Raw genomic sequence first — 72,089 nt, 5'->3', positions numbered from 1 at the left:
CTTTACTTTTCTCCATAGATGAGGTATATCTCTATCCAAGCTGCAAAGGTAGTATTATAGTTTTTTACAGCTAACAGACCCAGAATCACACAGGACGTTCGAGATGTAGGAGTATGGAGGACTCCCTCGAAAGGAACTCTTGAGCAGGCAATCTTCCATGTGATGAGAGAGACCCTCCTGCAATTTGAAGGACTAGCATATCGGCAAACCAAAGGTGCAGCGATAGGAACATCCAGTAATGTGGAACTCGCTGAAATCTTTGTGCATGTTGTGTTCGAGAGGACAAGATCCCACAGGGAGGATGAACCGGCAGTATATTTCCATTACACAGATAACATCTTCGAAATAATAGAGGACGGGTTTCCCCCACCTAGAAGGTTTCTTTTCATGGCCAAATACAGTTCATGAAAGCTGGAAGTTTACCCTTGAACACAGTGACTCCACGATAAATATCCCAGATACAAGTGTATGTAGACCAGCTAACCAGGGATCTGCATACGAAGGCAGATCGTATAAACTGACTATCCTTCACATGTATCTGAAATGTGACTCGAGCCACCCACTAGCCTTGAAGAAATCACTACCCCCTACTCACTTGGATTTAAACTCAAGCGGATTAACAACAAAGAAAAGATGCTATATCTTCAGCTTGATGACCTATGGTATATGTTCAGGAACAGAGACTACCCAGAGACAATAATACATGCAGCCTAGGAGAAACTCAGAGAAAAAACAAAGGCGGAGCTACTCAGACCTAGAACACAACAAGTGGAAGACAAGAGATAGATCCTCCCAACCCTTTTCTTCCCCGGCCTTGCAGCACAGCTTAAAATAAAACTCCAGGAAGTATGGACTTGGATGAGGGAAATGTACAGTGAACATCCCTCCTGGGTAAAATTCCCACAAAACCCTCACATGATTGCCTGGAGGTGAGGCAAGTCTATAAAGGACCATCTTGTTAGAGCAAGTGTGCAGGCAGATAATGTTCAGTTCAACCCCAGTTCAACTGAATTCGGGTAGAAGACCAGCCCCAGGTTACACGCCAAAGCAACAAAACCTAGAGACACTAACCTAATCTGACACAGGTTTGGAGTGCGACCTAGGTTCAGACAGAGTATGCGGAGTGGTTAGGAGGGGCCTACAAGTACAAACCACGTTATTGTGACTTCATCTGCATACTATTATATTCATTCTAACTACAGGTTACATAATACTTTATTACAAATCATTTTGGTCACCCAAAATGTTCTCGAACATTGTAAACTGTAGTAATTTAGGTTATCTTATAACTGGTGACAGTGATAGAGTAGTGACAGGAACAGTGTTGCAAATGTTAATTCTACATAGGTAGTCGAGTAATTGGTTACATTGTCAGCAGAATATTGCACATAAATAAATAACGAACAGAACAGAGCGATGGAAGCAAAGTTAGCAAACCATTTGTTAATACCATATTGTGAATAATATTAAATTATAACATGAAAATGTCACACTGTAGGATAATGCATTCAGCTGCCAAAGACTAACTGCTTATATTGAAAGTCATTACAGTAGTTATAAGTTATGTACACAATGTGAAAACAACAATAGATGCAAGATAAATGGCATGCATCACCTGTATATACCAAGTGAACATTGTAAACAAATAAATTATAAACAGAAACAAGACACAAACACAATGTTGAGTTCAGTAATGACTGGCCTGTACATGTTGAGTACATGCTGAAGAAAATGACTGGCCTGTACATGTTGAGTACATGATGAAGAAAATGACTGGCCTGTACATGTTGAGTACATGAAGAAAATGACTGGCCTGTACATGTTGAGTACATGCTGAAGAAAATGACTGGCCTGTACATGTTGAGTACATGCTGAAGAAAATGACTGGCATGTACATGTTGAGTACATGCTGAAGAAAATGTCTGGCATGTACATGTTGAGTACATGCTGAAGAAAATGTCTGGCATGTACACGTTGAGTACATGCTGAAGAAAATGTCTGGCATGTACATGTTGAGTACATGCTGAAGAAAATGTCTGGCATGTACACGTTGAGTACATGCTGAAGAAAATGTCTGGCATGTACATGTTGAGTACATGCTGAAGAAAACTTGCAAATTCAAGAACTATATCATAAATAGGGAGAAAGAAGCAAAACGTTATGCAGTTTGAAGATGGTACCAAAGTTCAACTTGAGTTCAAGTAAACATACAAGACATCACCACAATTAGTAAGAGGCATAACACAAAGGCAAAGACTGATACAAATTTGCAAATACATAGGGTACATGAAGTATGGCTACAAATGCAGCTATTATATGCCAAACCCAAAACTGTATCACATTCTCTAGGAATACGTTTACAATGATATCCACACCACACATCAGAAAATGAAGAAATGAAAATGTTTATGTCTGTCCTGAACCATTATCAAGTCGTGATAATGATCCAGGACTTGATAATGGTCCAGAACAGACCAAAACCTCATCATGTCTTCATTTTTTGATGTGTGGTTTGGATATCACTAGCTTCTGGATATCACTATATCTTCAGCCACATTATTGTGACTCATCATCTGCATACTATTACAATTGTTTGGATAATTATTTATTATTGGTACACAATGAAACTTTGTGGGGTGATCAGACAATCTGCACTGAAAATTCAAACAAAACAATATCCTCAAAGTTTCATATTTGACCATATTGAACATCTGACACGCATCTGAATAACTTAAGTTTTTCAGTGTTCATGCTAAATAGGCCAAAGTGTACATATGTATATTACACAATGGCCTATGGATAACAGAACATACAAAATAATCTATAATTGTTGGTGGGAGGGGAAAGAGCTGCAGAATTGATTATCTGTTGGCACCTGCAAGTTCTTAAGCAGTAGCATGAACTAGCAGGGGAAGTTGAAAGACTGAACAAGCATTAAATGACCTGACACACTGGCCATTTTTTTGGCTGAAGTAGAAATGGCATGACTAGGCTAGACCAGCATCACTGCCTGCAGCAGTCAGCGGGAGTATCAGGCTGTAGCACAAGGACCAGTCTCACAACACAGTTCCAGCCTGAAAAAACAGTTCAACCAGCACAGTGGTCAAACATAGACAAATGGCACACACTTAAAGGTGAAAGGCATCTTCAACTGAACAGAGAATGATTGAAGAACATAAATGTTCAAAAACAGTCACATCCTAGAAAGCTGCAAGCAGCAGAGGCTGGCACTGAATTGGTCAAAGATTTCATCATGACTTGACTGGCAGTGAAGATGAAGTAAACAGACCTCCAGGAGGCAACTGGTACTGACTTCTCAGACTTTGGCAAACAGGCAGGCATGCAAGTGAAACACTGTCTGCAAGTTGGCAACCCAACCCCCAACTAATTTATTCTAATTTTTAGGACCTCCTTTACTTGGAAAATAATTACAAATTTTACTCTCTAAAGTTATCAGTGAAAGCCATGAGGAGGGTTTGAACGTATGCTCTAGGTACTTTTAAGTATATACCTTAGACCACTACACCATGACCAGGTTAAAAGCAATGCAATCCCAGGTTGCAATGCTTTTGACCATTTTGTGGTTTAGTGGTCTAATGCATGTGCCTAGGAGTACCCAGCACGGAGGTTAGAATCATCCTCATGGCTCATACTTATTTTCTCACTGATACATCACATTAATGTGATTTCTTTGTCCATTTCAAGGGAAATGTTGGATCTGAACTCCTAGACTACAGCCAGAGTGCATGAGGCAATGCTTGAAACCCAAACTTGACTTCATTTGAAACTTCAGAACCCCTAGAGGATTCAGTCGAATCCCAGGTTGCACTGCTTTTGAACATGTCGTGGTGTAGTGGTCTGATGTATGTGCTTGTAAGTACAGAGAGCATAGGTTTGAATCATCCTCATTGACACATTACGTTAATGTGATTGCCTTGTACACATGAATTCAAAAGGAAAAATGCAGTATGTTCCATACAAGTGGAATATATATATATATTGACAGGAGAGGTGGTTATTACCCTATCAAGAGGCCTGAATAATCTATCTCCTGTATTCTCACTGGCTGACTGGGGCGGTATGTGTGGCATAAACTGGCATTTCTCTCTTGGATTTGGTGATGGCAGGACATACAGGTGTAAACCAATTGTTGATCAATGGATGAGGGGGTTTAATACGAGTTGGTACCCCCTTAGTTGGTAGGGGGGTACCAACGGATCACTTATACAGTATCTCTTGTTCATAAGGTAAACAATGCTAAATCAACCCATCCTAGTGGTAACACAGTTAGGTTCACTCTCTGCTGACAATTGGGAATCCTGGGTTCGAATACCAAGCGGGACAGAAGATAAGGTAATTATCAAAAGAAGGCACCAAATCAGGAAGGCTATGTAGCAACATCAAAGTGCGAAATAATCAGAGGGCACTAAATATCACCAAGAATGCCAATGCGAGAACAGAAACGCATAAGGCGAACGATATCAGAAGTATCCGATTCACCAAGAATTCTATCGAGGACAAGTAACCGCGAGGGACGGTCGGAGAGCAAGGCACACGCTTGTCCTGGAAGTCAGAACATTCAACAAGGATATGCACAACTGTAAGAGGGACAACACAATTTGGCCAATAAGGAGCAGGGCGGAGCTCCATTAAGTGACCGTGAGTTAAGCGAGTATGTCCAATCTGCAGCCTTGCCAAAGAGTTTCCCATCGCCAGTTACGGTGATAGGAAGAAGACCACGGGGACACTACGTTTGAGAGTACTCAGCTTGTTACCATCTACAGAGGACCAACAACCCTGCCAACGGGCAAGGATGGAGGAATGAATAACAGGATAAAAGTCAGAATAAAGAATACCTTTACGGGAGATGGGACAAGAACAGATAGCTTCCCTAGCGGCAGCATTCGCACGCTCATTGAAAGAAACACCAATATGGCTGGGAACCCAACAAAACTCTACTGATTTAAATTTACTAGAAATAAGAAACAGTCAATGTTGAATCTTGATGACCACCAGATGGACAGGATTAAAGGACCCCAGAGCCATGAGGGCACTATGAGAGTCAACTAGAACCACAAAGGAGGAATGACAATGAGAAAGCAAGAGACGGAGAGCATAAAGTTCTGCTGTGAAGACACTAGCCTCCGAAGGGAGGCAACACATATAAGTGCGGTCAGGAAAAACAACAGAGTAGCCCATACAGTCCGCAGACTTAGACCCATCGGTGAAGATGGAAATAGAGTGAGAGTGCAAAGAAAAGTGCTCAAGGAAATGGCGTTTCAGAACCGTAGGAGGGGTAAAAGCTTTAGTGATGAAAGTCAAGGACGTACAAAACTTTGGAAGGGGGACTCTCCACGGAGGAGGCGGGACAGAAATAATTGGGCATTCTCAATATCACAACACCTCTGTTCACCTAGCAGCAAATAGGTACCCAATAGTTAGGGAACTGTTGAGGGATTGCATCCCAAGGATTGTAAATAGTTCAACCTTGGGAGAACTCAATTTATGCCTAACATACATACATACATATACACAGGCTGCTTGTCCCTGACAAAAATGAATTATTAAGTAAATAAATACAAGAAACAGTTAATAATTGTGATAACAATGAAAGCAGTACTTACTAAATTTGACTAGAAAATTCAACCCACTTATACCATCTGTTTGTTCATGCTTTTATTTGAAGTGCAGACATCTCCAGTACATTAAGCATCCCACATTATTTTTAATGTTTAGCACCATTATAGCCCTAATTACTTTAGTCATTAACTAGTCTGTGTAGTGGTTTCCATCAAGGATAAAGAGAGTGCAATATATCATAACTATAATTTTGCAAAGGAGAAATGTGTGACTGCATAGGATTTTTTTTTTGTTTTGTTTTTAATAAAAAAGTTAAATATTATAAAAATTGTGCTGAATAACTAAGATTCCTAAAGTATCAAGTCCTAGAATAACAAGTAAGTAAGTAATTATCAAAGAGGCACCAAGCCAGGAAGGCTATGCAGCACCATCAACTAGAATAACAAGATTTAATATATTTTTTATAATTCTGCACTCTTGCAAATTACAGTATTTGATACAAAAATCAACATTATGAAGGCTGCTTATTTTCATCTAGAGGCCTTCTCAATTAATAATACCTGTAAATGGATGGCTTGCTAATCAACCCATTCTCTCACCAAATATGTCACATTTTTAACATAATCCATTAAAATGTGATTATTGGTGAAAGTGAATACTGTACACTATAATTTTGACATTTTCTATGCATTGGCCTCGATAGGTTATGTGGGTTGCTTGGGTTTATATGATTCTGGTTAGGCAAAACCGTTGCTTTTTTTCTTTTTTTCTGAAGTGGGAAATCAGGAGAATGAGCTGTACTAACAGTGTACTAACAATGATTCTCAGAAACTGCAGAAACAACTTAATCTTTTCTTAGTAAATGCAAAAAGTTATTTTTTTCTCTGTAGTTCTCAGATTATTATTCATTCTATATATATTGAAGGCCTCAAGATGTGATATGTATTAGTTAAACACTCTTCATAAAATTGTAGTTTTTACAATACAATATACAGTACTGAATATCTAAAATATATTGTGTATTTCACCTAATATTTTATGAGTTTTGGACATGTGATGAAGTATTACCAGCAACAACCACTTAAGGCTGTTGTCTTCCTTACTAAAGTAGAAATGGAATTACAGCTTTACGGCTTTTAGGGTAGTCTTCAAACTTCTTTATGTACCACCTGGAAAATAAAAATTAGCAATGAAGAATAACTCATAATATTGTAGTGTGACAAACAAAATTGCACAAAACACTCACAAATTTAACATGAAAATGGACAGCATTTTAGTCTGCACTGGAACAAGATGTCTGCCTACAGCAGACAAAAATATTTTCACTTTATTTTCTAATTTGAAGGAGTGTTAAGAAAACTTGTAATACTGTACCATACTGGAATGTAATTTAAATGCAAGTGGTGTGAGTGTCCACCTCTACTTTCTTCACATTAACCACTGAACTGCACCAACCAAATATTCTCAGTCGGTGGGAAACTGCGCTAACCGAGAAAACTCTGATTTTATCGTACCCATTCTAAATGTGTGCGCGGTTCGTTGTGTATGAAATGGACTCTTAGGACCTCCAATGAGAGGGAGCCATCTTGGAAAAAATTCTTGGACTGCCCTAGGGCTGCTGGCTGGATTAGTACTGAGTGAGCAACCATGGGTGATGCATGTGCCTCTGGCTCCCAAACACCTGTCCGACGCGGTGTTGAAAGATCGCGCGCTGTCGGTGAAATTCAAATCTTATTGTTTAAAGAACATAAGGGTCATAATATTGTTGAAGCTAGGCACAATAAGGACCTAACACAAAGGTCGGATACAAGTGATTCAGCACCTATGAGGACGACACAGCGAGCGTATTCAGTTGTAGCTCTGAGTGGCACCCTTGCCCACCTATGCCATCTCCATTTTATATAGATGATACATAGATGAATCGTTTTCTGCGTTCAGTGATGATGCATCTGATACAAGTAGCATAGATGAACAGTGTTAGCGGCTTCCATGGTTGTGTTTTCCATAGATATTTTCAAGAATAGCCGAATCTCTTTTTGACTGACAGACACTCTTCGAGGCTGGCTGAATCACTTCCTGTGTGGGACCTTACAAAGCGATCTTTTCAAGACTACCTTGCAAATTGATCTTTTCCTATAATCTTTTCAAGACTACCTTACACTTTACAAGCTTGGCTACATACCACCTACAAGTACTAAAGCCAAGGGTGTACGTGAGTGTGTTATTTGCAAGCACACAGAACGAAGAAACAGGAAGTGAAAATCTATATCTGTACCTGGTGCAACGAAAGTGAAGTCGCGCTGTGTACCATGGACTACTTAATTGATTATTACTCACTTCCGAAGTACTGAGTGTGTAATATAGTGTGTTACTGTGTAAATAGTGTGTGAAACTGTACATATTGTAATTTTAGTAAATTTTTAACAAGTAATACTGCAACAATAAACATTTATTGTGGACACATTACTGACTTAATGTATCACAGTTCCATGGAACATTATGAATGTTCTACTGTATACATATTGTAAAGGACACAAATATGCATCATATACGATAAAAAAATAAAACCACATTGGAAATACATAGAACAAATAATTGAAAATATATTTGTGGCATCACCCAGTATTTGAATGGCCCGCGCAACCGTGTCTAGGCGTGTCACGCACGAGCGTCCAGCCCCTGATGACATCACAGCACACCTTGTCCACGTCCCCCACAGCCAAAGTAAGTGGAATTTGGTAATTATTTTTACATAGATATGTTCAGGGAAGGGAATTTATCATTTTACAAGGAAAACAGAATTCTTGGGGAACACTTGATTTCATGCGCACAGGGGGAATTTCACAATAAACTTGGCGCATCACAGTGGTTAAAGCAATTTGACTTAATAATGCAACATTCACAAACTGCATTTACTTTAATTATTTTGTTTACTGTTACTTTGATAAAAAAGCATATCATTCTATTAAGGTCTTTATATTATTATTTAAAAGTTAATTAAATTATATTAAACAATATAAAATACAACTTTACAAACTACCAAGAACTAATAAAGACAAGTACCAGGTAGCAAAATACTTTTTTTTGTACAAAACTGAAAGCTGTCCAGCATATATATACACAAGAAAACAAACAAAATCTTGCCTATGGTGATCAAGTGCTCTCCTGGACAAGAAGAGCGTTGTGAAGACTGCATGTGCAACAGCAGGAAGGGAGAGACTGGCCAAAGCATACCCCCACATTTCCACAATCTCACCAAAATAGTTGGGGCATGAGATTTTCTCAAACAATCCTCCTGCAAAATACATAGAACAGCAATAGTGTGTTCCTAATATAAAGGCAGTGAGTGAGTGGGGTGAAGGGTGGTGGTGGGTTTTGTGTGGGTTTTTGTAGGCGTTGGTGGATGGTGGTGGGTTTTTGCCTGTGCATGTGCGTGCGCTCAGGCACAGGCACGTTTATGCATGATAAATTCTATTGTGGCCGTTTATGAATGACCAGATAAACTGGAATGTGAAGTAAGAAACATTGTGAAGCAAAGCCTATTAATCTGTATAATACTGATGAGCAAGGCTAGGACAAAAACCTGCAGGGGCCGAGACAAGGTGAAACAGAACATGGATGAAATCGTGAGAGATTGTGTTGTCTAGAAGTACCGAGGCCAAGAGATTGGTTCATTGCAGTACAAAGTAGCTCAAGTATGAATTAAATTCTAACACCCATTCAATTAACCATTTCCATTACATAACTATAGGTACGCATAAATACAATGATAGTAAACGAATTATGTTGAACATATGTGGATTAACCTTTTCTCTTCAAGCATACATTTTGCAAGCATTTGCCTCAAAAGGTTGATTTGGAACTAATTTCTGAAAAGGAACACCTATGTGTGTGCCTTAGGCCAGCACACAAGGGCTCCGAGATCCATCCATCAATTACGGAACTGGAACCAGGACCAGAATCATAGTACCTTGGCTGCGTGGCAGTGTTACCCTCTGAAGCGGCTTATTTGTGGGCCTGCATCTTGTGATATTGGCCAGTCGCTGTTGCTAGGGTTGCAATGTCTCCCATGCCTAGTTCAAAATGGCCCTCTGCTACTTACAACTTATAGGATGTTCAGCAAGGTTTGTTTGCTCCAGTGGTAACCCATAATGACTCCACCATTTCTGTGTCTTGGCTAGTCCACTCACTCGTGCATTGGCCATCCAGGCAGTGCCTTGTATTCCAGATGCGAACATTGCTGTTAGGCTAGTATTGGAAAACTAAACACTTACACACAGTATTTGACAGTACATTGGACATTGCCAAACTGGTGCCAAACATGAGTGAGGTGGGCTCTGTGTCTGGTCTCAAAGTGACCCAAGCTGTCACTTAGTGGTGGAGGAAAAGTTGTTGAAATTGCACAGCCTCTAGTTTCTATTTCTGCTTTGATGATTTGGCATGTTTTCCAAACATTTCTCAAAAAGCATTTTGGTGCATTGTAGCTACTTTTCATTACTTTTGGTGCAGTTTGCCAAGTCTTGTATTATTACCATCTAGTGGAAACACAAAGGAGTAGCAATACTGGCAGAAGCAGATGTTAAATCACAAGACCTCTCCCCTTACAGCAGTTCAGTAAATAGAGGTCAAATCCCCTTGCCCCCCACCTCGTCCATATATGGCAAGGGCCCTTGCCCCTGGTTTCTTATTAGTCTCGCAGGGACCTGATGTTCACTAATCTGTTCGACAATGTGTAGTACATAAGCTCAGGGTATCTACTGAAGAGTCAGCTCAGAATTAAAGCATTGGTTGTAATGAAATGCCTTGGTCTAGGTTCCACTTTGGAAGCTCACTTCAGCTTACATTCCTAGAATGAACAGAATACTTGTAAGGATTCTTGGGGACAATCTTGACACTGAGGAGAGGCACCATTTCAATCAGTCTTGTAACATTGAGGGCAATGTATCAGGAGAACTTGTATGAATCGGATATAAACTATCGAGATGAACAGCCTATAATTGAAATTAAATCACAAAATGCTCAACCCTCTTAATTTTTATAAACTGCTAATTGTCAAAACTCTCAGAATAACCTATTTCCCCACTAATCCAACTGCCACTAAGTGGCATCCTGAGCAGCCCAAAGGTTGGGGTCAGTAATCCCTCCCAAACTTAAACCTCAACATGCCCCTCAACATGGATAATGGAGACCGTGGCAAGAAATGTGAGCTACTGGTAATCATCGCTAGGTACTGAGGTGCACCCCCAGAAAGGAGCATACAACACTAACTCCCATTAAACCCAGAAGAGGCAAAGTTTAATTATCCCAGAAACTCTCAGGAAAGTTCATTCCCACCTCAAGTGCATAAATTCGATAAATGGGGGCGAATGTCAAATCCCACAATAAACCAGAGCAATCAACATGACATCACCATGTGAGAGGGTTGGCTCACCTTTGGCCCTTGGGTAGCTGGGTAGCTGGGCTGCTGGGCTGCTGGGCTGCCCAAGGGCCAGGTAGTTATGTAGTTAGCTCAATGGGGGGTTTACAGTTCATATGATAGTTTGGTAATTAACAATTTCAGAACTCCTTTCACAGGTAATATTTTTAGACTTTTCCATTTCTTGAGGTTGGTCTCTGATCTCCACAAGCTCTCCAGTTGTGAGGAGGAAACAAGTAATAATGGTGCTTGTCACCACAGCATGTCGAGATTGATCATTGGGAGCATGGCATCGTCACAGTTCTCCATCACATCTTGGGAATGTAAGCTGATATGAGCTATCAAGTCGGGTCGAATTTGAGAATAGGGTGAATCCCGGAAGAAATGTGGCTGGTTAGAAAAACATGATGGGAATAAAAGCTGTTAGCTTTATGCAGCCCTATAATAAGCTGTTAGAAGGTTGCATGAAGGAGCGGTGGTGGTGGTGCTGCCTGTTTTGAACGTTTACAAAATGATAGTGTGATATAAACATAATAAATCTCTAGTTATTACAGTAGAAATGAATAATCTGAGAAGCATTTGTGATGTAAGAATAGCAAAAGGTAATAAGGTAATAAGAATAGCATAGAGGTAATAGAGTAAGGTAATAAGGTCTTGGAGGTTGAGTGGAAATAAGTCAATATACCACAAAATTAATAAGAGCACGCAGATATAATTTAGGCAAGTTGAATGAAGAGATGACAATAAGCCTGTGAAGGAGAGTATTTGAGAGAAAAAGAGTAAGGTGGGCACACACATGGTGTGTGTGTGTGTAAAGCAACAGTGTGTGAACAATTTGCAGGTATTGATAAGGGATAAAGCTGGGTAAAAGCTGTTTGTTAGGTTGGACTGAATGTACAAATCCACTGAATGTATTTGTTTGCAATGTACAATTCATGAGGAGCTTTGCTCACACAGTTTTTATGAAGCAGTGGAGTGCTGCTGGATGACTGCTGCAGTGTGGTGGTGTTTCTTTATCTTTGATGCTATACACAATAAATGATATGATGAACAGATGAGCAATGTTTTAATTTAAAATATCTACAACTTTCATTATATTCAGCTTTTTTCTCTAGCTTTATGCCTCACTATTCCATGAAAATGGAAAACATGTAAATGATAATGAATGTGAATATATAATGCAATATAATAAATACTTATTGAAAACCAATTGTATTGGACAATACCAAGTCATAAATGTTTCTTATGCATCAAAGTTGCAATGACGGCCTGAAGTTAGGGAAAAATTTATATTGCTGTTCCAAAATCTCTCTTCTACTATATAATTATCTATTCAAACTAAAACCAATCATATCAAAATAATTCTGTACTATAGTAAAATTAAAGATAATATACTGCACAAACCTGTAGGTATTTTATAGCCTGTTTCATTCCCTTTTCTCAAGTTTCTTAATGCTGCATCTGCTCCAATGTTGGTCTTCATACCATAAATAAATAATACGAATCCTGAAAAAAAAGGGAATTGAACATAATGAAAACGCCCTTTTTTCTGATAAGAGCCCCGGTGGTTCCTTGAAGCTATCTTGCTCAGATAGCTCCCCATAACTGAGTCCCATCAGCTGCAGAAGTCATGTTGGCCTGCCAGGGACCAGAGCCAGAATCTGGGCCCCCTGCACAGAGGTGCAGAGTGCTGAGGACTATTATCATCACCCTCGCTGAGAAAGCATCCAGAAAATCAGTGAAGTTTTACAGACAACTGCAAGGATTATAGAAAATTAGGCATCAAAACGGCCAAATGACTGCAAACAATTCAGGTGGCTAAGAGCCCCAACCCACAGCCATTTCCAATGATCAGTCCAGAGCTGATAGACAACAAACCTGCAAGGGAGAGGAGAGTCAGGAAGCAACTGGGGTTCTAACAGAAAGAGGCATTTTATTACATTCAACCCAAGTTTCTGGAAGAAGCCCCCTTGATGACTCCCTGAAACTAAATCACCACAAAGGAAAAGGAAAACAAGAGACTTACTAGGGAGGAGGAGAGACTGCAGGAACTAGGATGAAAAGGAGACTGAGGGGCCAGCAAACCCTGCTCAATGCCACACAAGACTGACCAAGACCAAGGGCACTAATCAAATATCAGGTTGCCAGGAGCCCATCAGAACCCCAAAACCCTGAGCCCAAATAGAAACTCACAACATGATGAGTCACAGCCACTGCTGTATACAAACTCTACTTAGCTGTGGGTTAACTAGCCAATCAGCAGTCTAGTTATGATGACACTGCTGACAACCAGAAGAAAACGAGCTTTAGAACCTGGGGATCAAGGAAATAGGTCCAACATACAAGGCATCCACTGAAGCAGGACTGGTGGCATGCAGGCAGCAACGAAGTGCTAGTACTCTATACAACAAATGGTGCACCCGCTGCTATACAAAATGAGAAGCAATCACCAAGGGACCAATCCAAACTAACCTCAAGAGGAGAGTAAGAATATCTCCAAACCCCACAGCAAGAGGTGAGAACCAGCAAAAACACCTCTCTGGGAAAATATCAGCAAGCTGCCTGCATGGAGAGAATCCTCAGGAGGGACTCATTCACCATATAATCTTGAACTTCTAGTAAAATCAAAGCAACATGGTTTTGTTAAAAATAAATCTTGCCTTACAAACATACTCACATTTTTGAAAACAGTAACCAGCTACTCAAACATACTTCCAGTAGATATAGTATACATTAACTTCGCTAAAGCTTTTGATTACAAACCACATGAAAGACTGGCAAGGAAATTGCAAGAACATAGAATAAATGGTAGAATACTAGAAAAGATTAAATAATGGTTAAAACAAAGAAAACAAGGGGTCATTCTAAATGGAAATGAATCTGACTGGAGAAATTTGGCATGTGCTGTAACACTAGGTTCCATTTTTGGGCCAATCATTTTTGTCATTCACATTAATGACAGATAAGAATATTACAAATCACATCACCAAATTTGTAGATGACACTAAGATTTATGGTAAAGTAGGAACTGAAAAGGATATCAAGGCCTTACAAATGGTTGGAAAATTGGAGGATTATTTTTAATATCGACCAACAAGACTCCTGCAATTGATGTGACCCAGTAATGGGGAGCCATCTCAGTGAGATGGCTTCAGGAAGCCACAAGGGGCTCCCAGAAAGTTGTATTTTTCCAATAAACTGAAAATTATAACACGACAATAAAAGATTATATAATGCTGTACAATTTAAAGCTAGATTTGTATTGTGAAAATCACAGTTTCCAAGATAACTATGTTGCTTTCTTATGCAAGGTCTTGCTATTTCAATTATTTAAAAAACAAATGAATTTAGAAATGTAGACACAACAAGATCAACAAGGCAATGATCATTGCCACGGGTAAATATTCTAACCATGATGAGCCTGACAATTGATCACTGACAGCGCCTAACAGATGGTATCACTAGTTTAACACCTGTAGCTTTTGCTGGGCCCATCACCTGCTACATTTTAATTAAGTGGTGCTGCCTCTTCCTGTGGCAATAGTTCTGCTCGGGCCATTGCTTTGTTTCTATTTATGCGTCATGATTATGTTTATGCTACACACATTGTGTGCCCCCTGTGGACAGGGTTGCCTTCTCTGGAATTAGCTTGCATCTCCCTACACCCCCACTGGAAATATCTGCTCTGTGTTGTGGGGTTTCTCCTCTATGGAATGACTCCTCTCGAGTCACCTCACTTCCTCCAGTGCATGAGATGTTTTCTTCCATGTGTGGCCTGCTGATGGGGAAAGAGGCTATGGACTGTGTACAGTACTTGTGAATATTAAAGGACCTGCCTCCTGTGTACCCTAGGGGCTTTAAACTTTAACCAAAGGTGCACTTTGGTCTCAAAGTTATTTTTCATAATCTTTGGCTACATTCATTCTCCTTCCCTGAATGCTCTAGTCAACCTGCTTGCATCCCAACCAGATTGCCTTCTGACCTGCTTGCCTGTTGAGGTAGCTGCTTGCTGACTTTTATGCATATAAACTTGCCTGTCTGTGGGTTACCTGCATGCCTATCTGTCTGTGGGCTACCTGCATGTTTGTCAACTTGACTGCAAGCTACTGACTTACTTGCTTGCCAACCTACCTCCCTGCCTATGACTAGGAGCAAGAACACTTCACACAAATTGGCATTATAAACTGTCAATGTTTCACTCCCTTACAAACAGCTCCCACCAATCTTGCTCATGTCACTTCTCATCCATCCTATCTGCAAATCTTCTCCACCTTACTCTCGTCTCCTTGCCTCAAACAACCTTGAATACACTTTCCTCACTAGCCTAACATTACTGGTATGTTCCAACGGACCATGCCACCATGGCAAGCTCACCCCAATCTTAGCCCTAGACTCTTACACTACTTCTATATAAATAAAAATGGAAATGCTCATTTGTTCAAAATCGCTAATCTCCGAAAGTTCTTCACCGATTGCTTTGAAATTTTCACACAATGTTCCATTCGTATCCGAGCAGGTTTTTATATACATATTATATTGATGTCACATCTGTGCCGGAAAAATTTTTTTTTTTTTAAAAGTGTGTTTCTCATGTGAGAGAAATCTTTGAAACTTTTTTACCGATTGCTCTGAAATTTTGATGCGTCGTTGCATTCAAATAGGCGCGTGTTTTTATATACCTACTATATAAATGCCTTACCTGTGATCGGAGAAAACATGCTTTTTTTTTAAAAAGCATCGCCATCTGTTGAATGTAAGAGCAACACATGTTGTAATCTCCGAAAGTTCTTCACCGATTGCTTTGAAATTCTGACACAATGTTTCATTTGAATATGCGCGTCTTTTTATATACCTACTATATAGATGCATGGTAAAAACATGCGTTTTTTAAAAACAGCGCCATCTGTTGCACATAATAGCAACATGTACACTATACTAAATATGTCACGAATTCCATTTCAATGTTTCCGATTCCATTGATAAATTTTGTTTTCATAGATTTTTATTTATTTTATTTTTTATTGAATTATTCTGTGTGATATTGTGTTAGAACTGAGCTGTGTTGTTTACCATACCATTCATTTCGTAAGTATAAGTATAGATGCCATACCTGTTACAGGTAAAACTATGCATTTCTTGAAAAACAGTGCCATCAATTGCATGTAAGAGCAACACATATGCTATACTAAATATGTTACTATTCCATTTCAATGTTTCTGAATGCATTGATAAATTGATATTTCATAGATTTTGATTTATTTTCATTTTGATTTAATTATTTTGTCTGAATTGAACTGTGTTGTTTACCACACCGTTCATTTTGTGAGTATAGCTTAGTTTTTTACTTTTTCAAATGTTCAATTATTTTTTTAACTGTTTTTCTTATATTTCAGTGATGGGAACATCAGATCACTTGATGCTCCCAATTTTCTGACGGGATCATCAGACCATTTGGGAAGGCATCAGACGGGGAAGTGGGGAATGGTGGGGATGACGAGGGGACGGAAGTGAGAGATTGTGGGAAGGACGAGGGGACAAGAGAGGGGGTAATGGTGGGGAAGGACGAGGGGGACAGGGGAGTTTGGGATAGTGGGAACGAGGGGAGGACAAAGGGACAGGGGAGTGTGGCATTGTGGGAAGGAAGAGGGATAGTTGAGTGGGAAATGGTTGGGAGGACGAGGGGGACAGTGGAGTAGGGGAATGGTTGGGAGGCAGAGGAGACGGGTGTTGGGGGAATGGTGGGGAGGACTGGGGGACAGGGAAGGTTGCTGTGGCTCAGCAACGGACATGCGTTGCCGAGCCACAGCAACGCGTGGCCAGGTACTGCTAGTATCCTCATAAAATTGTATATGATTAGTTTTTACTTATTTGTCAATAGATACTGTACTCATATCAAAACTAGTTTTTCACACGCATACAGCCATACAATAGTGTTGGATAATATTTTTATTCTACAAACTATTTCATACAAAACTTACAATTAATTAGACATTACCCATGTAAAAATTTGGACAATATAGCCAGTCTTCATTTTTGTAGTGATAGAAGTTGACAAAGTATAGCCCATGAAGAATTCCATTATAGAGGCAGGTTAGAAATGCAAAGAAGAATGGTAGAAATGGAGTCGGCTTGCTGCTCTTCATCAAGAGAGGGAAGATGAAGGATCTGCAATAATACACATGCATTAGATATGAAATAATACAAATTGTAATAAAACACATGAATCACATACGATAAAATAATACAAATATGCAGCAAAAAATATGAGATTACTGTACAAATATGGAATACAACATGTACAGTACCTTAGGTAAGATAAAATAACACAAATATGCAATAAACCAATTGCATTAGGTATGATAACATAATATAGATATGCTAGCACTTAAATCTAGTACAGTACAGTTAAAAAAAAAAGAGCATGTTTTTATCAAATATTTATAATTCTTTATATAAGGCAAGTAATCTAAATTATAAGACATTCTTTCATGTTTGGGTATCTTAAGAGTCAAACCAGGCACACCTTTACTACAAATATTTATTCATCTTATATGAATAAATATTTGATCTTTATTCATCTTCCTTCTCTTGATGAAAATGGTCACATTTGTTAATATTTATTTCATCTATTCAGAATTTCGATTATTTTACATATTCAAACAGTATAGTATTTAGTTTTTTTGGAACAGTAAGCCTGTGTGTATATAGGCATGTATAAAGGTCCCCCTCCCCCCCCTCCCCCAAGGTCAAACTACTGACCCTCCCAAGGATACAACACCACAACAGTTGCCTAACTACCGGGTAAATATTTACTGCTAGGTGAACAAAGGCATTAGGTGAAAGGAATGTGCCCAACCATTTTTGCATATACTGTATGTTGAATACAGACCAAAAGGGCAATATATTATTTGGAGAGAAGTGTATGGGGAAGTGATGAATTTGAATGGGGTAACAGAGTACTGCACATTTACAGACAGTACAAAATAAGATGCAAGCTGGGCCCCAACATTGGAGCCCATTTCCAACATTGACGAATGTTATGTTACCTTTCCTTTTGTTTACCTTTCCAAGTGGACAGTGCTTGGGGTTCGTAGTCCTAAGGGTCTAGGTCTGATCCCCAATGGAGGTGGAAATAAATAGGCAGAGTTTATTACACCCTGATGGTCCTGTTCACCTAGCAGTAAACAGGTACCTAGAAGTTATGACAGCTGTTACAGGCTGCTTCCTGTGGATGTGTGTGTGTGTGAAAATTAAGATTAAGGACTTGCCCAAAACATATGCATGCTAGGAGCTGTACAAGAATGTAAGAACTCTTGTACAGTGGTACCTCGGAATGCGAGTGTCCCTGTATGCGAGTTTTTCGGAATACGAGCAGGATTTCCTCGAAAAATATGTCTCGGAACGCGAGGGTTACCTCGGGACACGAGTTTGTTGATACGCGTACAGGCCGACCCAGCTCTCATCATGGGTCCCAAGAAAGCCAGTGGTAAGGATAAAGGCCAGAAAGCCCATGTGAGGATGACAATAGAGGAGAAACAAGAGATCATTCGGAACCATGAGAACGGTACACGTGTTGAACTTTGTAGGCAGTACAACAAAGCCACATCAACAATATGCACTATACTTAAGAAGAAAAATGAGATTATGAGTGCTAAAGTGGCAAAAGGAGTCAGAACAATAACGAAACAAAGACCACAAATACTTGAAGAAGTGGAAAAGTTGTTATTAATTTGGATACATGACAAGGAGTTAAGGGGAGACAGTGTTTCGGAGGCCATTATTTGTGAGAAAGCCAGGGTTTGGACAGATTTGTGGTGAGGAAATCGAGCAGTGAGCCTTAACCAGGACCTAGTGGCACTCAGATAAAACGTCCCAGGGAGAGCACACCAGAAAGGTTTTCACTGCCTGATGTGATAATGGAAGGGGACTCTCCTTCCAAACAGTAACTCCTCTCCTCCTCCCCCCTCCTCACCATCTTCCATACGCCTACAGCATTCAACAGCAAGGTAAGTAATAACTTGAACATAGTTTTGTAGGTATATTTAGATGAATTAGGTATAAAAATTTAGTTTGATGTGGGGTTTTTGGGGTAGTCAGGAACGGATTAATTCATTTCCCTTTATTTCTTACGGGGAAATTAGCTTCGGAATACGAGGCGTCTCCAGGAACCAATTAAACTCTTAAACTGAGGTATGCCTGTACTGTATATATAAAATATAAAAAAGGGATTTCGAGGATCAACGTCCCTGCAGCCTAGTCTTTGCCCAGGCCTCCTGGTAAGGGTTTATTATTCAGTCAATTATCCAATTACAGTACTCTCTTTCTTAAAGAGCACTGTGCTTTATGTTTTGCCCTGCTTTCCAATACTACACAATGTTTATGCTATGTACAGTACACCAAAAACACAAATGGAAAGTTAGCCATAAACATAGCTTTTAGAGCTTTGAGGAGTCAACCTGTCCACTCAAATACTACACCTCATAACAGTATTACAGTAAATACAAATTTTACATTTATTTATTAAGCAGTCCCTGTGATGTAGTGGTCAAGACGCTCACCTGGCGTTTCACGAGTGCTTTGTCCTGGGTTCGTATCCTGGCCGGGGAGGATTTACTGGGTGCAAATCCATAACTGTAGCCTCTGTTGAACTCAACAGTAAAATGGGTACCTGGTTGTTAAATGATTTTTTGCAGGGTCATATTCTAGGGAATATTTGGATTAAGGACTTACCGAAATGCTACGCATACTAGTGGCTGTACAAGACTGTAAGAACTCTTATATATGTATAATAAATAAATAAAATAAATATAAAATATGCTATGATTCCCAACGGACAAAATACAGGGTATTATGAAAAGCAGCCGCTCACAAGCGGCCCAATTTTCTGTGTTGGTTGGTCAAGTTAGGTAAGGTGGGTGTATTGGGTTCGTGCATTTTAGTACCTTACATTTTGTCCGTTATGGCAATATGAAAAAAATGGGCTAGAGAGGTACACAATGATCACAACATACATGGGTATATTGCACATATAGCTCATTTTTTTAATTATTTAAATTGTACATATCATTAGATAAATTTGGCTGGGTTGTGCTATATAATAAGCTAAATTGATTATAAAATCTATTGGCAAATCTTAATTCATAATACATATTACTGTATATGTATAAAGAAATCCGTTTCACCAGAGAACATATATATATATACACTTTAATCATAACCTTAACACATATGCATTACCTTTGAAAGTAATGCATGATAAACATGCCTAAACACAGCTGGTTAACCAATCCCGCGTAAGCAGTCCGCCTGCCGAAGGCCACCAGCAGGACGGGCACGAAGAAGGCTGGAGACTCCTGCAGGGCCCAGGCCAGCTTGGCCGGGACACTCCAGCTGGAGGAGCTGGCGTACCTGCCGTAAGGAGCCTCAGGGGCCAGGAGCGTCAGTAACCCATATATCATCGTTCCATAACTCATGCGGGTAATGAGCTCCTCATCACTGCTGGCCAGGAACACTGGATACACGTAAGCTTCTATTATACCTTCAGGACTCATGAGGTATAGTTCACGCACTATTTTGTATGCAAGCACACCCTTACATATAATCCCTGTGGTGCAGTGGTAAGACACTCGACCCGCGCTAAGCAAGTGTTTTGGCCAGGGTTCTCTCCTATCTCAGGGATGCCAGAGCAGCCATGCCCGAATTGCTGAAAGTAGCGAGCTGACGGTCTAAAAGTAACGAATTTGTAATAATAGTAGCCCAATTTTTTGTTTAGTAACTGATACGGTTTTCAAAGTAATATATTTTAACACATAGAGTACACTAGACGATTTTAATAGTTATATTAATATTATCTCCGCGTCCTTCCACGTCTTCACGGTTGAAGATTATCAAGATCTTCTTTCTCTGCATCCACAACCCCGTTCTTGTATATTGCAGATTTATATTTAAGCATTGACAAGGGTGGTTAAAATGACGAGCAACAAGTTCCATTTTATTCAAAATATATTTTGATTCCTAACATTGATGTCAAAAGCTCAAATCCCATTCGATTTCTCAGTTTAGTTTTCACAGATGTTATTCTCGAAAATACCCGTTCAACGAGGACATTACTTATTGGTAAGTTGTATATTTTTTTTGCGAGGTCAATCAGTATGGGATCGCCAGCAGCGTTCTTGACAGTTATTGCCTTGGTCCAAAATGACGATCCAGATGTAATTCAGACTGCAACTCATCCTCCTGTTTAGAGAGTACCTATTGTGACGATCGTCAATTGTCAGAATTCGTACGTTCTTAGCTTTTAGATAGTACTATACTGACTAGTAAGGAATTCTTTTAAACTAAATGAAGCAAAAACACAAACTTAAATATTTCTAGACCAAGTATTTATTTGTTTATTTATTTATTTATTTATTTATTTATATATATACAAGAAGGTACATTGGGTTTGTGAGAATACATTGAATAGTACAGTATTTACAATCTTGTAAAGCCACTAGTACGCGCAGCGTTTCGGGCAGGTATCTGTTCTTGCTGCTACTGTCTCTGCAACCCGTCCTCAACTCAAGTTCATTACATCTAGCGGTCGACCCCACAGACGCAGTCATAAATTTTTACATAATTGTGCTCCAAAATAACGCTCATGAATCAGATGTGCGATATTTCCAATATTTTGAAAACTGTAAGGGAGTTTGGGCCAAATCGCCGTAATCACTAATTGCCTTATTTTAGGTACAAAAACTCGTAATTTCAAACTCCAAATATGTGCAGTGAGCCAGAATTCGGCTCCAAAATAACGCTCATAAGTCAGATTTGCGATATTTTTTATATTTTAAAACTGTAAGGGGGTTTGGTCAAAATGTGACCCATCGCCGTTTTCACTAATTGCCCTATTTTCAGAAGAAAAAGTCGTATTTTCAAACTCCAAATATGCCCAGTGAGCCAGAATTCGTCTAAAAAATAACGCTCATGAGTCAGACTTAATTGCGATATTTCCGATATTTTGAAAACTATAAGGGGGTTTGGGAAAAATGTAACCCATCGCCGTTTTCACTAATTGGCATAATTTCGGTATAAAAGTCGTATTTTCAAACTCCAGATATGTGCAATAACCCAGAATTCAGTTCCCCCCCCCCCCCTAAAAAAAACGCTCAAGAGTCGGATTTACGATATTTCCGTTATTTTGAAAATTGTAGGGGGGGGGGTTGTGCAAAATCGCCGTTTTCACTAATTGGCATATTTTCGGTATAAAAAGTCGTAATTTGAAAATGAAAATAGGCGCAGAGAGTCAGAATTCGGCTCAAAAATCACGCACAGGAGTCAAATTTCCTACATTTCAGACATTTAAAAAAAACTGCATGGGGGTTTGGGCAAAATATTACCCATCGCTGTTTTCACTAATTGGCATATTTTCGGTAAAAAAAACCGCCATTTGAAAATGAAAATAGGTGCAAAGAGTCAGAATTCGGCTCAAAAATCACGCTCAAGAGTCAAATTTCCGACATTATAGATATTTTGAAAACTGCAGGGGGGTTTGGGCAAAATATGACCCTTCGCCGTTTTCAGTAATTGGCATATTTTCGGTATAAAAAGTCATAATTTGAAAATGAAAATAGGTGCAGAGTCAGAATTCGGCTCAAAATTTACGCTCAGAAGTCAATTTTTTAAAATTTCAGATATTTTGAAAACTGCAGGGGGGGGGGGGGAAATATGACCCATCGCCGTTTTCAGTAATTGGCATATTTTCGGTATAAAAAGTCGTAATTTGAAAATGAAAATAGGTGCAGATAGTCGGAATTCGGCTCAAAAATCACGCTCAGTGGACAAATTGCCGACATTTCAGATATTTTGAAAACTGCAGGGGGTTTGGGCAAAATATGTCCCATCGCCGTTTTCAGTAATTGGCATATTTTCGATATAAAAAGCCGTAATTTGAAAATGAAAATAGGTGCAGAGAGTCAAAATTCGGCTCAAAAATCACGCCCAGGATTCATATTTTCAACATTTCATATATATTGAAAACTACAGAGGGGGGAGGGAAGGTTTGGGCAAAATATGACCCATCGCCGTTTTCAGTAATTGGCATTTTTCGGTATAAAAAGTCACATTATGAAAATGAAAATAGGGGCAGAGAGTCAGAATTTTGCTCAAAAATCACACTCAGGACTCAAATTTCCGACATTTCAGATATTTTGAAAACTGCAGGGGGGTTTGGTCAAAATATGACCCATCGCCGTTTTCAGTAATTGGCATATTTTCGGTACAAAAAGTAGCAATTTGAAAATGAAAATAGGTGCAGAGAGTCAGAATTCGGCTCAAAAATCACGCTCAGGAGTGAAATTTCCGACATTTCAGATATTTTGAAAACTGCAGGGGGGTTTGGACTAAATATGACCCATCGCCGTTTTCAGTAATTGGCATATTTTCGGTATAAAATTCATAATTTGAAAATGAAAATAGGTACAGAGAGTCAGAATCCGGCTCAAAAATGACGCTCAAGAGTCAAATTTCCGACATTTCGGATATTTTGAAAACTGCAGGGGGGTTTGGGCAAAATATGACCTATCGCCGTTTTCAGTAATTGGCATATTTTTGGTATAAAAAGTCATAATATGAAAATGAAAATAGGTGCAGAGAGTCAGAATTCGCCTCAAAAATCACGCTCAGGAGTCAAATTTCCGACATTTCAGATATTTTGAAAACTGCAGGGGGGCTTGGGCAGAATATGACCTATCGCTGTTTTCAGTAATTGGCATATTTTCGGTATAAAAAGTCGTAATATGAAAATGAAAATAGGTGCAGAGAGTCAGAATTCGGCTCAAAAATCACGCTCAGGAGTCAAATTTCAGACATTTCAGGTATTTTGAAAACTGCAGGGGGGTTTGGGCAGAATATGACCTATCGCTGTTTTCAGTAATTGGCATATTTTCGGTATAAAAAGTCGTAATATGAAAATGAAAATAGGCGCAGAGAGTCAGTATTCCGCTCAAAAATCACGCCCAGGAGTCAAATTTCCGACATTTCAGATATTTTGAAAACTGCAGGGGGGTTTGGGCAAAATATGACCCATCACCGTTTTCAGTAATTGGCATCTTTTCGGTATAAAAAGTCGTAATTTGAAAATGAAAATAGGTGCAGATAGTCGGAATTCGGCTCATAAATCACGTTCAGTTGACAAATTGCCGACATTTCAGATATTTTGAAAACTGCAAGGGGGTTTGTGCAAAATATGACCCATCGCCGTTTTCAGTAACTGGCATGTTTTCGGTATAAAAAGTCGTAATATGAAAATAAAAATAGGTGGAGAGAGTCAGAATTCAGCTCGAAAATCACGCTCAGGAGTCATATTTCCGACATTATAGATATTTTGAAAACTGCAGGGGGGTTTGGGCAAAATATATTCCATCGCCGTTTTCAGTAATTGGCATGTTTTCGGTATAAAATGTCGTAATATGAAAATAAAAATCGGTGCAGAGTGTCAGAATTCAGCTCAAAAATCACGCTCAGGAGTCAAATTTCTGACATTTCAGATATTTTGAAAACTGCAGGAGGGTTTGGGCAAAGTATGACCCATCGCTGTTTTCAGTAATTGGCATATTTTCGGTATAAGAAGTCGTAATTTGAAAATGAAAATAGGTGCAGAGAATCAGAATTTGGCTCAAAAATCACGCTCAGGAGTAAAATTTCCGACATTTTAGGTATTTTGAAAACTGCAGGGGGGGTTGGGAAAAATATGACCTTTCGCTGTTTTCAGTAATTGGCATATTTTCGGTATAAAAATTCGTAATTTGAAAAGGAAAATATGCGCAGAGAGTCAGAATTCGGTTCAAAAATCACGCTCAGGAGTCAAATTTCCGACATTTCAGACATTTTGAAAACTGCAGGGGGGTTTGGGCAAAATATGACCCATCGCCGTTTTCAGTAATTGGCATATTTTCGGTATGAAACGTCGTAATTTGAAAATGAAAATAGGTGCAGAGAGTCAGAATTCGGCTCAAAAATCACGCTCAGGAGTCAAATTTCCGACATTTGAGATATTTTGAAAACTGCAGGGGGGTTTGGGCAAAATATGACCTATCGCTGTTTTCAGTAATTGGCATATTTTCGGTATAAAAATTCGTAATTTGAAAAGGAAAATAGGCGCAGAAAGTCAGAATTCGGTTTAAAAATCACGCTCAGGAGTCAAACTTCCGACATTTCAGATATTTTGATAACTGCAGGGGGGGTTTGGGCAAAATATGACCCATCGCCGTTTTCAGTAAGTGGCATATTTTCGGTTTAAAAAGACGTAATTTGTAAATGAAAATAGGTGCAGAGAGTCAGAATTCGGCTCAGAAATCACGCTGAGGAGTCAAATTTCCACATTTCAGATATTTTGAAAACTGCAGGGGGGTTTGTGCCAATTATGACCCATCGCCGTTTTCAGTAATTGGCATATTTTCAGTATAAAAAGTCGTAGTTTCAAACTCCAAATATGTGCAGTGAGCCAGAATTCGGCTTAAAAATAACGCTCATGTATCAGGTTTGCGATATTTCCAATATTTTTAAAACTGTGGGGGGGGGGGGAATGTGACCAATCACCGTTTTCAGTAATTGGCATATATATTTTCGGTATATAAGTCGTAATTTCAAACTCCAAATGTGTGCAGTGAACCAGAATTCGGCTTAAAAATAACCCTTTTGAGTCAGATTTGCGATTTGCGATCTGCCCGAAACGCTTTGCGTAATAGTGGCTTTAGGCATTGTATGTACTAGCTCTATCTATTAACCCAACAAACTTTGTAAAATCTCTTTATGTATGTACCTTACCTAAATAAACATTTATTTATTTACTTATTTATATTTCCGATATTTTAAAAACTGTTGGGGAGTTTGGGTAAAATGGTGATTTGGAATTTAAAATCTTGTCCCATACTACCTGGGAAGCTGATAGACACATTCTTCTCTATTTACATTGTGCTTTCTAAAGTCGATTTATGACTGTCCCCCTAATTGTAATTTCTCTCCATAAACTCGTAATTGTTATGTTGTTTCTTGGCGTGTTAACAATCACCCGATTAAGCTTATATGTTGTTTCTTAATATTTATGTTATGCCCAAACGCTCTGCGTATTACTGGCGTATTTTTGTATGTATAGAATGCAAGAGTTAATGGATTTGAGGCTTTAAGGATTATTAGAATTTCGGAGATGATGATCTTCCACAAGATTTACCACTCAGCAATTGCGAAACTCTCGGGTGAAATTAAACGGGGCAAAACGTCTCTGTCCCGCCGTGAAAATCGAACCTGGGAAGTCCCAGGTTCGATTCCCGTAGCAGGATAGGCCTGTACGTTAGACTAGTTTATTTCCTACCACGCCGTTCAGCAGGATACAATAACAACTAGCAAATGCACTTTTATTTTAGTTAGCCCTCCATGGATAGGGCTGGAAAACGGTTACACGTACTCCTTAATATAGGTTATTGAGCACTCGCCCACATTGACAGATGGCTATTACAAAACCAAGTTATAATTCTGTCACGTACATTAAAAAATAGTTTTTTTTAGGGTAGGGTACAAGGCTAGGGTACCCTATCCAAGTATAGGCTAGGGTACAAGCCAGGTATATCACCATTATGTATTCCAGTGTTTAGGAAGTGTTTACAATGTTTAGCGTTCCTCAAGCCAAGGGCCCGTGTCGGATATCAGTCAGTACCACTCAAGGTCTTCAGTACTTTTATCTTTTAAGAGTTCTTACGTTTTTGTGAAGCCACCAACACGCATAGCGTTTCGGGCAGATCCTTTGTCCTAATTATTCCCTGGAATACAACCCGTCAAATCGTTTAACAACCAGCATTCACTGCTGGGTGAACAGAGACTTGCAGTTAAGGATTGGTGCCTAGTAAATCCTCTCCAGCCAGGATACAAATCCAGGTCAAATAGCTCACTAAGTGCAGAGCGAGTGCGTTACCACTGTGCCATGGGGACTTTCAAGAAGTTATTACTTAGTGTACAGCTCATATATTCAATTTCCTGCATGTAGAAGGCCCTTGAGGGAATTATTCTCGATAAATCTGCACCTCAAATTCAAAATTGATTTGCTCATAACTTATATAGGGACAAATAACATAAGTAGCTTCAATAATCTCTAAACTGCTTTGATTCGACAAATTGTGCACTCATCTTAGAAGAAGTAGACTTGTTTGGTGTCAAATGAAATGTACTGGCATAGATCAGGAAGGGGGGGGGGAGGGACTTGAGTGACAGAATTGCCTCAGTCATCTGCAAAGGAATAAAAAGCAGCCCAAAGCAGCAGCTTTGACTTAGGCAAACCTCAACGCAGAGTACTTAACCTATTAATGATAGGCTATTTCAATATAACGTCAATGCCTGGGCGCTTACTGGTGTCGTCAGGGACAGAGAAGTGATAGAAGCGGCCTCTGAGATATGTTATCTGGGGTTTATCTGTCCAGGCTTATCACTATATTGATAATACATCTACTGTTGAACTATGTCACAACAACAAGCTAACTCCTGGGTACCTATTTACTGCTAAGTGAACAGGTGCAATAGATAAAAAAGCGCCCATCGTTTCCTGCCCCGCTTACTCAGTCATATATATTATTTTAATCCTTCTTTGTTTTAGTGTTTACCCTATTTAAACCTTTTAATTTTGCTAATTTACTGTTTGTTTTAGTAAAGCTACTAAAACATTACTTTTCTATATCCTTGGTGTTAATTATGTTACATAGCAACTGTATACTTTTGCTTGACCTACAGACGAAGTAGTCTATGCCTCTCATCATCAAGTATCTCCTTTATATTGTATAGCATAATATAATACAAACCACATCATTAAATTTGCAGATGACACAAAGTTATATGGTAAAGTGGGAAATAATAATAATGATATTGGAGCCCTACAAAGAGATCTACATGAACTCCACATATGGTCAGAAGACTGACAAATGTTTTTTAATATCGAGAAATGCAAAACCATGCATGCCGAATCAAAGCAGTTTAGAGATCATTGAAGCTACTTATATTATTTGTCCCTATATAAGTTATGAGCAAATCAATTTTGAATTTGAGGTGCAGATTTATCGAGAATAATTCCCTCAAGGGCCTTCTACATGCAGGAAATTGAAAATATGAGCTGTACACTAAGTAATAACTTCTTGACATAGCAACCCACGCCACAACTACCACATTAATAACCTTCCATTACAGCAGATTGATGAAGAAATGGATCTTGCAGTCAAAATCCACCACTCACTAAAAGTTGCACAGCAGGTAGGAACAGCAGTCAAAAAAATTAACCAAACCTTTGGAATAATCAAGGGTACCTTTGACTTTAAGCAAAAGACGGTAGTGATTCAATTGTATAAGTCTTTGGTGCGTCCCCATTTGGGGGCGCACCAAAGACCGCCCCCGCACCTTCGACCCCCCCCTATTCCTGGCGGGGGGGGGGGGGGGGGTCGAAGAGCTCGAATACGGGACGAGAGCGTGGAAGCTCGATGGGACTGGAATCTGGCTGTCTGCTCCGTAGAGAGGCTGAAGCGTCTTGTGAGGGTAGGAACTGGACTCATCGACTATTACATTATTGCTGGTGAATGACAATGAGTGTTGAAGATGTGCGGCATCTCTCAAGCATCTGTACTGAACCATATAAGAGTTTAGACTGACTCCGATCGATTGATTGATTAACAATAGTGGTATTTATGCCCGTGCCATCCATGAGGTGGCACGGGCATGAATAGCCCGCAAGGGTGACTCTGATCTGATAATATTATTTTAGATTCAGCTACTCGGAATAAAAAGTTTCAAGTAGCACAGGATATGATGAGCCCGTAGTGGACTTACCTGGCATGGAAGCGGGGCTGTAACTGACTAGGATCGATTGATTGATAAAGATTAAGCCACCCAAGAGGTGGCACGCGCATGTTGTTGTTATAGATTCAGCTACTCGGAACAAGTTCCAAGTAGCACGGGCTATGGCGAGCCCGTAACTTACCTGGCACAAGAGCGGGGCAAGAAGCACGGGCTATGGTGAGCCTCGTGGACGGGAGATTTCTCCCGATGATGATGATGAAGATTAAGCCACCCAAAAGGTGGCACGGGCATGAATAGCCCGTAAGTGGTGGCCATTTTAAGCCATTACCAGTATCAAGAGCTGATACTGGAGATCTGTGGAGGTGCGAATGCACCCTGCATGATGGGAGATGTCTCCCTTGTGAATGTGTTAAGATGAAGATGAAGCCACCCAATAGGTGGCACGGGCATGAATTGGTAAGTGGTGGCCCTTTTGAGTCACCAGTATCAATAGATGATACTGGAGATCTGTGGAGGTGCGACTGCACCCAGCGTGACGGGAGATGTCTCCCGTGTTTTAAACAGATGAAGAAGATGAAGATGAAGCCACCCAAAAGATGGCACGGGCATGAATAGCTCGTAAGTGGTGGCCCTTTCGAGCCATCACCAGTATCAAGAGCTGATACTGGAGATCTGTGGAGGTGCAAGTGCACTCAGCGTGACGGGAGATGTCTCCCGGACCAAATGGTGACCAAATGGTGATTTCTCCCGTGCGGCACGCGCATGAATAGCCCGTAATGACTACGATCGACTGATTGACTATTGACGAAGATTAAGCCACCCAAAAGGTGGCACGGGCATGAATAGCCCGTAAGTGGAGGCCTTTCTGAGCCATTACCAGTATCAATAGATGATACTGGAGATCTGTGGAGGTGCGACTGCACCCTGCGTGACGGGAGATGTCTCCCGTGGACTACGATCCGATTGATTGATAAAGATTAAGCCACCCAAGAGGTGGCACGGGCATGAATAGCCCGTAACTACGATCCGCATGCAGCGGCTTATATTAGCTCCTCCTCACCTTGGCCAAACTGACCAACATCTACAACCTGTCCTCGACTCAAGTCCATCAACATCCAGCGGTCGACCCCACGGATGCTGTCATAGATTTTCACATGCTGTTCATTCAAAACGGGAATTTTCTCAAATATAAATTAATATTATAATATATTAGCATATTGTGCATATACAGGCATAGGTTATGTTAGGTGTAGAGGTTCTGTTGGCGATTATTTGTATTTGTAGTACGTGGGTGAAGCATTTATAGCGTGTGGTTCGAACAAAATTCGTCAGTGAAGCACTTGTTCCGGAAGTGTTTGAACGTCAGCAGTTGTGAGTCGTGTGTAAACCGTTTTTCTTTCATAAACAGGGGGTTTGGCGGGTGCATGGAATCACTTTTGGGTCGTTGCAGGACGGGCTGAAGGCGATGAGTCACAATAACGTGGCTGAAGTATGTTGACCAGACCACACACTAGAAGTTGAAGGGACGACGACGTTTCGGTCCGTCCTGGACCATTCTCAAGTCGATTGTGACTTCGACTTGAGAATGGTCCAGGACGGACCGAAACGTCGTCGCCCCTTCAACTTCTAGTGTGTGGTCTGGTCAACGGGCTGAACATCTAGCAGGTTGGGAAGAGATATTAATTGTAATTATTTGTTCACTTGGGAAGATGTATTAATTGTAATTAATGAGCCTAGGATTTACGTAGAACTTCTTGGAATGTGGAAATCTTAGAGATAAGTTATGAGGAATTAACAAGAACATTTAATTATCTGCACTTAAACTAATGAGAATATGGAGCAAGTATATTACTTCTTAAAGTTGCTACACTTTTATTATTATTTAATACGACGACGCTCGAGGGATCGGATGCGCTCCAAATCCCATAGTGGTGGGAGCCACCTACTGTGACGTGACTGGTGTCAACAGGGCGCCGGTGCCATATTGGGCTAGTAGCGAATTGGGCTACTTTTGAAAGCCCCGCGCTCCCAAATGTTTAATTTCGATACTTGCTACTTTTTTTTAGCTAATTTAAAAACAAGTTAGGCTAATTTGGGCTACTAATATTAAGAAACTCATTGATGATTATTTATGTTTTTATAATATAATGTGTACAAATCACAGCCGCTTTCAACAGCCTGATTGACTAGACCACTTACCGCAGGAGGCTTGGTCAGAGACCGGCCCTCTGGGGACATTGATCCTAGGAACCTTCGAAAGAAAAAGTAACCGCAAGGCAAGGTAATCCTCCCCAGGGGCCATAGATATCCAAACCTTAATTATCATTAATACCTCATCCCAAAAGCTACAGCTGGTTCCACAGATCTTCATTAAGGAGAGAAAGTTATCTAGAAATTTACAGATTGATAAATGATGGAAAAGATCCCTTATAGTTAATACCTTTGTCAGGAAGACGATGGTTGGCAAGTAATAATAGTGTAGGCTGTTATCTGTGGGATTCTCTAACAACTCATTACCAAATAGCTTTTTCCTCTTGTGATAAATATGTTGCAAGGCAACTATTTTCAATGTAATCTGATCCCTTCAATAAGCTATATTTCACATGTCTCAAACCAATCGTAAATGATTTTGAAAGGATGAATTGACTTTATCAAAAAGATGGAGATCAGTGTAGCCTTCACACTGTCTTAGAAAACTTCACTCTTGGAATACTCAGAAGAATCGTGCATCCTGATCATGCAAAGCTTGATGTTAATTTGGACTACAATTCACATATCTGCCTCTGGAGAAAGTTGACTTTGGCTATGAATTTACAACACTTCGGGCCACATAACAGACAAAACAATTTTATAACCAAGAAAAAAGTTTTAAAATATTTAAGAAAGATGCCATATTTTTTAGTGAAAGCTTGCAAATAATTTCTTTCTTATATTCTACGTAATGTTGAAACTTTAAAAAAGATGAAAAATCTGTCACCTATCATATGCCTTAGCCACACACGGCCACCATTTTCAGAACTTCCGTAAGTACTAGCTGACCAATCTATGCTTAGTGAAATTGAAAGTCAGTGGCGACCGTCAGCTCGCTACTTTCAGCAATTTGGATCTGGCAACCCTGCTCTCAGCCTCTCAGTCCAGTGCTGGTGCTCACGGGGGAAGGGTGTTGGCGAGATGCTGCTGAACGCTCTCTTATGTACCGTTTTACTCTGCTTCTGTCATGCTTATGACTATGATACATATTTTTATAAGCAGAAGGTTAGTTGCTGGCATTTTTTTTAATAATTATGCAATAGGATCACACACGCAGCCAATTACGTTGGTAACGTAATTGGCTGCTTTTATATGTATTATAAATTTGGGTATTGGTCGGTATAAACAAATTCGGTGTATAAATAGTGAAAGTCAATATTTGAAACTTTAATATGTAAACTTCATTAAATAAAGTATTGATAGCATAAGTTTTTTGATGAATAAACACGTACAAGTATATTACCAACACATGTGCATAGTCCGTTCTAGCTGAGCTCGGCCAATCCCGGTCCAGCGGAGCTCGGCCAATCCCGGTCCAGCGGAGCTCGGCCAATCCCGGTCCAGCGGAGCTCGGCCAATCCCGGTCCAGCGGAGCTCGGCCAATCCCGGTCCAGCGGAGCTCGGCCAATCCCGGTCCAGCGGAGCTCGGTCAATCCCGGTCCAGCGGAGCTCGGCCAATCCCGGTCCAGTGGAGCTCGGCCAATCCCGGTCCAGCTGAGCTCGGCCAATCCCGGTCCAGCTGAGCTCGGCCAATCCCGGTCCAGCTGAGCTCGGCCAATCCCGGTCCAGCTGAGCTCGGCCAACCCCAGTCCAACTGAGCTCGGCCAATCCCGGTCCAGCTGAGCTCGGCCAAATCCCGGTCCAGCTGAGCTCGGCCAAATCCTGGTCCAGCTGAGCTCGGCCAATCCCGGTCCAGCTGAGCTCGGCCAATCCCGGTCCAGCTGAGCTCGGCCAAGCCCATTCCAACTGATCCCGGTCCAGTTGAGCTCGGCCAAGTTCTTTCCAGCTGAGCTCGGCCCAGCGCAGTTCAGCAGAGCTCGGCCAACCCCAGTCCAGCTGAGCTCAGCCAACCCCGGTCTAGCTGAGCTCAGCCAACCCCGATCCAGCTGAGCTCGGCCAACCCCGGTCCAGCTGAGCTCGGCCAACCCCGGTCCAGCTGAGCTTGGCCAACCCCAGTCCAACTGAGCTCGGCCAACCCCAGTTCAGCTGAGATCTGCCAACCCCAGTCCAACTGAGCTCGGCCCAGCCCGATCCAGCTGAGCTCGGCCCAGCCCAGTCCAACTGAGCTCAGTCAAGTACGGTTCAGCTGAGCTCGGCCCTGCCCGGTTCAGCTGAGCTCGGCCAAACCCGGTCCAGCTGAGCTCGACCAACCCCGTTCCAGCTGAGCTCGGCCAACCCCGTTCCAGCTGAGCTCGGCCAACCCCGTTCCAGCTGAGCTCGGCCATCCTCAGTCCAGCTAAGCTCGGCCAAGCCCAGTCCAGCTGAGCTCGGCCAAGCCCATTCCAGTTGAGCACGGCCAAGTCCGGCCAGCTGATCTCAGCCAGACCCAGTTCAGCTGAGCTCAGCCTGATTCAGTTCAGCTGATCTCAGCCAGACCCAGTTCAGCTGAGCTCAGCCAGACCCAGTTCAGCTGAGCTCAGCCAGACCCAGTTCAGCTGAGCTCAGCCAGACCCAGTTCAGCTGAGCTCGGCCAAGCCCGGTCAGGCTAAGCTCGGCCAAGCCCGGTCCAGCTAAGCTCAGCTAATCCTGGTCCAGCTGAGCTCGGCCAAGCCCGGTTCAGCTGAGCTCGGCCAAGCCCGGTCCAGCTGAGCCCGGCCAGGCCCGGTCCAGCTGAGCCCAGCCAAGCCCAGCTAGTCCAGCAGAGCCTGGCCTAACTCGGTCCAGCAGAGCTTGGCCCAGACTGGTCCACCTGAGCTCGGCCAAGCCCGGTCCAGCCGAGCTCAGCCGAGCTCGGCCAAACCCGGTCCACCTTAGCTCGGTTAAGCCTAGTCTAGCTGAGCTCCGTCAAGCCTGGTCCAACTGAGCTCGGCCAAGCCCAGTCCAACTGAGCCTGGCCCAGCTGAGCCTGACCAAGCCTAGTCCAGCAGAGCCCAAACAAGCCTGGTCCAGAAGAGCTCGGTCAAACCCAATCCAGCTGAGCTCGGCCAAACCCAATCCACCTGAGCTCGGCCAATCCCGGTCCAGCTGAGCTCGGTCAAGCCCGGTCCAGCTGAGCTCGGTCAAGCCCGGTCCAGCAGAGCTCTGCCCAACCTGGTCCAGCAGAGCTAGGCCCAGCCTGGTTCAACTGTGCCCCGTCAAGCCTGGTCCAGCTGCGTCCGGCCAAGCCCAGTCCAGCAGAGCCCAGTCAAGCCTGGTCCTGCAGAGCTCAGCCCAACCAAGTCCAGCAGAGCTAGGCCTAGCCCAGTCCAGCAGAGCTTGGTCCAGCCTGGCCCAGCTGAGCTCTGCACCCAGCCCAGCCAGATACGGCACAGCTCGGCACCCAGACAGATATGGCACAGCTCGGCACCGAGCCAGATACGGCACAGCTTGACACCCAGACAGATACGGCACAGCTTTGCACCCAGCAAAATATGGCACAGCTCGTCACCCAGCAAGATATGGCACAGCTAGGCACCCAGCCAGATACGGCACAGCTCTGCACCCAAATACAGCACAGCTCGGCACCCAGCCAGATACGGCACAGCTCGGCACCCAGACAGATACAGCACAGCTTGACAGCCAGATACGCACAGCTCGGCACCCAGACAAATACGGCACAGCTCGGCACCCAGACAGACACGGCACAGCTCGGCACCCAGCCAGATATGGTGCAGCTTGGCACCCAGACAGATACGGCACAGCTCTGCACCCAGCCAGATACGGCACAGCTCGGCACCCAGCCAGATACGGCACAGTTCGGCACCCAGCCAGATCCAGCCGAGCTTGATCCTTCCTAATTTAGCTAAACCAAAGCTGACATTATATCTCAACTAAATCTGTTAGTTAGACTTACTTAATATTTGTGGAATGATTACCTGACAGGACTAAGTCAACTCCCATAATAGAAATGGTTGAGGGCCACAGTGCTAACAACAATGCAAATCAGGCATGACAGGGGGAGATCTCATTGAAACCTTTAAAATACTGAACAGTTTGGAGGATGTTGATCCAGACAACTTCTTCAAAAGATCAGATATAACACAAACAAGGAGCAATGGTTTCTTGAAACCACAATGTAGGACTGAAAACAGAGTTTTTCACCCATAGGGTTATAAACCCATAGACCTGCCTACCCACCACAGCCGTAAATGCCAAAACTGTTGAATTTTAAAATCCAGCTTTAAAAAATCACCAGGACAAATGGGGGGTTTCTTTGACAAGCTGCCGGCTTCTTGTCCTAATTGAGGCCACTAGTATGTTAGTGGCCCTCAGGTAAATATTTAGATTTGTTGTTAATTGTTAATTTGAACAAGATGTTGCATCTTGCAGGCCAGTGCTTTCATTGGCTTAATGAAACTTGTTACAACTAAGTTATTTTTATGAAAGATTGTGTAAAATACATGTTGGCATTGACCAATGCATGTTGCTGCATGTCAAAACAATTCACTGGTATTTTAGCATCAAGTGTAGTCTTGCCCAATAAGAGGTGCTGGTAACCAACGCATTTTTCTTGTCATTAGTACTGTAGATTATCAACTGCAAGTTTGAATTTTCTTTTCAGTTTCTTCATCCATAATTGTTTTAAAGTTCTTTGCTAACTTGCTACTGTTATTTGCTTCAGATACTGTATTTTAAGTTCCATATTTATTCTAATTACTATCTAATAATGTTAAAAAAGAAATACAAAATACTATATATTGTAAACTATATATTGTTTTGTATTTTCAGGTGGACCATTTTAGCTTTGCTGATCCTGACAGCTTTACCCAGCGATACTTGATTAATGATGAGTTTTGGGACAGTAATGGTGGACCCATATTCTTTTATGCAGGAAATGAAGGAGACATTACCTTATTTGTTGATAATACAGTAAGTTACTACAGTATAAGGCAACATTCAATATTTACAACTAATGAACTAAAATGACATGGAACAATATGGAGTTTACAGGTCAACAATTTCAAGATAAGCAAGACGGTTTGATCAAATTGAATGAATGAACGATAATACATAAAGGTGATTTTCAGGGTATGAATAGAGAAAGTCCAAGAAGGTGGACAGATATGGGAACAAAATGTGTGCGAGAAAGTGGGGATCATGAACATTCCACTGAAATTGGTAGGGAATAAATGATTTACTGCATGGTTGTTAGCTAGTTTATTATTGTGCTTTGAAAGCTATGTTAAAACATAATTATCCAACTGTAGTTATAGGATGAGAGCTATTCTCATGGTGTACTGTCTTCCCAGTACAGGACTGTACTGTCATATGACTGAAACTACTAACAGTTTTGGCATTCACCACCACCTCACTTAACTTCTTCCAACCATGTACTGTGTGTGTGCAAACATGAGCTTTGAAATGAACAAATCCACAAGGGCCGTGATGAGGGTTCAAATTTCTTCATTTGATGCATCACGCTATTGTGATTTCTGTGTGTAATGTGTTTTGAAATGTTTTTTGCAGCTTTGTTTCCATGGTCATGAACAGTTTCTTTTATATTTCGCCATCCAAGTACAGTATTTACTGTAAAAGCGATTCTAAAGTTGGAAAGTGTAGCATGGGCTCCTCACACAATGTTCTTTATTTGGTCCTCAGTTAACAATTTTCTATCCAGAAACACCCCTAAACTCTTTCTTTATCACAGTTCTTTAAAGCTTTTTCACATAATTTGTAGGGTTCGTGTGCCTCTTGTCGTCTCTTCCACATTACATAGCGTGGCATTTATTCACATTAAATTCCATTTGCCAAGTGTTGCTCCATACACTTATTTTGTCCAGGTCTTCTTGAAGGGGTATGACAATCATGACAATCATTTTTTCTCTTCCCTGGTAGCATGGCATCATCAGCAAAGATGTTCAGATAATTCTGTACAGTATCCTTTCTGGTACATCATTAATATAGAAAATTAACATTACTGGTGCTAGAATTGAACCTCGTGGTACAGTATTTCGCTTGTAACATTTCTCCAGTTTGATACATTGCCTCCGATTTCTGCACTTATTTTTCTGTCGGAAAATTTTTCAGCCATGTCTGCAGTCTCCTTGTCACCCCTCCAGTATATTCCAGTTTCCAAAACAACCTCTTAGGTGGGATTCTTATCATAAGATTTTTTTAGGAGCAGATAGATGCAGTAAACCCAAACATCTCTTTCCTGTAAAATCTCTGTGGCTCTATCATAGAAACTTCATACTCGCACTGTATCTTGTGCTACCCACTTCCCCAATATTAGTGCCTGCAGCATGCAAATTTTGCTACAATGGACCTATTAATAATAATCTATTAGATTAAGAACCTGCCCAAGATGCTTTACGTATTAGTGGCTTTGCAAGAATGTGAAAACAATGTTATATACTCTCACAATCCCAATGTATCTTCTTGTATATAAAAATAACAAAAAAATACAGTGGATTTGTTGCATAGGATCTTCCTTTTCGAAAACTATACTGTCTGTTTTTTATCATTTCTCTCCAGGTGTTCTGCCCATCTAGTTATAATTATTTTTCCTAGTACAGTACTGTATTTTGATTCTCATGCTTGCCAGTGATACAGGTCTATAATTAAGATGGTCTTCCCAGCTGTCATTTTTATAGACTGGAACTATGTTTGCCTTTTACCATATACTGTATCTGCCATTCTCCTGTACACAAAGATGACTGAAAAATCAATTGAAGTGAGGTGCTCAGCTTTGATATGTACACTCTCAGAACCCAAGGTGAAACTTAATCTTGACTAACTGCCTTGTTTCTAGCTTCTTGAGTATTTTTTCATGTCTTCTCGAGAACCCTCTATATACTCTGTTATTCTCTCAAATTCATATTGTCTTGTTCTTTGAAAACTTAATTTTGCGCAAACACACTTTGGAACTGTTCATATAGTGTCTCACACATTTCCTTTTTCTTTCTGCCTATTCTCACTGCTGTGTAGTTGTTTCTTGCTCGTTTGTATTGTTGGTATAATTTAGGGTTACGCCTATTCCTGTACTGATATAATTTTGTTGTCTTGTTCTCTGGCCCGCTCACATTTTATGTTGAACCTGTCCTACTTTCTAGTTATGCATCTCTGTCTTGGTATAAATGTTCTTGTATCTTCATCATATCTCAAAATTTGGCACACACACCTCTCATTTACAGTATTTCTTTGCTTTACAGATCTTTTCAATAAAATTCATTTAAGAACTTACCAAATTCCCCATATTGATCTCCCTTTAAATCAAGTTTTTCAATTGTTTCATTTCCCAATTCTCTTTAGATTATAATGCATAGCATATATTTCTAAAATAACATGATTGCTTTTACCCAAGAGAGGAAGGTACCGAATGTCAAATATATCCCCTTCTTCTGCAGATGAAGAGTCCCAATAACGTGGCTGAAAAATGTTGACCAAACCACACACTAGAAATTGAAGAGACGACGAAATTTCGATCCGTACCTTTTATCTTTCTTTTTCATTCTCTTGTTTTCTCTTACGATCCCTTTCTTATTCCTATTATTACACCCTTTATTACACCTTACCTTCCGTACCTTTTGCTTTGCTCTTATCTTCCTCTAAGATTTCCATCTCCTCACCTATCTCTTGCCTATTTATTGACCTTGCCTCCTTCGTCTCTTCACAATCGACTTGATAATGGTCCAGGACGGACCGAAACGTTGTCGTCTCTTCAGTTTCTAGTGTGGGGTTTGGTCAACATATCTCCTTCTTTCCAGGTGCATATCAAATCTAGAATTGATGGAATATCCCCATCCCTCATTCTTGTAGCCTGCTTAATGTGTTGATACATAAATGTCTCCAGAATGAGGTTTACGAATCTGCGAGTCCAAATATCCTCTGCTCCTGCTTTGTAGGACTCTGTCTATTGATTTCAAGTGGAAGTTACCAAGTACCAACAATCGTGATTTATCTTTATCTACTCTTACTACAGTGTTTCTCATGATCATTAAGGCCCTCTCACTTATCATTCAGCTCCTTTGTCCATGTGTTACTTGCTGGTGAACTGTAGGCATTTATGATTATCCAACCATGCATTATCAGTTTACAATCCTGATTACAAATCACCAGTGCTATTATGCCAACTTCTCATGGATTGTCAATTATTAATTATCATCTCTCAGGTATTCTTTCACCAGCTTGGCAACTCCTCCACCTTTTCAAAGTTTTGTCACATCTCCAAATTTAGTACTGTAGCCCTTCAGGAAAACGACCTCATATAAAATATTATCCTCGAGTTTCATCTCTGTTAGTGCAACAATCTCTGGCATCTTAGGCTGCATTATATCATTTAGCTCCAATACTTTTTACCTTGCTCCACCTACATTAGTACAGTATATATGATTTTCAAGAACATTCCCATGGAATGTTCCCACTCCCTTTCTTCCTTTACTCCTTTTCTTCTAATAATTTTATTGGTTTGCTTTTATGAGTGTCATTTTAAGTTCTGCATCCATAACCTTTATATTGATGTATGTCCACCCAGTGAAAGTGGAAAATAAGTTGGTGGTGATTAAAGAGTTTTTTATGAGACTCAATTGCAGCAGTAAGTTTATAACTTTGCAGTTCTATAATTACAATGTTAATTTCTAACAAGTGTACTGTACATTGGTTAAATTACGTTGTATACAAACATGGTAGGTAAATCATTTCAATATTTTTTTTATTATGCACTGCAGTGATTCATTCCAACCTACAAAGATATCTTCATATGATTTTAATACTGTATTTAGTAACTAGTCTGTTAACTATTGTACAGTACAGTATACAAAACTTTGTTTTTTTGTATTTTGAGATTAATCATTAGACAACATTTGCATTGAAAGACATATCATGAGTGTTTAGAATGTGTCAAGATTGCTGTTGGGGAAGCATTCATTAATTTGTCTTTGTTTTATTGCATTAAAAATTCAATTCATTGGCATTCGTCATTAGAAATGTATTCAAAACATTACCAACTATCTTTGGCCTGAAGTATACAAAAAGTATCCAAATTGTGAGACACACTGAGCAATATGGTTTGTGTGTTATACAAGATTAAAGTTAGTGTAGGTGGATCTCTTAATGAGAGTGTCAAGCTTTGTATTTGCTACAAATAATGGCACCTCTGTACATTTAATCAGTTACCTGCTTTTTACATAAGTAGTTTACAGAAATACTCACAAATATATGTATTCTTTAAATATACAGTATTGCTATAACATACAGTACAGTATATTACTGTACATCTAAATTTAAATCATCACCAATAAAATAATTTTGTCATCTACAGGGCTTTATGTGGGACATCGCTCCAGAATTTAATGCCATGGTAGTATTTGCTGAACACAGATATTATGGTGTATCAATGCCTTATGGCAATGAATCATTCAGTGTAAGTAAAATAAGTGCATAGAGCATATTTAGTTTTATTTAATTTAATTTTATTTTTTTTCAATTTTAATGTTAAATGCAAGGATTTGCAACTAACATTAACAAGAAGTTCTTATGTTCTAACAAGAACACTTTCTGAGCAGTCACAGTTGGCTGTACCCTAAGAATCTATCATAGACAGGAATCATGAACAATCAGGATGGATGACAATCAAGCACGGGGCTGCAAAAATGTTTTTATACGTCTATGCAGAGCCATTTAAGATGCTAGGGGGTCATTGATGAAATGATTAACATTCTAAAGTAAATAACTTGAAATTTTAATGTTATAAATTGTAATTATGAATTTTTATTTTGCCATCCTTGCAATTTTGTATATTTTAGTTTGGTACTGTATATATTCAGTACGTACTGTATTGTAATTATGATTTCAGGAACCAAAGTATACTGGCTACCTTACTTCAGAGCAAGCATTAGCAGACTATGTCGAGCTGATTACTTATTTGAAGACTGCTATTTCGGGGGCAGAGAAGAGTCCGGTGATTACATTTGGAGGATCATATGGAGGAATGTTGGCAGCTTGGTTCCGTATGAAGTATCCACACATTGTGCAAGGGTGAGAGAATGTGTACTTTGTTCTTTCAAATCAAATTTTTCCTAAATTGTTTCATGTTTTTTTCTCATACAAGTCCTGCATTAATCTTTTACCATTCCTAGGTATGTGGTTTGGGATCGAACAATTAAGTCTCAAAGTAAAAATAAAATTTTTTATTTTAACACTAAGAGTTCCTACGTGCAGTCGGTCCGGTCTCCTGAGTTAAGCCAAGCATGAATCGGTAGGAGAGTCCTAAAAATTAACATTTATAGTAATTTTGCATTTGTTTAAATGAAAATGGATTCACCAGAACTGCCCAGTATGAGGCGATTGTGTTAGGCATAAGAAGACAGTTTGCTAATAATTTGCTCATTATTTATGTGAGCAGAGTTGCCAACATGGACAAGGATGGTAGAGAGCCTAAAACAACTTGAGTGAATGGCAGGCCACTTCATACTAGTGACAGAACGAGTCCCAAAGATGGTAAAGAGAGATATGTCACTTGGCCTCATATAAGTGGCAGTAGATTTGGAATAGAAAGTTCACATGTAAAGATTGATAGGAAACCTGGAGAAGACCACAAACCTCTGGCGACTGATCCTCTGTGTTGAAAATCAGGTGTGAGGAGGAGGATGAGTGGAGACAAATAACACATACGTTTTGGAACCTGAGCTTGACTAGCTATATGAGATTTTCCAGAAGCATGCAGCCCGCAAAGCTCTTCAACTTGGTGTGGACTGGCAGCACCATCTGGATTGGAGGAAACTAATAAATCATTACTAAACACACTGATATTAATGGAGATGAAGGGAGTTCAACACAAAAGAATCTTAATCTGTAAATCAAGTCATGTAAACAAGCAGCTTGCAATTCTAAGTGTACACATAAATATCCACCTGGAAAATGCCAGAGGACTTGCAAATCTAGCAAAATGAGCCATTGTTCGTCTCAAGTTCCATCCTAATGGGGAAGAAAACAAGAGATTGTTCCCAAGATCATTCAAAATCCCATAAAAGTGAACTAGGTTAATGCCCAAGAAGCCTGAAATAACAGTATGACAATAGTCCAAAGCCACAACTGGAGAGACTTAGACAATCCCCTGCACTTGAGGCAGAAAACCACTGTAGAAGTCAGTGTAGATTGGTAGCAACACCCCTTAGAATTGGGATACATTTCATTGCAATTCACTCAGCTCTAATCTCTTGAATGTTGATGTGACAGTACTGTATGTTATTAGTGGAGTCCACTGACCCTGATGTGACTGGATATACAGCTTTGACCTTCAGAGGATGCCAGTAAACAGCTTGAGTGACTTAGTGGAAGCCTCTAAAAATGGCACCCCAAGAAACATGGAGGAAATGTGTGACAATGTGTGACAAGGGGATATGATGACAAAGGTGATGTGGCAGCAGGTCACCAACTGAAGAAACTGGTACAATACTTTCAGCTAAACATGACCCAAAATATTGACTTTACTTGCAAAGTAAAGATGTCTGATGAGAAACTTGAACCTGACACACAAGCAGACATTTCCAAGGCTGCATCCAGCAAGGAGATAGAGGCAGCCTTGGTGTCCTAGTCACTGGATATGTTGAAACCAGAGAAGCCGAGATGTCGAGTCGTTCACAAGAGCTCTGAAATGACTTTACTGTTTGAATGCAAAATTCTGAGCTAGACACAGCTGATGACGGGGAGCTATTGAATTGAGGCGGGTGAAGACACTGATCCCAAGAGTCACAGCTCCCAGTACATCATTCTGGTCTGCTTGGAGAACATCCTGGGAGCCAAGTTCAACCTAGAGGGAAGAATCTTAATGACAAAAAGTGTAACAGATGCTCAACCTCAAACAAACCCAAAACCTCAGATGGATATGAACATATTCATACAACACATTCTGGAGATCCAATGACATGCTTGGAGGCCTGGTCAACGACCGGGCCGTGGGGACACAAAGCCCCAAAAACACCTCAAGGTAACCTCAAGGTAACATGAGGCAGGAGCTGCTCAAGATCCCTTGGTAAAGCAGACATGTCATTCTGAATGATAGACATGGGACATGAGCATTGACCCTTGATGATTCAAGTATCATATGTCTCTTATATCTCTTGGTGAATTCTTGATTATGGTAAAGAAATGGGACTGAAACCTGAGAGAATGAGTCTTCTCGATGACACCCCTGTCCAATATATCCTGAATACGAGCATTTAGTAGGGTAATGGAGTAAATGGCTGCCCCATGTCTAGGAAAGCCTGAGAAGGACAAGGAAATTTGATTTAGGCCAAGCCCAGAGAAACCACCAGGAAAGCCTTTGTCTTTCTAGTTGAGGCTTTCCAAAAAGTATGTTCATGTTCACCGTACCATGTCGTCAATGGAGCTAACCATAAAAGGGCTGACAGGAATGACGAGTGCGGCACTGCTGAGATCTCCCAAGATCACTGGGTAAATTTCTAGCCTTATAGTATTGGCCTTATACTAAGACAAATGTCTAACCTGTATTTGAGCATTCATTTAGTAGATTCTTTTGGTTAACTAGATATGAGAAAGGATGGAAAGTTAAAAATGGTGGTGTTGAGATGAATTTAAAGATTAAATACATAAATTGTGGTGTGTGAAGAAAAACAAAATTTGTGGTGAGGTTATTAACACAAAGGGCCACAGGGCTAACAACACTGCAAACCAGGCATGACAGGGCAGATTTCACTAAAATTGTTAAAATACTGAACAGTTTGGAGGATGTTGATCCAGAAAATTTCTTCAAAAGGTCAGATGTAACACAAACAAGAAGCAACGGTTCCAAGCTCCCAGTACACCATTCTGGTCTGCTTGGAGAACATCCTGGGAGCCAAGTTCATCCTAAAGGGAAGAATCTTAGTGACAAAAAGTGTAACAGATTGACAAGGACAATTTCCTTGTCCTTCTCAGCCACTATATTGGACTGACAACAGGAGATACGTTTTCACCCACAGGGTTATAAACCCATGGAACAGATTACCTGCCAAAGCCGTAAATGTCAAAACTCTCAACTTTTAAAGTTCAACTGGAAAAGATCATAAAAGCAAAAGAAGGGCACGGGGGACCTTAAACAAGCCACCGGATTTCTATCCTCGTCGGGGCCTGATAGGTGAGTGAACAGCACTTCAGATTCATAGTCCTGAGGTTCCCGGTTCGATCCCCGGTGGAGGCAGAAACAAATGGGCAGAGTTTCTTTCACCCTGATGCCCCTGTTACCTAGCAGTAAATAGGTACCTGGCAGTTAGACAGCTGCTACGGGCTGCTTCCTGGGAGTGTGTAACAAAAAGGAGGCCTGGTCGAGGACCGGACCGCCAGGACGCTAAGCCCCGAAATTATCTCAAGATAACCTCTCAAGGCCACTAGTGTTAGTAGCTCTTGGATAAACTCAGGTAAACAAAATAAAGCAGCAGTAAGAATGTTGGCCTTGTCATTTTATCACATACTTGTTACTTTTGGTCTACTGTATTAGAAAGGCATGTGAAGATTTTTAGATTTTTAGATTTTAGATTTAGTACTGTAAACATATTCTAGATATTTAGTTTTCTCATATGTTGTATTTGCATGTGCAGGACTTGTATGGGCTGCTACATTTTTCACATTATTTGCTATTTAAGTTTTCTGTTAAGTAATTAGACATAATTTGAACTTGATTGTTAACTCTTTATTTTTTTCTCTTAGAGCCATAGCTGCCTCAGCCCCTATTCTACAGTTCATTGATATTACACCTTGTGAAAATTTTGGCCAATTGGTTACAACTGATTTTGCCACGGAATCCAAGGAATGTGCGGAAGTAATTCGAAGATCCTGGGCAGCTATTGATTCAGTTACAAGTGATGGTGAGATTTTTATTTTATATGAAAGCAAATAATTGTAGTTCAATATTGGATATGAAATTTTTTCATTTGTCATCTAAGACCTAAAATAGACTATTTTCACAAAATTGAATTAAATATTTGTCAATTTTAATCAGATTATATGGTTTGCAGAAGCTGCTGTATTCTCATTGTGAATATATTGTATACCATAAACGATATTTTGGAAAACTGGAAGGTATACTGTAGATGGTCAAAGGGCTGTTGCTCCTAGATTTGTCATAAGTAAATTATTTGTCATTTAACTAAGTTATATGTCATCTAAGTAAAGACTTACCTTGTAATGATTCCGAGGATCATTGTAAGACTTACTTTGCAATGATTCTGAGGATCAACGTCACCGCAGCCCTGTCTCTGACCAGGCCTTATGATTGGTGACCTGGTCAATCAGGCTGTTGGATGTGGCTGCTCGCAGCCTCATGCATGAATCACAGCTTAAAATAAAATATAATGCTTTCACAAAATTCGCTTAAATATTTATCAGTTATAATCAGATTACTGTATATGATTTGCATTATCTGCTGTATACTCATTTACTGTATACCATACATGATATTTTAGAAAACTGGAATATATACTGTAGATGGCTGTTGCCCTTTCAACAAACAAAAGCGAGCCGACTGGGCTCCCCTCAGAAAACCAGCGTTGAATGTAATGAAATGCCATTTTCTTGGTGAGCCCAAGGTGCTCCCTGGCATCCTCCCTCCCTCCGGTTGGCATTTTTTCTTCCGTATGCTCAGTGTCCAAACTGGTGAGCAGACAGCCGGCTCGGTGGGGCGGGGGCCTCCCCCCTCCCCTTTCAGGGGGTAGGGGGGAGGTGAACGAGCGGCGTGTCAGATTGACGATTTACTTGTTTCCATGTTTTATTTAGGGGGAGTTTTTAGCCTCTGCTTCAGAGTTTATGGTTGCAATTTTCTACCAGTTGGGGTCTGTTTTGGGGCTCCTACCTTTCTGGGTGCCTAATTCCAGTCAATGGCAGACATGAATATAATCTCAAAGAGTGGAGTTTACGTAGGCCGTTGCTCCCTGTGCCTCTTGGAGGGAGCTAGGTTTTGGCTCGTGGTTCCTGGTAGGCATGACAACTCCATATGACTGAAACCCCAGACTAATATAGCTAATATCAGTCCTATAGCTCCTGGGAGCCTCTGGGGCTCACCCAGAAAATGGCATTTAATTACGTTCAATGCTGTTTTTTTGTACAAAATATATAACAATAATAATACTAATAATATTTTATTCAGGAAAAATACATACTTAGATGCAGAGTTACAAACATACTGTTGGATTTATAGATAGAGCTAATACATACAATACTTAAAGCCACTAATACGCATAGCGTTTCGGAAAGATGTGGGGGAAAAACAGACTAAAACTTAATAGTAATTGGGAGTAAAGTATAAATTGTGTTGAAAAAAGGAATTTAAAAAAAAAGAAAAGAAAAAAATGGGGGAACATGGCAAAAAATCAGCAATTGTACAAGTTGGTCAACAGACAGCACATTTAAACAAGTTACATTGACAAATTACTTGCTTTAAACTTACAAAATAGTTTAAAGTAATTTTTAAAGACATACAATTGTACTTTTGAGTAAAATGAAATCAATGATTGCAGCACCAGTAGATGAGGTAGCTATTGCTTGACCAAGAACAGTGACAAATAATCAGGCAACAAATTTATCAGTGAATTTCCTCTTTTTAAAAAGGAATAGTTAATTTTACACATCACCTTTCATGGACAGCTGTATAATGGTGTTTTACCCTTGAATACATAATATTGATAAAAATATACTTAACATGTTATGCATTGCAGACGCAGGAAAGACATGGCTCACAAATGCCTGGAGTCTTTGTGAGCCACTGAAAACACAAGAGGATATCAAGGCTTTGAAAGATTACCTGGTAAATGTATGGACTAACTTGGCAATGATAGATTACCCATACCCGGCTAATTTTCTGGCTCCACTACCTGCCTTCCCCATCAAGGTTGGTTAAAAAGTTTTATAAAGCAAAGAATAAGTTTTTTTATTTAAGATTGTGCTAATGTTTCTCACTTTCAAATACTACAATTTATTCCTGCATTTATATTTAGAAAATAGTAAATTGATTATATACTATCAGTTATTACTATCTAATATTCTATTGTTGACTTAACCATTTCTTTGTGGTGATGTCTCCCCATCCAAGGAAAGTGACAAATAATGTAGTGATTTTTTTTACTTATTTTAATATCTTTATTCACTTGAATCTTTTTTTTTTTTAACTATTGCATTTTGTTACCCTCTAAGGCAAGATAGCTGTGTATATACAAGACCATGAACTGTTAAACAGGATGACACTGTCACCAACTCCAGGAATTTTCAAACATTCCAGCTGGTTTATGATATGTGCAAGGGTGGTCAGTGAGTTGAGGTTGTTTGACCCAATGGGTCAAAGTGAGTTAAGTTAACCCCAAGTGAGCTTGGGGTTAACTTTGTCATTTGCACATCATTCAACTTATATTACTACACTGCCTTCAAACAGTTCTAAAGTTGTTTCAGCTTTTCTCACTCAGTTGCTAAAGAATGCAGGAATGAAGTCTTATGGAGGTGTGCCTCCCTTTTCCTTGGGAAGTGTGTTTGAAGATTTCATGCTCCCAAAGGAGCACAGGGTTTAATCTTTCTTTGGAAGGAAGTGGGAAGAAGGTGTTGCCTATTTTTCCAGCGGGAGTTTTGGACTGGGTTGGACCTACTCCTTTTCCTGTCAGAGCTGGGATTTTCTTAGCTTTACTGCAGTATGTGGTTGCAAGGCCCTTTCTCTATCCTGGTCAAGAAAAAGACCCTGTACGAAACACTAACCAATGAACCACTCAGGTTTCATTTTTACCCTACTTAAAGTCAGGTTTCAAATATTATCTTGGAACCATCAGGTGTGCATGGTGTTGCCACCTGGTTGTAGGTGGGGCAGAATGCTGTGCAGGAAAATGAGCAGTTGGGGTCATGTGTGATGCCATGACATGATTTGGACAGGCATTTAGAGTTGTTATAAATGCTCCTTCTATTGATCATTCTGGGGTGAATTGTGTGATCTCCAGTGCTTCCCCTTGAGCTCCTTATAACCCTGTTGGGTATATTTGACAATTTCTTGTATTACTGGTGTCAGAAAGTTGTATTGCTCTTGCCTGACCCCAATTCTACCTAGAAAGATGAACTTGCTTTAGGGGGACAACTGAATAATTCTACTCAGAAAGTTATTTTTCATATAGAATCAAACCCTGGTCTTTTTTTTTTTTACCAGACTGATTTTCACCTGTTTCACATTCTACATTTGTAGTAACTCCTATTAATGAGCTGATAGAGGCAAAATTTGTGTTTATCACTTTTACAATTGGAAATATTTGTATTTTCATAATGAGATCAAGAAACAGTTTTTTTTGGCTACATACATATTTAATAAAGTTAGTTTTTAGTATGTTTTCACTAGAAATAAATTTTGGGAGAATTACAATGTCTGATTTTTTGCAGGTGGTATGCAGTCACTTGACTAACCCTGAACAAGTACCAACTGCTCTACTGCAAGAGCTCTTTGAAGGACTCAGTGTATACTTCAATTACACTGGTGAAGCTAAATGCTTGGATAGTAATCAACAAGCAGATGTTCGCTTGGATGACAAAGGATGGGATTTTCAGGTTAGTGCAGTTAGTATTGCTATACTGTATATGAAGGATATAGTACTCTTTATAAACCTAAATGTAAATGACTTATGATTCACTTGAGAGGATCTGTGCATACTGATTAACACTTTGGGGTGAATTCTGTAAATATTAACTTGAAGAGCATTCAAGTTTCTGGTAAAGTAGTTGTATCATTCATTTTTAATGGTATTCACTAGTATAAATATATATACTGTATTATATTACCACTATACCCACTGGTCTTTTATCACCATTGTGAAACATTCCTATAAAAATATATTTGACAAATTCAAGTATAGTACAACCTCCACTTCATAGTATATCAGCCAGTTCCCAACATTGGTCACCTCCAGTTTTCAGTGGTTCATTCCTCTTGGAATCACCGAGTGTTAATATCTAATATTACTGGACATGATAACTTGGTTTTTCAATATTCTTTTAGGGGGTCTTTTCACTTTATTTGGCAATACAGTAATTTTATTTATATCACTCTTCCTAAGGCTGGATATCATCACTGGCTACCACCATGTTCAATTAATGTTTCTTGGGAATCAATAAAATTTAAGATCTAATTTTAATGTACATCTAATTCACATGGTGTGTCAGCATGCATTGGCAAGTTTCATTTGATATTTTGGAAGAACATTGGATTCCTGTTCAGACTGAACCCAATCTTTTGTAAAGCTATATGCTGCAGTGAAAAGGATTTTAGTTCGTATGTACGTTTGTCAACTAAGTTCAACAACAAAACTTGAATCAGGTCATTTTTAGGCCCTTATTTTGACACTTTTCATTCAAATTTTTATTATCATTAACCTTACCAAAGGAAGATTTATACATTCTGTTTAAGGTTTCAAGATCAAAAGTTAAAATTATTGAAATTAAACATATCTTTGATATTTCTTTGGTTATTATCTTCTTAGCTTGCACCCTAGGGTACTTTTAACTTCCCTACATCTTTCATCACTGTTATTGCTACTTGCTAATTTGGCTTATAATCTTTACTGCTATTCTCCAATTTTTTTTTTTTTTTAAATCTTACCAGAGACTGGTTGCACGTGGAAATTCCTGAAATTAAATATTTCATGATATTCCTTTGGTTATTACTATATCTCCTTAGATCTCAGCCCAAAGTACACTGCAACTTTGATTCAACAAACTATTCAGTATGATACCAACCCCAATTCATTACAGTGAGGGATTTGTTGCAACTGGAGATGGCTACAGAATGCATTTCCAACCCCCTATGGGTTAATTTTGCTTAGGGAAATTTTCATTTCAGCCTATAATATGATAGACACGTTCATCAAGTGAACAGGGCTGGGTCGGTCACCAGGGGCCAACAGGACTACTCTCCTTTGGTAAGTCTCCAAGCAAGCCAGGATCTGGAGCAACAACCGAACCGGGGTGAAGAGGTACAGGTAACCCTACCTCGACTGGTCCAGTCGAAAGACATCAACCCTGACAGCCTCGCAGAGGGAGAAGGACCCAACATAAACCAGGAGATGCCTCTACCATGCTGACGCGAAGAGGTCCACCTCCGGGCACTTGAACGTCCGGCAGAGCCAAAAGAACGAGGCATCGTCGACCGTCCATAGTGTGGACAGGCGAATGATACAGAACAGGCCATCCACCAGGACATTGGACACCCCCCTGGATATGAACCGCCAAGAAAGCCAAACACCGAGAACTCAGCAGACAACTCACTCAAAGTGACCAGCCCCAAAGAGCCAAGGACTGCATTGAACCCCCCTTGGTTCAAGAAATGAACCACCAGGGAGAAGTTTGAATGGAGCCAAATCGTCGATCTGTGACTGACAGGAACCCTCTAAAGTGAAAGCCACAGCGCTGCAAACTCCCGCACCGTGCTGCGAGCCCGACGGAAGGACGGACCCCACCGACTCTGGCCGGCCTGGTGAGCACTGGTGAACACAAGCCCCAGCCAAGAAAAGACGCATCTGTTAACACATCGAGCGAGGGGCTCGGGTAGGTGCCATGGCACTGAACCCCGAAAAACCCTAAGAGGAAGCCAGCAACACAGCAGCCGATGCAAGGCCCCCCAGGGTGCGAACCCAGCAATTGCAAGACCGGCGGAAAGGACGTCCAAGAAGGAACCAGAACAGGTGCCAAAGCCGAATTCGACCCAATGGGTAGACCAGCACGGCAAAGTTCAGACTCCTGCACAGCTGCTCAAGCAACCAGTGAGTGACTCGGGTGCCTTCCCAAAAACAGCCGAAGGCAGGACTGCAGCCACAGCAATATCGCTGGATGGAGAGACAAGAAAGTGGTTTGAGAGTCACACATAAGACCCAGCCAAGTCCGAACCTAAGAGGGAACCAAATGGGACTTCCTCCAGTTCACTAAGAACCTAAACCCAGCGAGCTGGGAAAGAACCAAATCCCTGGCGAGCAGATACACGGACCAGCTGGAAGCCCAGACCAATCAGTCGTTGAGGTAAGCCAAAACCTGAACCCCTAACAGAAGCAAATGGGTCACAACGTCCCGGGTAAGGCGTGTAAAAACGTGAGGCACCAGACTTAAACCAAATGGAAGGCAACGAAAGCGTTAAGCGTGCCGCCCCATGACAAAACCGAGCCTGACTCTGAACCCCGGATGAATTGGGACATGTCAATACGCATCCCAGAGGTCCAGGGACACCATCTAAGTGCCCGGCTCCAAAAGCAGCCGGACCTGGGACAGAGTAGTCATCCAAAAGAAGGGGCAAAAGACACAGGAGTTCAGAGGACAAGTCCAGAATAAACCTCAAGTCCACACAGTTCCGTTTCGGAACTGAAAACAGGCAGGAAACCCACCTGATGGACAGCGTCGTTTCGACCATGCCCAAGAGTACCCGCTCCAGGATGACCCAACAGAGCGCAGGTGAAGAGGCCTGCCCTGCCAGCCCCAAACCTCCTGAAGGAGAAGGAGCCACCCAACGCCACCGCGAGCTGGAGGAAACAACATGAAATGCCCACAAATCGTGGGACCAGGTGTGAGCAAACAGTACAAGCCTTCCCCCTCATCGCCCCGTCAACGGGGTGAATTGCGAAAGAACTGACAACCCTTACGAGAGCCCGACCAATGTTCAGAGTGAGCACTGCACCGACCAGACGTTGACAGCTTCGCAGGAGTGGCCGGCCCCAAATCTGGCGCCATTGACTTACGACTACCGATGGAACCCTGAGCCCTGGCATGACCCTTCACAGCAGGACACCCCCCCACCCCCACCCTCGGAGAACCAGCAAGTCCGACATAGGCCGGCAACTAGATGAAGCCGCCTGCAGAAAATTCACCACCGCAGACTCTGCAAACAGCAGCAGACAAAAAGGGGACAAAAATCTAAAAGCCAGGGCCCAAGCAGATTCCAAAGAGTGGAGGAGCACTGCCTGTCGGCATGTGAGGTGAGAAGTAAAGAACAGAGACACCACTGCCTTCAGAATCAATGCAAACAACTTCAACAAGGCAGCCAACACCCTAGCTGCCGAGGCAAGTACACCAGACACCAGCCCGGAACCCAGCTCCTCCACATCCTCCTCGAGCCAGTCCGAAGACAGCTCCAGGAAGGAAAAGGAGGGAACCTGCACGTGAAGCTGTACCTGGCCGATATCGCAAGGAAGCACAGGGGAGAACAAGCACACATTGAGGTGCTCCAACTCACTCACCCCCCCAGTTGACCCAGAAAAAAACCCAGTTGACCCCAAGGGCGGGCAATCACCAAGCAGCAAAAGAACTCTGCGGAGGTAGCCCCCGACCAGTTTGTGGAAGGTAACCCAAAACTGCAAGGGCAGTACTTACAGGGCACCTAGGGAAGGGAACCCTAGGTGCATGCAGCCCCAGTACTTCTGGAATAACACCTGGTTCGCACACCACCACACCGCAGCACAATACCGGAAGGCACAACACGGCTCAAAGATTGGAGCCAGAGTTGATCGACCACCACCCAACACAACAGTCTCTGAACTGGGGTTGGGTAGCCAGCGCATGAGGTCTGGGATCCCCCCCTTTCCCCTCCCGGGGAGGGGGTAGTTGCATAGGCAGTGGCGCGGCAGCTGTGGTGACATCATGCTTGTTTGCTTGTTTTCTGATTGGAGAGTCCTACTTGCTCGTTTGGCTTTCAGTTTACAATGTTTAACCAGCTATAGTTTGTTTTGGGATTCCTACCTTTTTGGGTGCCTGTCCTGGTAGATGGCAGACATAGACTGCTTCCAACTACATGGGGATGTCTATAAGCCATTGCTCTTCATTCCTCTCTGAGGGGGCCAGGTTCTGGCTCATGGTCCCCGGTAGGCCTAGAACTCCATCGATTGATTGTTGCCATAGTCTAATACATACACATCTGCCCGATATAGCTCCAGGGAACCGGAGGGGCTCTCCACAGAAAATGGGTGTTGGAAGCTTATGCAGACTGAATACGACTCCATAATATGAATTAAGAAAATAATAAATAAATGTATGAACAAATGTTTAACTTAAGAAATTTAATGTTTTTGATCTTTTAACCTGAATCAGCATGTCTAAAATTACCTCTCTTGAAATTTTGAATGATAACAGTCAAAATTATGCCCTATAAGTTTCAAATAAAGGCACTCAAATTGGAAGTTGCTGGAGAGTGAGTAAGACACTGCACCAAGAGCTAAGGCAACAATATCTAAGTGAATGGTATAAACATTTCTTGGAGCCAAGCACAGATTCACTTCATATATACTCCAATCTTGGTGCCTTCTTTTGTTAATTACTTAATTCATGTATATTACAAATTCTTCAAGATATAGTACATTGAGCACAGTAAAGAAATGGCAACAGACTAGAAATGCAATTAAGTATTTAAAAGTATGATGTAATGTATTATTCAAAATGAGTGATAATATGGACTCTCTTTTATAGGCATGTACAGAGATGGTGATGCCATTTTGCTATGATGGCATAAATGATTTCTTCGAGCCAGCACCCTGGGATTTCAAGGCATTTGCAGAGGACTGCTACAATAAATGGGGTGTTTACCCTCGACCATTTATGGTTGCTCATATGTATGGCGGGAAGGATATTTCAGCAGCTAGCAATATTGTATTCAGGTAGGAATAAGATATTTTTCACATTGTTTGCCTTCTTTTTTGGCTTGTGTGTGTAATAAGATTCTTCTATAAACAACTGACCTATACTCTATATATATTACTATACTGTATGTTGATGAGAACTTCATATGTTACAGCAATGGGTTACTGGATCCCTGGTCAACTGGTGGCGTTCTCTGGAATGTGAGTGACACTGTTGTCTCTGTTATTATACCTGAGGGAGCACATCACCTGGACCTCAGAGGTTCAAACCCTGGAGACCCTCAGTCAGTCATAGATGCTAGAATAACTGAAAAGGCTTATATTAAAACTTGGATTGATGATTACACTTACAAACATAATAAATCTAAACATGATAAGGACGAGTTACATGAAAGGTTTCAAAATAAAATTCCATAGAATTATTGTTACTCGCCAGCCTACTTGCTAAAAGTAATTTACTTGTTTATTTCATCAGGTTCTCTGATGAGAAACTAATTGTTTTTGTTAATTTGTGAGGTGTGCCAATTTTGCTCATAATATACAGTACGAATGTACAGTACTGTATACAGTATGTACTGTATTGTCTTGCCCATCTGCCTATAAATGACTGGTATTTTCAGTGGCTAGTTTGTCATCTTTGTGTTTCCTCTCCTTCCCAAGTGTTCTGCCTTCAGTCTTTTCACCTTCTCTTCTCACTGTCCTCAATGTACCTCACTGAAATGGCCGTTTTTGTTATTCCTTCATTCCACTTGTGGATATTTTCATTCTTTGATACCTGTTCATTATTCACTACCAACTACTGTATAAATAAGAGCAATTTTACACTTCTCACAAACATTTACATTTCAGCTCTATTCTGTTGGAGCATTGCATGTCTTGGTACAAAACCCTAGTAATCTGCAAAGAAAATTGTTGATTTCCTTGGAATTTAGGTGCAAGTGGTAAAAGTGATGCATCAGTCGTATAATATGCATACTGTATGTAAAGATGGTCAGAGTCTTGATAATTTTGCAGCATATTAATCTTATGTAATATTAGCAAGTAATATATTTTGTAATATATTTTGTTATTGTGTAATTATAGCTAAATTTTTGTAAAATATTTTGAAACTGTTTGTATAATTCCTTAAGCTATTTATTAAATGAATTGCAGTCAAGTTATATTTACACTACAGGTCATGAATGTATAAATAATCTATACAAGACATTTTATTAGAAAGTTGTTTAAGGCATTATTGTTTTAATCTTAACGAAGGCATAGTGCTTGAAGATAATGGAAATTTCATTGCTATTAGTAAATGATATTACTAGTTTCACTTATTACAATATTAGCTAAATTTTGTTGATTGTTGTAGGTCTCTTATAGACTTGTCTTTCATATTGCAAATCCCAATGTAACATTACATATGAGTATATTTAACTACTTTTTATCAAATAACTACTTTAAAAGTGAAATTTCGAGAAGAATGTAAACTAGAACAAAGTTCCTGCACAGTTGGTAATGTTTGGCATTCAAATTTCTACATAGTCTTGGGCATTGTTGAAGCTTAACCATATGTGTAGTCCTTTTTCACGAGTGTGTAAAACACAAGTATTAACGCAAAGTCTTTGACAATATTCTTTGTCACGCTATGTGAGGTATCTTGCAACCTATCTCTGCATAAGGCCAAAAGCTGACTGTACTTGAACTCCTTGTTTATGGCAGTGACATGTATGTAGAATTCTAGCCAAATTTTGACCACATTTTGATATTCAACAGAAGTACTTGAAACATTTACTGACATCTTTGTGTGGGGTGGGATATAAAGTCTTGATGCAACACTGCATGAAAAACAAATTGAAGGTAGAGATTTAAGAAGATAAAACATTCCTTTTAGCTATAGTGTTTTCATTTGTAGTGCAGTTATGCCATTTGTTACATATACAGGTACCAATGAATATTATGCTGGTATAGAATGGGGGTATTTTTCCCAAGCTTGTAGTATGATTACGATTATCAAGGTTGTAATATGATTCCTAGTAACAAGCATCCTGATAATTGTTTATTTAGTATTAAAGGTACAGTAAATGATTTTTTTTAAATTAAATGAAAGTAAATTTGTAATAAAGAAGATTAATTATTTTGTTTTTATGCAACTTTTGGATGAGGATATCATGGCACATATGCATAGCACATCCTTAATTAGTACTTCACATGGAGCCTCCAACGTCATCATTAACAGATACAATTGTAACAGATGCTCCTTATTAAAGCCCTGCATGCTCTGCTTTGCAGTCCTTGACAGCACTGATTACATGCTTGCAGGAATATTTCTGCATATTCACAATGTGCTCCTTCTAACTGTGCCACCTTACTGTAATGGAGGATCCCGATTGTAAAATTTTGCAAAGCCTTCGCTTCGACGGTAGAGCGATGGTCTCGCTTTATGCAGGTTGGAGTTCAATCCCGACCGTCCAAATGGTTGGGCACCATTCCTTTTCCCTGTCCCATCCCTGATCCCTTCCAAGTGCTATATAGTCATAATGGCTTGGTGCTTTCTCCTATAAAAAAAATGTACCTCCCAATTGAAATGCCTTTTCCTTTAACATTTCCATCGTTAGTGCACTACTGCTATCTCGACAGACTGGTGAAAATCTGCTGATGGCATTGACTTTGCAGTTATTTGCCATGAGAGAACCTTGTGCTGCCTTACTCCAGAGACAAGTAATTTTACTGTGAAGCTTCATACACACTTATAAGCTACAAGACAGTTACTTTTCTTAGTGGGCCAGCCAGAGGCTTAGAGCCCGCACAGGAATTTCCCTCAAAAAAAAAAAAAAAATACTTTCCCTGTGTCAACAATCATTTGTAATTGTAATGCACACAAGTAGTTCTCTAATGGCCCTGGAATCTTTAATTCTTCTCTTTATGTAGTACAAAGGCTGTACCTTCTTTTAAATAGATCTAAGATGCTGAACTTTGCTAGGCTCCTAGCTATATTGACAATGTTTTCAGTGACTGCAGATACCATCAATAAAGAGGCTGTTTGTGTCTGTCCCATCTCCCAGAAGCTAATTCCTTACTTATACTTCTACCCTATCATTCATAACACAATCCACAGCCTTTGAAGAGATTGGTGGTTAGCTATTGTGAATACCAAATTACATACAATAAAATGTGACCCATCTTTAAAAGTGTGTGTGTGGCTGGATTATGTATTGTCCACACAGTTAATTGATGGACACTTAGTGGAACAGACCTTCATCCTTGTTGAATGTCTTACAAAGGGGATATTAATAGGGTATTAAAAGTATCAACACGAAACATTGGGTATAAATTGGATAAGTTTAGATTTAGGAAAGACCTGGGTAAATACTTGTTCGGTAACAGGGTTGTTGATTTATGGAACCAATTACCGCATAATGTGGTGAAGGTGGGGGGCCCCTTGATTGCTTCAAACGTGGGTTGGACATGTATACGAGTGGGATTGGGCGGTTATAAATAGGAGCTGCCTCGTATGGGCCAATAGGCCTTCTGCAGTTACTTTTATTCTTATGTTCTTCGTTTTCTGGCTACTAGATTTCAACACTTGCTAGGTGATGAAATTGGGAACAGGAGACAGCAGAACTATATAATGAGGAGATACTAACTCCCAATAATGACTACAGAAAAACACCTAGAAGTTGATTAGCATGAAGCCTAATTCCAGAGTTGGACATGACTAGGATAACGTCAGCAATGTATTCAACAGTGGCAAAAGTCAGAACATCATTCAGAAACTTAAATACAGAAGGTTCAGATCACCAGACACCTACATGAAACCAATCCTGAAGTATTCTTCTCCATCATGGAGCCTCCATTTCAAAAAGAACGTAAGGAAACTTAGGTAATTACATATTTACTTGATTTACCCGAGAGCCACTAACATTAGTAGCCTCGACGAGGACAGGAAGCCGGTGGCTTGTCGAATGTCCTCTTCATTTGCCTTTATCTTTTCCAGTAATTTGTGTAGTTATTATCTTGATAAATTCTAACCCAACCACTTGGGCTGAACAGTAGAGCGACGGTCTCGCATCATGCAGGTCGGCGTTCAATTCCCGACCGTCCTAGTGGTTGTGGACACCATTCCTTCCCATCCCCTTCCCCCCCGTCCCATCTCAAATCCTTATCCTGACCCCTTCCAAGTGCGATATAGTCGTAATAGCTTGGCGCTTTCCCCTGACAATTCCCTTTCCTCGATAAACTCTATGATCATCGCACGCCGTAGTTCACTTGTTGATGTAGCCCATATATGGCCACTACGTGTGAGAACTCAATATATATACTCATAAGAGTTCATTCCCAACCTTCGTACTATGGTGGAGCCCCTAAAATATGGATCAGGAACGTATGATACAGATTCAAGAGCGTAACAATGTATTTTGTGAAAATCTTATTTATTTTGTGATAAATATTTTATTTTGCTATATATTTCCTCGCAGAACCCCAGAGATTCACGTAATCCCAGAGGAAGATTCGAGGAACCATTGTGGAAGATTCATGGAAACCCTGGAATAGGTTTCCAGAACTCATTGAAAAATAAGCCATATGATGCTATCTATATACAGGTACTTTAAATATTCTAAGAATAAACCTTCAAGCAAATAATGAATGACGATGTGCCATTTTATACGTTTATAATATCAACGTATATTGTTGGCCTCGCGCGTACCAACAAGGAAATACTATGGATCTAGTTCAGTACTGTTGCTTAATTAAGTTGTATTTACAATAGTGTATGTTCAACTTTTCGGCGACACGAGTTCCTCACGCACTTCTAAGTTTGTCCCTAGAACAATATTTGGCTATGTTTGCCCCCCATAGAGACACACTACTAAATTTGCCCCTAGAACCACACTATGCCAAGTTTGACCCTAGAGCCACACTGTGCCTAGTTTGTCCCACAGTCAAAATGTGCCAAGTTTGCTCCTAGAGCGAAACTGCTAAGTTTGCCCCTAAACCACAATGTGCTGAGCTGTACCCTAAAGTAGCACTGATCACTGAGCCCCATAGAGCCACACTATGTTAAGCTTGCCTCTAGCCACACTGTTAAGTTTAACCCCTTGATCCACTCTATAGTAAGACGGCCCCCTAGAGCCACACAGTGCTAAGTTTGCATACGATAAGTGTCCTACCCCTGACACGGGAGTCAGCCCTGGTGTACCAGGAAAGGAGGTGTGAGTGGTCTACTTTATCCAGGCGTGAGGGGGACATCGGCGCGGGAACCGGCCTCCACACAATGATGGATGCTCATGGTCCGTGTTTTTCCCCTGCAGGTGAATAATCGTCACGATATAATTGAACATTCATCGGGGGCAAGCTTTACGCCCAAACAAACAAAAATGATAAATGCCTGCTACACACAAGGACAATACACTCTCGTTAATCAATGCGACGCGTTGATCCCCCAACCTTCCATCACAGCTTGGTTACTCCAACTCCAATTGGGGTTTAAAAAGAGCAATAAACACTTTTTTTATGATATTCTTGAAGGAATGATTTGTTTGTCAACCTGTGGTCATGGTACTCGCCTAGTTGCGCTTGCGGGGGGTTGAGCTTTGGCTCTTTGATCCCGTCTCTTAAGTGTCAATCAACAGGGATTGAGTCATAGTAATTGTTAATGGCATTTTCAGTTTGATCAAATTGGATAGATTTAAGTTCGTTAGGCCATACACGATTGACTCAAGTAGTATTGAATGGAACAGAAACCTCACTGACATGACGGAATTGTTCCGTTAAGAGTTGCACACTTTGTAGTGGAGTGTTCTGATGTTCAGGGCACACAAGCAGGAAGATCCTGCTTTTTGCAACTGCTGCTCTACATGCGACGCTGAAGCATGCAGCAGGCAACACTGCAACACAAGCGTATATGCAAACTTTTCGTAAATGTGACCACGGAATGTTATATTAATCTAGATACAAAGGAATTCCAAGCACAGTGATACCTTCAAGTTACCTTGAGTCAGTTCCGAGGATCAATGTTTCCGCGGCCCGGTCTCTGTGAAGGCCTCGTGTTTGACGGTTTTGTCAGCCAGCGATGGCCACAGAGCAACAATGAAACGACCAAAATCCAATCTGAGCACACTACTATATGACAGAAGTGTTCCAGTGTTCAACAGGAACTTAACAGTGACAAACATTAACCACATATATATGGACAACATTCCAAACAAATTGAACACATAATAAAAGACACATTCAGATCTTCGCATAGAATGAAAGCAACATAACAAGGCAAACTTAGCGTCACCCGGAATGACAGGGTGGACTAAGAGAACCTTCAAAACATGGGTTTCAAATGTTTTCAGTGATTTCAGCGATTCAAATGACCCAATAAACGCATTGTCACTTGTCGGTACTCGCCTCCCCGCCAGGCGTCACGTCAGAGACCTCCTGCACACCTCCACACCGTGTGACGCCTCCGTCACCCACACAGCTCTTAAAACACTCAATACTCTGGAACGAAGAAGAGAAATATGTTACATCTATATAAAACAGAATGTCTGGCTGTCTAAGGTTGGAGGCTAGGGGCTAGCCTCACTAAACTTTGGTGGATGTAGGGGGACTGATAGGGGCAAGTTGGGGTCGACTCCATTGCCCCACTTTAAGGGGACGTCGCCCCCCCCCTACCTTTGGCACCCTTTATTAAATCGGTGCAGATGAAACGGTTTGTGCAGAGTCTAGAGAGTTTAACATTGTTATAATATTGCATGATTCAAATAGTGATAATCAAATCACATGTTCTTTTGGCAGATTTACGTTCTAGGTGCTCTTAAAGCTTTAATGATGCAACCTTATGGGGCCGAGCCGAAGGTACTCGATAAAGCAGGGTCCTGCTTGTTATAGATATATAAGCCTGCAGCCTGCTACCAACACAAGTCTTGCAGATCAAGTAATCGCCAGGAAAGTTGTGGCTTTGCGATTAATGGGACTCTCGTGACGGAGCACAGGTAAACCTGCAGGTGAGAGGTCAGCTGCTGACCCGTCGCCCGCCGCCCACGCAAGTATGGGACATATACACAAATCGTGGAGGCCGTTGGGTGGCTGGAGCTCCATAAAGAAGGACTTACAAGTGGGGTGGTGGGTGTGTGTGTGTGTGTGTGTGTGTGTGTGTGTGTGTGTGTGTGTGTGTGTGTGTGTGTGTGTGTGTGTGTGTGTGTGTGTGTGTGTGTGTCGGCGGTGGACACGCCGGGTAGACGGCTGGCTGGATAACCCACACTTTACTGCCTTAAGCAAGGCTGAACCACTCATTAAGCTTTGTAGTGGTGGTGGGAGGGGCCCACCTGCTGGCTGACGGGGTCACTGCTGGCTGACGGGGTCACTGCTGGCAGACGGGGTCACTGCTGGCAGACGGGGTCACTGCTGGCAGACCGGGTCACTGCTGGCAGACTGCAAAATATGCAGTCACTGCATATTTTTGGATTGCCAGAAAGCCTTTGACACAGTACCATATAAGAGACTACTGCACAAACTGGAGATGCATGCGGGAGTGAAAAGGAAGGTACTTCGATGGATAAGGGAGTACCTAAGCAACAGAAGACATCGAGTCACTGTGAGGGGCGAGGTTTCGGAGTGGCGAAACGTCACCAGTGGAGTCCCGCAGGTATCAGTTCTTGAACTTATACACTGTTCCTGATATATATAAATGATCTCCTAGAGGGAATAGACTCGTTCCTCTTAATGTTTGCGAACGATGCAAGAATTATGAGGAGGATTAAAACAGAGGAAGATAGTATGTGGCTACAAGATGACCTAAATAAACTGAATAAATGGTCCAACAAATGGCTACTAAAGTTCTAAAATTCTTCTTCGCAAATGTCTCGAATATATTTGGGAAGCGGGATGGTTGGGGAGGTTTGTGGTGTGGTTGGTCGGTGTGTGTGTGGAGGGAGGGAGCTGGTGGTGTGGTTGGTGGGTGTGTGTGGAGGGAGGGAGCTGGTGGTGTGGTTGGTGGGTGTGTGTGGAGGGAGGGAGGGAGCTGGTGGTGTGGTTGGTGGGTGTGTGTGGAGGGAGGGAGCTGGTGGTGTGGTTGGTGGGTGTGTGTGGAGGGAGGGAGGGAGCTGGTGGTGTGGTTGGTGGGTGTGTGTGGAGGGAGGGAGGGAGCTGGTGGTGTGGTTGGTGGGTGTGTGTGGAGGGAGGGAGCTGGTGGTGTGGTTGGCGGGTGTGTGTGTGGAGGGAGGGAGGGAGCTGGTGGTGTGGTTGGTGGGTGTGTGTGTGGAGGGAGGGAGGGAGCTGGTGGTGTGGTTGGTGGGTGTGTGTGTGGAGGGAGGGAGGGAGCTGGTGGTGTGGTTGGTGGGTGTGTGTGTGGAGGGAGGGAGGGAGCTGGTGGTGTGGTTGGCGGGTGTGCCGAGGTCTGCCAGCGACTGCCACATGCAAACTGCATAATTAAAACCAAGTCATAAAACTGAACTCATTTTGTGTGGGGTTGGATTCACAAAATGTAGAAGGTTCTGGAAGTTGGAACAGCCAGCTCATGGTGCTCCCGTGGTGCTCACAGCCAGTCCACGGTGCTCCCGTGGTGCTCACAGCCAGTGCACGGTGCTCAGGGTGTTCACATAGTGTCTCGCCTGCTGATTGGGTGTTCTGCTGGTATTGTTACGTCTCATCATGCAGTCTTCTCCGTGCTCTTTAATTAACGTTGTGTTATTTCTCTTTTCTTACTCATTATTATTATTGTTCGTGATGCCTAGTATTTCCATATTTTATTTTACTGGATGATGTGTGTGTGTAATTACCTAAGTGTAGTTACAGGATGAGAGCTACGCTCGTGTGTGTGTGTGTGTGTGTGTGTGTGTGTGTGTACTCACCTAATTGTGCTTGCGGGGGATGAGCTCTGGCTCTTTGGTCCCGCCTCTAAACCGTCAATCAACAGGTGTACAGGTTCCTGGGCTTATTGGGCTCTATCATATCTACACTTGAAACTGTGTATGGAGTCAGCCTTCACCACATCACTTCCTAATGCATTCCATTTGTCAACCACTCTGACACTAAAAAAGTTCTTTCTAATATCTCTGTGGCTCATTTGGGCATTCAGTTTCCACCTGTGTGTGTGTGTGTAGGGGGGGGGAGTTAGGGTGAGAGGAAAAGGTTTAGCCGTGTAAGACAGGGATGAAGGTCTCTGGAGCCCTCTGCCCCGCGGGACTATTGGAGTAAATCACACAAATAAGAGGTTGAAGGATTACAAAGATTTATAACAATTTAGGGAATATTGTCAATCTTTTTAATGCGATTATAAGCCTTGATGTGAAGTGAAACAAAAATGTAGGTCTTGTTTACACAATGAAACTATATTATATAGATCTAGATGGAAGCATAGTTATCTAGATGGAAATGTGTGTAGTTGGAGGCGTGTGGAGGGGTCTCCTCTCTTTACTCTCACGACTGGAGAATACGCAACATTTAAAAAGAACGCTAAAATTAGTATATGCGAGTAATAAACAGGACACTACCGAATTTGAAATTAAAAATTATTCCACACAATATCTTCCCTCGCCCGGCCAGCGGTACAGGCGCCAGTCCAGCTGTCAGCGGCTTTGGTTTGTGTCTGACTCGCCGAGTGATGGCACACTCGACGCCACTCTTGCCCCTTTCATGGTAAACAAAGCCAGCTGACTGACACCCGTCCTCAGACAACGTCCATTCCATCCAGCGCTCGACCCCAGAGACGCATTCACCGGTTTTAACATGTTGTTCATTCAAAACAGGAATTTTCTCAAATCTAAATTAATATTAATATATATAAGCATATTGTGCATATTAAGGCATTGGTTAGGTTAGGGGTTTAGGTTCTGTTGACGATTATTTGTATATGTCAACCCGTCCTCGACTCAAGTCCATTATATTCAGCGGTCGACCCCACAGACGCATTCATAAATTTTAACATGCTGTTCATTCAAAACGGGAATTTTCTCAAGTATAAATTAATATTATAATATATTAGCATATTGTGTATATATAGGCATAGGATAGGTTAGGTTAGGTTAGGTGTTTAGGTTCTGTTGGCGATTATTTGTATTTGTAGTACGTGGGTGAAGCATTTACAGCGTTGTGATTCGAACAAAAGTCGTCAGTGAAGCACTTGTTCCGGAAGTGTTCGAACGTCATCAGTTGAGTCGTGTGCAAACCGTTTTTATTCATAAACAGCGGGTTTGGCGGGTGCATGGAATGGACTTTGGCCTTTGTTTATGTGGATGAGCTGCTGGATGGAATGAACTTGGTCTAAGGACGGGTTGCTGAATTTAAGATTTTTAGTTATGAGAAGCACAACCGGTCCCTATCAATAATGCCCAAATGCTCGTTAACCCAGCACCCAAACCCCTTGTTTAAGAATGAAAAACGGTTTAAACACGACTCACAAGTGAAGACCTTTGAACATTTCTCGACCAGTGCTTCGTTGACAGCCTCTGAACCACAACGCCTCAAATGCTTCACCCACGGACTTCTATTACAAATAATCGCCAACAGAACCTAAACATCTTACTTAACCTAACCTCTGCCTAACTATACATAGAACTTTAATATTTATTAATTTATATCTTAGAACAAACTTATTTTTAATGCATAATACGTAAAAATTGATTAATTTAGAGGACGGCCGGTGCTTTAATTAAACTGAGAAAATAGGGGTCCTATTTTGAATGAACAACATGTTAAAATGAATGTATGCGTCTTTGAGGTCAACCGCTGGATGGAATGGACATAGACTAAGGACGGGTTACGATACTAATGACGTTCCTTGAATATTAAACTTTTGTTACTCAGCATTCCTGACGTCGCCTACCAATGGCCTATGTCTACACAGTATTGATGACATTCTCTGACTATACTGACCTAAGGCCACGCAACATTGGTGACCTCTGCCCAACACAAAGAGATACTGACCGCCTGCAGCAGAGCAGGTCATGAGCTCCGAGCAGAGGATGGGGGGTGGCAGAGCCCGCCGGCGGTGGTGTTCTGCATCTAGATGAGTGTCGAACGAGTTCCGCAGTGCGGTCTGACCAGCGCCGGTCTATATGTACGGTGGTGGGGATGGTTCATGAGCGTGTACGGTGGTGGGGATGGTTCATGAGCGTGTACGGTGGTGGGTGGGCTGGTTGATGTACCACATAACCAGCCAATTCAACGTCCAACGTTGAGAACGCTCGCGAGAATTAACTGATCAACGGGGAATACAAATAGTCTGGTGCTTGGGATCATTACTGCACGAATAGCCTAGTTTAAAGTCTGACTTGACTATAACTAGCTGAGATTTTTCATTAGGAAAGATTTAATTGGATTCTTTCTAATGGGGGAAGGGGTAGGTAGGAGGGACGGAGACAAGGGGGCGAGGAGGGAGGCAGACAAGGAGGAGGAGGAGTAAAGGGGACCCCCAACCACTGCATTGGTGTAGTGACGTCAGAATACGATACACAAATAGGGGGAGCTTCCTGAGCCACTCATGTCCTTCTTGCCCCAGGTAACTTTGGAGTCCGTTCCCTCTGACCTGACCATCACCCCCCCCCCAATGGGGTGGGCTCCCACCCCACACACCTCAGACAGGTAAGCACACTCCCCCCTCCCCCACTCCTCACCTACCTCTCCCTCCTCCTCCACTTCTCCATCCTCCCCTTCCCCTCCTTCACGGCAACATATCCTCCACAACCCCCACCCATGCCCGCCCCCTTCCAAGCATTTTTCCTAACCCAATCGACTTCAGCAGGAGACGTGCCTGGCTGGCTGGGGTTGTGTATGTTTAGCAGGGGAGGAACTGGGAGGCCGGGGAGTTGTGGGAGTGCAGGGGTGTTGTGTGGGAGTGCAGGGGTGTTGTGCGAAAGTGTGGGAGTGCGGGGGTGGGGGAGGGTGGGGGTGTTGTGTGAGAGTGTGGGAGTGTGGGGGAGGGTGGGGGTATGGATTGGACTGCAAAATCCCTCTTCACATTTGCCAGCCCCACCCCCCGGCAGCTAGCCCCACCCCCAGGCAGCTAGCCCCACCCCCGGCAGCTAGTCCCACCCCCGGCAGCTAGCCCCACCCCCAGGCAGCTAGCCCCACCCCCCGGCAGCTAGCCCCACCCCCTGGCAGCTAGCCCCACCCCCCGGCAGCTTGCCCCACCCCCGGCACTAGTTGGCCCCTCCCCCGGCAGCTAGTCCCACCCCCAGGCAGCTAGCCCCACCCTTCGGCAGCTAGTCCCACCCCCGGCAGCTAGCCCCCCCCCCCAGCAGCGAGCCCCACCCCCCGGCAGCTAGCCCCACCCCCGGCAGCTAGCCCCACCCCCCGGCAGCTAGCCCCACCCCCGGCAGCTAGCCCCACCCCCGGCAGCTAGCCCCACCCCCCGGCAGCTAGCCCCACCCCCCGGCAGCTAGTCCCACCCCCCGGCAGCTAGCCCCACCCCCGGCCGCTAGTCCCACCCCCCGGCAGCTAGTCCCACCCCGCGGAAGCTAGTCCCACCCCCTGGCAGCTAATCCCACCCCCCGGCAGCTAGCCCCACCCCCCGGCAGCTAGTCCCACCCCCCGGCAGCTAGTCCCACCCCCCGGCAGCTAGTCCCACCCCCGGCAGCTAGTCCCACCCCCTGGCAGCTAGTCCCACCCCCCGGCAGCTAGTCCCACCCCCCGGCAGCTAGTCCCACCCCCGGCAGCTAGTCCCACCCCTCGGCCGCTAGCCCCACCCCCGGCAGCTAGCCCCACCTCCCGGCAGCTAGTCCCACCCCCCGGCCGCTAACCCCGCCCCCGGCAGGTAGTCCCACCCCCCGGCCGCTAGCCCCACCACCCGGCCGCTAGCCCCACCCCCTGGCAGTTAGCCCCACCACCCGGCCGCTAGCCCCGCCCCCGGCAGGTAGTCCCACCCCCCGGCAGCTAGCCCCACCCCCCGGCAGCTAGCCCCACCCCCCGGCAGCTAGTCCCACCCCCCCGGCAGCTAGTCCCACACCCCGGCCGCTAGCCCCACCCCCCGGCCGCCATCCCCACCCCCAGCAGCAACAGGACATCATCACTGTGCAAGGCCATTGAGGGTGTTGGGTATTGATCCAGCAGCCATGGCCACGTGGGCCTCTTCAACACGTGTTTCCTTCCTCCTTTCCCACCCTCCCGACCCATCCACGAACTCCCCATTCCTTCTCACTTTGTCGGTGCGGGAGGGGCGGTGGAGTGGAAGGGGAGGTGGTATGAGAGGGTCAGTTTTTTTTTTTTTTGGGGGGGGGGGGGGGGAGAGGGGAATAAAGAGGATGAAGAAGCACATGGAAAGGAAAAGTTTCCAAAATGGGGAATATAGTATGAATTATAATGACAATGATATTTATATAATGAGTTATAAAAACAATGATAGTTGCAATAATGAGTTATAAAAACAATAATAGTTACAATAATGAGTTATAAAACAATGATAGTTACAATAATGAGTTATAATAACAATGATAGTCACAATAATGAAGTTATAATTAAAATGACAGTTACAATAATGAGTTATAAAAACAATGATAGTTGCAATAATGAGTTATAAAAACAATAATAGTTACAATAATGAGTTATAAAACAATGATAGTTACAATAATGAGTTATAAAAATAATGATAGTTGCAATAATGAGTTATAAAAACAATGATAGTTACAATAATGAGTTATAATAACAATGATAGTTACAATAATGAAGTTATAATAAAAATGAGTTACAATAATTATGATAGGATGCCGGAAATAACTGTTAAGGAGCCTAGCCTTCCTTAGGAGCCTAGTCTTCATGAACAGGTCTCGACACCTTTCCAGATGACTTAGGTCTTCCAGTAGACCCCAGAAAATTGTGTGGTAGTGAACGAAAAAAAATTATGAAATTCTTAGCTATGGACACTAAATATTGGAATTATTTAATTCTAGAGCAAATTTAAAAACAGTCATGTTTTAGAGCAGCTGACATTATAACAAGTCACAATATACTATGTCAGAGGATCACAATAGAGTAACTATGTCAAAGAATCACACTTGAGTAACTACCACAAATTCAATGCAATGATAGGCTAGATAACACGAAGCTGGTGAATTTAAGGCTGGTGAAATTACAAGTCTGAATAATGCGTTGAGAAAATTCACTGCCTGCATCCATCCCTTCTTGAACCACTGCCCCTTTTCTTGAACCACTGCCCTCCTTCTTGAACCACTGCCCTCCTTCTTGAACCACTGCCCTCCTTCTTGAACCACTGCCCCCCCCCCTTTTACGACCAGGAGTGTGGAGTGCGTGCTTCTACGACCTGGAGGAGGGGGGGGGGGGAAGGAGAATGCGTGTTTTTACGACCCGAATTGCAGTCGAGCACGGTTTGTGAAGCCATTCCCCCGACGGCAGAATATGAAGCTGACTAAGAATGTTATATTCTATTTTGTTGTTAGTGTGAGGACCACACTTACACCACAGTGTTGGTGTTAGTGTGACACACACACACACACACACACACACAAACACTTACATAACATGAAAGTTTGCCCATATTACTCATCAGTTAAAGAGTGGATATGTCTCCTCTACTTTAGGAACTATATGTGGAAGCAGAACATCATACACTTGTTTACTGTTCATCATTAAAAAATCTTCAACATTACAAATCCGGCTGAGAACATCAATTGCTCAAGAATAAAAGTGGGGTAAAATAAGGGTTCAGCTTGTGGACGCAAGGTACCTCTGTAGCCTCTTTATAGAGCCATGGTGATATATATTTTATTGCATCTGTTTATATATATATATATATATATATATATATATATATATATATATATATATATATATATATACATATATATATATATATATATATATATATATATATATATATATATATATATATATATATATATATATGTATGTGTGTGTGTGTGTATGTATATATATAGTGAATACAGGTATAGTTTAACCTCCTGTATTCACCTAGTTGTGCTTGTGGGGGTTGAGCTCTGCTCTTTCGGCCCGTCTCTCAACTGTCAGTCAATCAACTGTTACTAACTACTAATTTTTTTCACACACACACATCCCCAGGAAGCAGCCCATAACAGCTGTGTAACTCCCAGGTATCTATTTACTGCTAGATATCAGGGGCATCATACGGTGAAAGAATCTTTGCCAAGTGTTTCTCGCCGGCGCCGGGAATCGAACCATTGACAACTATGTCATCCAGTGTTACCTCTGGTCTTTCATCTCACAACTCTGGTCCATACATTGCTTCTTTTATAGAGACCTGAAATATATCCTTTGCTGAGTTTCTCACATATCTCCTGGTTGTTTTCTGTGATAATTTCACCTTGTATCTTCAAGCAGATCACATAGTCTGTTACTACTAACTTCCTTATATCGCTATAGAACGGCTTTGGTTGGTGCTTCAACGGCTTCAGCTGCAATGTCATTTTCATATTGCTTCTCAGCTTCCCTTTTGACTCTGGTGTATTCATTTCAGGCTCTCTTCAGTGCCTCTGTATTGACTCCGTTCCCAGTTCTCTATACGTTTTCCAGACTTTGCTGGTTCTTTCCTTTGCTTCCCTGCATTGTCTAATGAACCAATTTTTTTTCCTAGTCTTCTTCCTCTAAGCAATGAAAAATCTACATTTTGGCCTAGCTTCGCCTGGTTAGTGTGCTTCCTCCATATGGCGTTGGCAGAGTGATCCCAGCCCGTTCTCGCGAGCGTTCCCAACGTCAAGAAACCGTCGTACTAAAGTACCTTAGCCTAACCTACCAGAAGACCAACGAACAGTAAACGGGATTATGTCAATTTCGCAACCCGCTACCATTTTCTAGTACGACAGTTTTTGGCCTTAGTTAAAGTATACGTCAAAATGCGGCGTGCTATTATGAGGACGGGTGTCCACTAATTGGCCTGGCTTCGACTGGCTATAGCGTGCGTGTGCTCTGTACGTGGCACTGGCCAAGTGCTCCCAAATAATGGGTTGTAAAGTTAGTTCCAGAGATCGATGTACACCGCCCCTTGAGTCCTTCTAGTTGAGTGATGTGTGACGCCTATAATCTACTCTTTATCCACGCTGGTTACACAACTGCACCTGCCTTGCTCTCTTATTTTATGGGGTCATAGTCTGCCAACGGAAGTGCCTTTGTATTTTGTTTATCCTTTGTTTTTTTTTACTCGTTAATCATCGTACATGTTATGAGTTTTGTTTCCTGAGAGGCCAAAAGTATACCCATTTTTAGGGGTTAAGGCAGAAATCTACATTACTTTTAGTCTTCAAGTTTAGTTTTATATCTAAACGCTTAAATGAACTCTGTGCATACTCATACTGGTAAATATATATCCTTTATGTTCATTCATTCCCTTCATTACTAAGGTATACATACATACACACTCACGCACATACACTAAAATATAGAAATAAATATGAGTATTGTAAGCCAGTTGAGGGAACATATCCTCAGCAGTCACTCAGAAAATTGAGCTTAAATAGGTCTAACAAACTCCTACATGTCAGTCCTCGGTGGCCGTGATCGTATAGTGGTTAGTACATTGCGTTGTGGCCGCAATAACCCAGGTTCGAATCCTGGTCACGGCAGAGGGAGTGTTTAAGACTGTTTTCTCTCTTTTTTTTTTGGTCGGTTGATCAGTTTCGTAATTTTGAGACCCCAGTTCGAATCTCCGATGATCCAATTAAATATATTAATACTCATCCTAGAGTGCATTGCTCTTTTTAATGGAGCATATGAAATAAGATAAAATTTGGTCGAGTCAGTACATTAGACAACCGACGGTTAGAGAGGCGGGGTTCAAGAGCTAACAGCTCGATCCTGTAGCCTTAAATAGTAAATACATTCTTTGCTTCCTCTTCTTGTTCCTGTCATAGGGCACTAGCTATCAAGCCGGAATCCTAATATATGACAGCTATATCAGAGAAAACACTGTATATTAGATAAGGACCAAGGCTTAATTACCTGTGTTGAGTCAATCGTTTGTATTCTAACCGGTTCGCCCTATATCTACCTAACATTAACTGGCCAGTAATGATTAGATAAACGGGTTACGGTAAGACACTTCCCTTGTTTATGTTGACAGCATGTTGATGATGGTTGAACACTTAAGTTGATCGCCATAACACTTCGTCCAAGAGAATTATAGCAGCCGAACTCGCTCCAACGACTCTGGTCTAACAAACAATGGCTGACCTCTTCCCTACTAACGCCTGGCTCTCCTTGTCCAATGTCAATAAATGATAGAAGGGTCACATTTACTTTATTTTGATACTGATACGTAAGTTAATTCAAATGAGATGTTTTTATGATGGTAAAAGTCCAAAGACTAATGTATTTAAGAATAATTCCCAACAGAATAGCTGGTGAATTTATAGTACTATGTGGCAATGATATCCCGTTTTCTATTGACGGAAAATTCCACTACAAGCTACATTTTCTATGGGTAACTTGTGTATACAACACAGCAGCAATATTATCTGCCTATTGTATGTAATATTATTAAATGGTGTCGGGTAAAACCCGACATCAGGCTAGCAGAGTTAAAGTCACCCTGAAATTATTAGACGGTTTTTGTTCAGCATGTTATCTAGTATTAGATTTCTAAGGTTAGAGTTGAATTCAGACACATCAGTGTTAGGAATTCTATAGACTGCTCCCACAGTCAGGACAGCCTCGCCACCCTTGACTCTGAAACAGGCAAAGATATACTCTCCACAGGGATCTCTAGTTTTAATTACTTTTAAACATGTCAGTTCTTGGTGGTAGTAAAGAGCTGTACCACCACCTCTCTAAATAGAACGACAGTCGTGAATTGCTGAGTAGTTTGGTATATTGAAGAGTTGTATAATATCCTCTTTTAACGTTTCAGTAAGCAAAACAAAATAGAATTTGTTGTCAACTGTTTGAATTAGGGCACTAACATCATCAAAGTGTTTACTTATATAGAGATCTTACATTCAAGTTAATTACAGAAACATTGTGATTATGTGTAAATACATTGTTCACATCATGTGCTGTATAATACCTGCAGTTTTGGTCATTAAAGTGATGATTGTCTTAGATAATAGATAAGAGGTTTAGTTCCGGGTGAAATTATACAAAAAAGGGGTAGATTGCTTAAAGGTACTCTCAGGTATACTGAAAGTAATAATTTGCTCTAGGAGACACAGGCAAAGCCAGGAGAACAATGTAGCAAGGGAGTATGGAGAGGCTAGGCAACCTAAGTTACAAAAAAAAAACTAAGTTGAATAAAAATCCCAAAGTAATATAAACTTAATGATAATTTACTATAAATAGCCTAGTTATCATCCTAAAATTTGTATGAACTTAAGAAAATAAAAATTACCTAAATTAATTATTTCCAATAGATGACCAATATAAATCAAATTTACTTTACTTTAGTTGACTAATATAAATCAATAGTTTACCTTACTAAAGTAATTACACTGATAAATTTCTAAAGTTACACTAACAAAATGAGGTAGATTACTTTGAGGTACACAGGTACCCTGAAAGTAATAGTTTTACACTAGAAAACACAGGCAAAGCCAAGGTACAATGGAGCAAGGGAGTATGGGGAGGCTAGGCTACCTAGGTAACAATGAAATACAGGTAAC

At 41.5% G+C, this 72,089-nt stretch overlaps 2 protein-coding genes and 1 non-coding gene across 3 annotated transcripts; 2 read left to right on the top strand and 1 right to left on the bottom strand.

Moving 5' to 3' along the window:
- Positions 1 to 1,516: 1,516 nt before the first annotated feature.
- On the bottom strand, positions 1,517 to 20,903 carry LOC123769258 (3-oxo-5-alpha-steroid 4-dehydrogenase 1). The gene is made up of 5 exons (XM_045760336.2): positions 20,234 to 20,903; positions 16,992 to 17,161; positions 12,401 to 12,502; positions 8,725 to 8,875; positions 1,517 to 6,749 (listed from the first exon to the last, which is right to left on the bottom strand). The coding sequence occupies exons 1-5, from the start codon at positions 20,545 to 20,547 to the stop codon at positions 6,683 to 6,685; spliced, it is 804 nt and encodes a 267-aa protein (XP_045616292.1). The 5' UTR covers positions 20,548 to 20,903; the 3' UTR covers positions 1,517 to 6,682.
- Positions 20,904 to 31,834: 10,931 nt separating this feature from the next.
- On the top strand, positions 31,835 to 55,654 carry LOC123769257 (lysosomal Pro-X carboxypeptidase). The gene is made up of 9 exons (XM_045760334.1): positions 31,835 to 32,059; positions 35,702 to 35,842; positions 40,233 to 40,334; positions 40,767 to 40,948; positions 44,618 to 44,775; positions 46,621 to 46,793; positions 48,311 to 48,475; positions 53,366 to 53,553; positions 53,691 to 55,654. The coding sequence occupies exons 1-9, from the start codon at positions 31,850 to 31,852 to the stop codon at positions 53,950 to 53,952; spliced, it is 1,581 nt and encodes a 526-aa protein (XP_045616290.1). The 5' UTR covers positions 31,835 to 31,849; the 3' UTR covers positions 53,953 to 55,654.
- Positions 55,655 to 69,986: 14,332 nt separating this feature from the next.
- On the top strand, positions 69,987 to 70,058 carry TRNAH-GUG (transfer RNA histidin (anticodon GUG)). Its single transcript has one exon. It is a non-coding gene; the product is annotated as a tRNA-His (tRNA).
- The last annotated feature ends 2,031 nt before the right edge of the window (positions 70,059 to 72,089 follow it).

This window comes from Procambarus clarkii, chromosome 66, assembly GCF_040958095.1.
Source record: "Procambarus clarkii isolate CNS0578487 chromosome 66, FALCON_Pclarkii_2.0, whole genome shotgun sequence".
Lineage (NCBI taxonomy): Eukaryota > Metazoa > Arthropoda > Malacostraca > Decapoda > Cambaridae > Procambarus > Procambarus clarkii.
The sequence above is the reverse complement of the archived record's forward strand: the minus strand, read 5'-3'. Positions and strand labels throughout refer to the sequence as shown.

What these genes read in the sequence shown, in the direction of transcription:
- LOC123769258 (XM_045760336.2), bottom strand. Translation starts at nt 20,547, where the DNA reads ATGAGTCCTGAAGGTATAATAGAAGCTTACGTGTATCCAGTGTTCCTG. An exon ending in ATCATGCATTACTTTCAAAG is followed by an intron (nt 17,162 to 20,233) that starts GTAATGCATATG and finishes GTATTATTGCAG; the next exon opens with ATCCTTCATCTTCCCTCTCT. An exon ending in TTGTCCAAATTTTTACATGG is followed by an intron (nt 12,503 to 16,991) that starts GTAATGTCTAAT and finishes CTTTTTTTTCAG; the next exon opens with GATTCGTATTATTTATTTAT.
- LOC123769257 (XM_045760334.1), top strand. Translation starts at nt 31,850, where the DNA reads ATGCTTAGTGAAATTGAAAGTCAGTGGCGACCGTCAGCTCGCTACTTT. An exon ending in TACCTGCCTTCCCCATCAAG is followed by an intron (nt 46,794 to 48,310) that starts GTTGGTTAAAAA and finishes GATTTTTTGCAG; the next exon opens with GTGGTATGCAGTCACTTGAC. An exon ending in GCTAGCAATATTGTATTCAG is followed by an intron (nt 53,554 to 53,690) that starts GTAGGAATAAGA and finishes CATATGTTACAG; the next exon opens with CAATGGGTTACTGGATCCCT.